Source organism: Vigna umbellata, chromosome 5 (genome assembly GCF_029865625.1).
Source record: "Vigna umbellata cultivar VRB3 chromosome 5, Vumbellata_1.0, whole genome shotgun sequence".
Taxonomy (NCBI): Eukaryota; Viridiplantae; Streptophyta; class Magnoliopsida; order Fabales; family Fabaceae; genus Vigna; species Vigna umbellata.
This window is the reverse complement of record NC_142169.1, coordinates 7817147-7889235: the sequence shown is the minus strand read 5'-3', so window position 1 is coordinate 7889235 and position 72089 is coordinate 7817147. Positions and strand designations below refer to the sequence as shown.

At 34.6% G+C, this 72089-nt stretch overlaps 3 protein-coding genes and 1 long non-coding RNA gene across 7 annotated transcripts; 2 read left to right on the top strand and 2 right to left on the bottom strand.

Annotated features, from left to right (window-relative positions):
* Nucleotides 1-466: 466 nt before the first annotated feature.
* LOC124822673 (uncharacterized) lies at nucleotides 467-3328 on the bottom strand. The gene is made up of 3 exons (XR_015786679.1): nucleotides 3143-3328; nucleotides 1016-1219; nucleotides 467-935 (listed from the first exon to the last, which is right to left on the bottom strand). It is a non-coding gene; the product is annotated as an uncharacterized LOC124822673 (long non-coding RNA).
* Nucleotides 3329-23444: 20116 nt separating this feature from the next.
* LOC124823000 (uncharacterized) lies at nucleotides 23445-26516 on the top strand. Of its 4 annotated transcripts, none has more exons than XM_047295114.2 (4): nucleotides 23445-23571; nucleotides 23832-23971; nucleotides 24187-24330; nucleotides 25708-26516. In XM_047295114.2, exons 2-4 carry the CDS (start codon nucleotides 23960-23962, stop codon nucleotides 26092-26094), a joined length of 543 nt encoding a protein of 180 aa, XP_047151070.1. In that variant the 5' UTR covers nucleotides 23445-23571; nucleotides 23832-23959; the 3' UTR covers nucleotides 26095-26516. The 4 variants fall into 4 exon arrangements, with proteins under 4 accessions (XP_047151070.1, XP_047151071.1, XP_087972594.1 ...); XM_047295115.2 differs by having other exon boundaries at nucleotides 23535-23689; XM_088116468.1 differs by lacking the exon at nucleotides 23445-23571 and adding an exon at nucleotides 23692-23749.
* Nucleotides 26517-26739: 223 nt separating this feature from the next.
* Nucleotides 26740-30384, bottom strand: LOC124822280 (E3 ubiquitin-protein ligase XB3-like). The gene is made up of 8 exons (XM_047294273.2): nucleotides 30007-30384; nucleotides 29852-29911; nucleotides 29433-29504; nucleotides 29180-29301; nucleotides 28933-29073; nucleotides 28739-28846; nucleotides 27718-27973; nucleotides 26740-27382 (listed from the first exon to the last, which is right to left on the bottom strand). The coding sequence occupies exons 1-8, from the start codon at nucleotides 30187-30189 to the stop codon at nucleotides 27008-27010; spliced, it is 1317 nt and encodes a 438-aa protein (XP_047150229.1). The 5' UTR covers nucleotides 30190-30384; the 3' UTR covers nucleotides 26740-27007.
* Nucleotides 30385-46191: 15807 nt separating this feature from the next.
* LOC124836668 (U-box domain-containing protein 13-like) lies at nucleotides 46192-65972 on the top strand. Its single transcript, XM_047311845.2, has 5 exons — nucleotides 46192-46661; nucleotides 47386-47502; nucleotides 48186-48638; nucleotides 62158-62437; nucleotides 64901-65972. The coding sequence occupies exons 1-5, from the start codon at nucleotides 46398-46400 to the stop codon at nucleotides 65698-65700; spliced, it is 1914 nt and encodes a 637-aa protein (XP_047167801.1). The 5' UTR covers nucleotides 46192-46397; the 3' UTR covers nucleotides 65701-65972.
* Nucleotides 65973-72089: the final 6117 nt, after the last annotated feature.

Sequence of the window (72089 nt, the reverse complement as noted above, 5' to 3'; positions counted from 1 at the left end):
AATTAAATTATCATTTCACATTCATATTCTTTAAAAGGTTGTGAAGAAACGACATTAAAAATTGATATTTTTTTTTGTTGATGACCCCTTCGCTTACATCAAAATGTTTCATGAGCAAACTAGTAGATTAAGAAGAAATAGCCCTGAAAGGATAAAATATTTTTACATGTTATTGTTAACTGATTGTTCTGAAGAAAAGGAACTCAAGAGATGAACTAAAACAACCGAAGTCAGAACCAAAATAAGGTATAAAATTCCGAAGGTAAAAGTTTGACGGGTAAAAAAAGCCATTTTAAGAAGATATTCTCTGAACTCCTCTTATCTTTTTTTTTTCTCTTGTAATGAATATGGTTATGAGATGATGGTAATCCTTATATAGGGAATTTCTAACACAATTTGTTATACATGATTGAAGCTTTAGAATTAGACTATATTATTATTATTATTATTATTTAAAAAACATCACTAAATTTAATACTTATTGCATGGATCCGCATACTTTATTTACCAGTACTTGGTATGGCAAGTTTGTCTCATTTCCAATCTGAACTATCCTCCTTCAAGTTTAAGCTTTGCAAAAAAAAGAAAAAAAAAATCTAAGTTGTTTGACCTTTTGAGAATTTTTATTTTGATATTATTTACAAATTTTTCATCAACATGACAAAGAAAACGTGTCTATAGAGATACCGCTATGTCAGCTAGTCTTCCCATCAACATATTCAATACTTCTTTGCTATCTTTTCTGCGTTCATCCATCTCAGCGTTCTTTCTTTCAAATTCTTCTCTCAACCCTTGTATTTCTTCCTTTGTTCTTTTATATTCTTCCTTTGTTCTTTTAATTTCTTCCTTTGTTCTTTTAATTTCTTCCCTCAGCTCTTGTATTTCTTCCCTCAGCTCTTGTATTTCTTTTTTTGAGCCTTCCTCTTGCTTCCTTACTGAAAACACAAAAAAATAAATATAACCAAATAATAAAATTTAATATTTTTTGTAAAGTAAAAATAAATAAAAAAATTACCTGAATTTAGTTTTAGACAGTCTTCCCAAAGACTAGTCATAAACTTTTGTTCTTCATTTCTGTCCCTAAGAATCTTTTCTTTTATGAGGTGGCTGAGCTGTTCGAACATGGTTTCAAACTCAACACCTGTTGAACAACTCATTTTCTCCCGTGGTCGTTTTTCTTCTTCTATAAAAAGAAACAACTGTGGTCGTTCTTCTTCTTCTATAAAAAAGAAAAAGGAGAGAAAGTTAAAGAAAAGATAAAGAAAGTTTCAAAACCCCAATACAAAATCACATCAATTCTTCTCTCTTGCTAGTGACTTTCAATATCCCTTCCCATGCTCATTTGTTGACATCCCATTCATCAGCTCTGAAATGATTTCACTAATACAAAAATACAGGAATCACCCACTCCAAAACAGAAAAAAGAAAAGTCATCAGACTTCCAAAATCAGAAAACTCTGGTATCCCGTTAACTAAATAGTCACCGATGAGTATATACTACCGCCAGAATAGTTCAAAGGTAAGCTAAACAACATGGGTGGAATTTTGCACCAACACCATACTAAATATGGTAATACGTAAAATTTTCAGCAACCATAGACAATAATAATATCTGAACAACCTAAAACAAAGTCTCCAAAGGCTATAATCACAACCAGCATTAACCATACCAAACAGCCAAATAAAAGTCCATTATGCATGTCAAATTGCTATGTACAGGTTCTTGATGCTCATAGCAATACCTTTATATTCATCCAAACAGATAAGAGAGAATATTATATAATCATTTCACACAAAATGAACATATCTAACCTATTCTCAAAACAATATCAACCATCACTAATGAATATAACATTCATAACCGAATAGTACAATATGGAATACATCAGGAAATTCATCAACAACAATCTATAGATCAGTCCATAACAGAATCACTCAATATAAACAGCATAATATGACCTGTAGAGTCTAGGTACTCATAATACATCATCTACACACAGGGTCATGGGTTTGAATTAAAATAATGGTAACTTATGAATGTCCCTACAACACTAAACATCCATCCAACCATACCTAACCAGTACCATTTCAAATACATTTTTATTCAACTTTAAATACTAAATCGACTATAACTACAAAATAACCTTCCATAATCCAATAAAATATAGATTCACTCAAACCGAAACCCAAAACAATTTGATACATTCACAGGTTCATACATCTAAGTATAATTAAATTAAGATTACAATATAATACCTTGCAGCCATCTAGATAATACTTTTAATTCACCACCGATATCTAATTCCTAATTTCATATTATTCTTAACCAATTCAGATTATATTTCCATCACCAAACAAATGTATCCCGTATGTAATGAGTTCAAACAGTAACATCTACACAATTCATACCAACTGCATCCACATATTATAAAACAGATCAACATGGTTTTATCTACCAAACATAAGCATTACATACACTAGATTAGAGAACAGAACAGAACATCCCATTTCACATCAAACCCCTACTTACACTATTATGCAGAACCCCATCATAATACTTCTCATACACTCTTAACCCCTTTCCCACAAAAATCCAATAATCAAATAGTTTGGAAAAAAAAACTACTACGTGTTATTCTCAAATTAACAATTATAACCAGACTTAATCATCGCAACCAATCCCATACATACTTTCTTTCATATATCAGCTCTAACATATACAGTTTCTGTTTTAATCAATTCATGCAAGATTAAACTAATTATCTCCATGTATAACAGCAACAAAAATAATGTATACACAATTTTCCAATTCCTAGAGTTCATTCTTATTTTTCCAGAAACAATTTACCAGAATCTTATTCTCCAAAACATATAATAACAATAGTTCCCACCAATCATAGAACACCTAAGAATAATGTAGAGAAAAGGAAAAAAAAAAAAAAAAACCTCAAACAATAACGCCACTTTCTCAAACAATTTCACTGAATCCCAAACATGAACATAATATTCAAACTCAAAACACCTTATACATAATTCACATGATTCTTGAACAATCCAATATAACAAAACAGAATCAAAAATTGGAGCACCAAATTCACAACCATTACAACTAATCCAAACAAGAACAATATAACTTCCATACTTGTTCGATTTCCCCTTGTTCGGCAACCCTAGGTTCGAATTTCTTGTATCTCGCTCTCCGGCTTCTGAGTTCTCTGACTCTCAATAACCCTTTCTCTCAGTGAGCTTATGAGCCTCTCCCTCTGACTTTGTCTCTTCCTCTTTGCTTATGGGATTCGTCTCTTAAGCCCAAAAATTTAGGAGTGTTTTATGCTGTACCTCCAACTTTTTCAGAAATTTATTTTTAACCTTAATAAATTTGTTTTACTTTTTTTCTTTCTGTTTAAAGTAAGAGTGTTTCATCTGCACTTCCAACTCTTCATCTTATATTTTTTACTTTTTTAAAATTTTATTTTTAATTTTAGTAAATACTTTTTTACTTTTTCTCTCTCTATTTAAAATGATCCTATATTTCTTTAACTCTGCACTTTTTTAACAAAATTTTCAAAACTTTATCTTTTATTTATAATTTAATAACTATTTAATAAAATTTAATATTATTTAATATTTTAATAATTATTAAAATATACTTTGTATTATTATAATAACTATATTACAAAAATTAAAATTAAAATAATTAAAATAAAAGTAATAAAAATTATAATATAATTATTATATGAAATAAAATTATCGGATATTGGTATCCGATAATTCCGACACGAAAGTCTTTTTGAAAATTTGATTTTTATTTATATCCGATAATATCCGATAATTAGACGTCTGTTATGGGGGGAACCGACTTCTAAAGTACTTTAGACGTCTGTTAGTGGGGGAACCGACGTCTAAATACATAACCTAGAAATTTAAAAAGTTAATTTTTGACTTCATTTAGACGTCTGATCCCGCCACTCCGACTTCTAAAACACTTTAGACGTCTGTTGTTGGGGAACCGACGTCAAAATACACAACCCAGAAATTTAAAAAGTCATTTTTTGACTCCATTTAGACGTCTGATCCCGCCACTCCGACTTTTAAAGCACTTTAGACGTCTGTTCTTGGGGGAACCGACGTCTACAAACACATCCGAGAAATTTAAAAAGTCACTTTTTGACTCCATTTAGAAGTCTGATCCCGCCACTCCGACTTCTAAAGTACTTTAGACGTTTGTTATTGGGGGAACCGACGTCCAAATGCGGAGTCCAAGAATTTAAAAAGTTACTTTTTGATTCCATTTAGATGTCTGTTATGGGGAAACCAACATCTAAATGTCAACATTAAAATATTGCGAACGCGAGATAGCCGTTACACGCACTCATTGTTCATCATCTTCGTCGCGTTTTCTCTCTACGGGTTATGCTTTTCATGTTCGTTTTCTCACTTTTGCACCGTTTTAAATTAATTTTACTCCGATGACATCACTCTTTGATGCATTATCTTTCATTTGAACCGATTAAAATGCGTTTTCGTTGGGTTTTGGTGCAGTTATTCTCGTGTCCTTGGGCGGCGTTCTTCGGCGGCGATTTCTTGCATTTTGCACTCCTCCAATTTCCTTCACTACGTTTTTAAAACCATCCAATAAAAAAAATGTACAATACATTCTTTTCAACTAAAATATAAAAAACTCGAATTACCATGAGTCAAGAACAACCTCAAAGACGTCTGACCTGTATGGATCTGACGTCTATATAGACGTTTGACCTATATAGGTCCGACGTCTATAGAGACGTCTAACTTAAAGGGTCTGACGTCTCATTAACGTCACCAATATAGATGTCGGATAGAGATTAGACGTTAACAACCCAAAATAACAAACGTTTAAAGTCCTTTTTGCACTAGTGATTAATTTATTTCTTATAACATACTCCATTAGCTATATATGGGTATTCATTTTATATTTAATTACTTTTATTGAATAGAAGTATATATATAATATGAAAATATAATGACTGAGTAATAATTATATTAAAACCTTAACACATAAACTTGAAATATTTTTAAGTTTATAATAATGTGTATTGAATATATTTTTACATCAAAATATTCTCTACACTACAAAAATCTATAATTTTAGTAGGAGTTATTTTTTATGTTACTGGGGTTTTAACCCCCAAAAAATACAATTCTCGTGGTTGCAAAATACCCTGGAAAAAGTTGCGTCGGTAATTACCGGCGGTTTTGAGAAAAAATCGCCAGAATTAATGGGGGTTTTGTGAAAACCGCCGGGAATGGCAGGGGTTTCATAAAAAACGTCGAAAATAGCCGGGTTTTACAAAGATTGCCAGAAATAGCCAGGGTTTTACAAAAACCGTCGAAAATAGCCGGAGTTTCGCAAAAACTGCCAGAAATAGCCGGGGTTTTACAAAAACCGTCGAAAATAGTCGGGGTTTCGCAAAAACCACCAGAAATAGCCGGGGTTTGGCAAAAACCACCCCTATTTCCAGGGGTTTTCATCAAAATGCAGAAAATGTTTATATTGTTTGCTAGGTATTCATAAAGGCATATTACATTATGATTTTAAGTCTCTGACCAGATAACTATTATTACAAGATTAAAGAACAGTTTAATTAATGTCTACTGTGATGGCACAACCTTGAAACAGTAGATGGTAATAATATCCCAAAGAAGACTAATGGAATGATGAAGAGAATTAACACATGTTTGTTCTGGTTTCAGATTAAGTTAATCTTGTTCATAATTCATGAAACTATTCAAATAGTTTTCATTTTTCACCTTAAACCAAATATACTACAAACTTAACAACCAGGATGACAATCAATCAAAGGTGTAAGAAAGACATAGAATCAGGACTTGAATACACTAAAAGAAAACAAAAATCTTGCATATGTGAGAGAAAACACAAATTCTCTTCTTTTGCCTCCATTGTTAAGTAGATTCAGCACCCAATTCTTACAAAACAACCCTCAATCTTGTCTTTTCTTTCCACCTTTTATGATCATATGGGTTTTATCCTAATTTGCCACCTAATGCCTACATGAATTAATTATCATCATGAGCTACAATGGTAGGAATTTGATCGTGGTTAACAAAATCAATTTTATTCGTCGTAAGCAGCATAAGACTTGCTCTAGCAATTCCTCCTACTTTTAAGCCTGTCAAAGCATAGAAGAAAAAGGGTATTATTAGAATGATAACAATTGCATAGATAAGATACAACTTATGAAACAAAGAATTGAATCTTTCATTTGTCTAAGAGAATGAGTAGTTAAGCCCATATTTTACCTGGATAGTTAAGCCTAAATTAAGTACAACATTTTTTGTACAGTCTCGAAGCGGATCAAGTGCTTTCCTTGATATATAGCTAAAGCGATGTATATCCAAGTCAATCTCAAAGTAGTTTGGTCCATGCAATGACGAATTGAAGACACATAATTTAACAATTGATACACAAGGATATAAATTCATTTAGCATGATAATTAAATTTAAAGAAGAAAATTTGAAGTCAGGTGATCCATTTGTGTAACCTTAAAGAAACTGTGTTGAGGGCGTGAAAGTATTGGCTTTCCATTGTAGGCATGTATAAGCTTTTTCTCTGCAGAATTTAGCTAAAGGTCCTTAGGATTAACTACCTCAAAGACTAGTCATAAACTTCTGTTCTTCATTTCTGTCCGTAAGAATCTTTTCTTTTATGCGGTGGCTGAGCTGCTCGAGCATGGTTTCAAACTCAACACCTGTTGAACAACTCATTTTCTCATTACCTGTTGAACAACTCATTTTCCTCTGTGGTCGTTCTTCTTCTTCTATAAAAAGAAAAAGGAGAGAAAGTTAAAGAAAAGATAAAGAAAGTTTCAAAACTCCAATACAAAATTACATCAATTCTTCTCCCTTGTTAGTAACTTTCAATATCCCTTCCCATACCCATTTGTTGACATCCCATTCATAAGCTCTGAAATGAATTTGACTAATACCAAAACCCATTGAAGTTTGAACCTAGTAGATTTGAAAACCAAGCATCTGTAACACCCTACTGCTTCATTCCATTCGGTGGGGGAGAAAGAATGTGTCCAGGGTATGAGAAGTAAATTTAAAGGACTAGCATTCTACAAAAATTATAAACAATAAATAAAAAAATTTAATAATTAGAAAGTAAATTAAAGTTATGCTGTCATCGAGATAAAATCATTATGCATGCACAACGCCAGAATAATGTTGTGAAAGAGTAGAACCCACTTACTCAAGAACTATGTACAGGTGACTTTTTGTCTTTCAGCGTGCAGAGAAGGGTTTCTTCAGAGTAAACGGAAATATTGGCCTAAAGAAACATTGATAGCTTTAAATACATAATTTCAAAACATAATTTCAAGATTTCATGCGAAATGAAGAAGGTACCTCCGAAATGTGCTGTGAGTTCTTGCAAAGTTGATGTTGCCATCGACTCTGAATTCGTAGACAAGGATTTCCTCAGACGTAAATGGGAATAGTCCAGCGTTTCAGCGTGCAGAGAAGGGTTTCTTTAGAGTAAACGGAAATATTGGCCTAAAGAAACGTTGATAGCTCTAAATATATAATTTCAAAACATAATTTCAAGATTTCATGCGAAACGAAGAAGGTACCTCCGAAATGTGTCGTGAGTTCTTGCAAAGTTGATGTTGCTGTCGACTCTGAATTCGTAGACAAGGGTTTCCTCAGACGTAAATGGGAATAGTCCAGCGTTTCAGCGTGTAGAGAAGGGTTTCTTCAGAGTAAACGGAAATATTGGCCTAAAGAAACATTGACAGCTCTAAATATATAATTTCAAAACATAATTTCAAGATTTCATGTGAAACGAAGAAGGTACCTCCGAAATTTGTCGTGAGTTCTTGCAAAGTTGATGTTGCCGTCGACTCTGAATTCGTAGACAAGGGTTTCCTCATACGTAAATGGGAATAGTCCAGCGTTTCAGCGTGCAGAGAAGGGTTTCTTCAGAGTAAACGGAAATATTGGCCTAAAGAAACGTTGACAGCTCTAAATATATAATTTCAAAACATAATTTCAAGATTTCATGCGAAACGAAGAAGGTACCTCCGAAATGTGTCGTGAGTTCTTGCAAAGTTGATGTTGTCGTCAACTCTGAATTCGTAGACAAGGGTTTCCTCAGATGTAAATGGGAATAGTCCAGCGTTTCAACGTGGAGAGAAGGGTTTCTTCAGAGTAAACGGAAATATTGGCCTAAATAAACGTTGACAGCTCTAAATATATAATTTCAAAACATAATTTCAAGATTTCATGCGAAACGAAGAAGGTACCTCCGAAATGTGCCGTGAGTTCTTGCAAAGTTGATGTTGCTGTCGACTTTGAATTCGTAGACAAGGGTTTCCTCAGACGTAAATGGGAATAGTCCAGCGTTTCAGCGTGCAGAGAAGGGTTTCTTCAGAGTAAACGGAAATATTGGCCTAAAGAAACGTTGACAGCTCTAAATATATATATCTCCACTAATTATTTGTGAATTTTTATTTTAATTGAGTATCTTCAAAGGTTAAATCACTTTTACAGTTTTTATTTCTGTTGGATTTTCTCAGATACGTTTTTTTCTTTTTTTTTCTTCCAATAAATTCTTAAAAGTGAAAAATTTTAAACAATTAATTTTTTGCCGTTAAAGTTAATTAAAAGAGTTAACTTTCTCATGAGTTATCACGTGAAATATTTTAAATATGTGATCATTATGTTAGATCACGTGAGATATGCATAATAGATTACATGAAATATAATTAAAAAAATATATTTTGTTGTACAGGACCATCGTTTCTCGTGCAGCACAATAGTGCCACCAACAACCGCAACCGCCGCCGACGAGAAAATCGGGGAGGATCTTCCCGGGATTGTTGAGATTTTCCGAGAGGAGAAAGCCTGCGGTTAAGCCTAGCCCATATTGGACAGTGTAAGCAGGGCATGTGAGTGAACAGTTGGCAGTTGCAGTGTTTTGTTTGCAACACCGCGATTCAACGTTGGGGCCGAAGAGCCATGGTGCAGCCCACTAACTTGGAGGAAGAAAAGTTATTGGGGATGAAAGATTTGGGTGCATTGTTGAAGGAGTTGCAATTTGAGAAAAGGTAGTGGGAGGAGCATGGGAGCCAAACGAGGGTGCTTTCGGTGTCGAGAATAAAGGAGAATGTTTGTGGCGGGGTTCCAAAATTGAGGTCAATGGAGTATCCTCCGTATCTTTTGGGGTGGATTTGGGGTTTTGAGTGGGTTGGTATTTTTGAGGTGACAAGCTCTTGTGGTGGAAGTTGAAACAATGACTTTAAGGGTGTGGAATGGCTGCGAAGAAGGGTGTTCTGAATTGCATCACGCTAAATCCAGAATTACGAACTCCTTTCGTCATTGCGAGACCATACCATGAGAGTTCTAGTACCTTTGTTTCTCTTTCCTCGAGCAATTGCAAGTCTTCTTCACAAATTTATCAATCTTCAAACCCAGAGACATCACAAAACACATAAACAGAAATCCATTGCGAGTTCATCTCTCTTGCATAAACAAAAACATGAGAAAACCCCTAATCATGAAGGAGAGACCTGGGAGACATTGTGTTGGGAATCCAAGTGTGAGTCTAAGTCCCACATTGGATAGAAATGAGAAAGTAGAGTGGTTTATAAGTGAGAAGACCCATTAACCCATTGCCTTAAGGTTTTGGGTAAAGAGTGGTGTCAATCTCTTATAAGGTTGGACTCACATCTCATTGCTCATTGACTCCCCGGTCAAAAACCTCCCCCTTGATACTCTTGATACTCCTAACACATTGGACTCCACTCCATGAACCTTAATTTCGTGATGAATCATGAGCATCAATCGCTAGGGTTGAAGATGATAAAAGGTAAGATTGAAGATGATGAACCCTAATTTATGTTTCAATTCTTAGAAACTTTTTTTTTATTTTTTAATTATATATTTCATGTAACCTCCTCTAAATGTGTCACGTCATAAAATTATTCCACATTGACATCTCATGAAAAAGTTAACCCTGTTAACCCAACTTAACAGTAGAAAGCCAATTGTTTCAATTTTTCACTTTTAGGGACTCAATCGAAAGAAAAATAAGAAAGGAATCTATTTGAGAAAACTCAACAAAAATAAGAATCGCGAAAGTGGTTAACCATCTTTGAACCTTCAAATATTTTGATCGTATCATTTCTTAACTTTAATATTTTAAATTAGTTTTATTTAAAGCTAACAAGTTTTTTTTCTATCCAATGTTGCAGAGTATTTATAGTTTACTTCAAAATTTTCTTTCTCTTTAATATTTTATGCTAAGGTTACATATTATTTTAGTCTTTAAATTTTGATGTAAAATTAAAATTCATTTTCATCCCAAATTTTATACAGTTTAATTCTCAAACTTAAAAAATAAATTGATATAATTCTCTTAACTTAACATGTCAAATAACGTTTTAATATGATATTTAAACGGTTTACACCATTTGACAATTTCAATTTAAATGTCAGTTTAAAACATAATTTAACACTTACAAAAGAAATTATCATTGATAGATTAAAAGAATTTTATTAATTATTTTTAAAATATAAGACCAAAATGTATCAAAATTTAAAACATAAATTCTAATTCCGCATCCAAATTATAATCCTTTTAATTATATATTTGTATATGTCATTTTTACTTTCCATCAACCCAAACATATTCAAAGTATTCAAATTTTGCTCCAAATGTTATATTTTATTGAGATGTTTACTTACATTTTAATTATATTTTAATATTATGATTTATCGTCATATAACTTTTTTCTTCTTTCTTTGTGCAGATTTTGTACTAAGGGTAGAAAAATGGGTTAGTCTTGACGGGCTAACCCGCCTACCCCGATAGAAAAAAGGAGGGTCAAATCAGGTATTTGAACCCGTCAGATGGAATGATGGTGAAATATTTTCTTGAAGTGCAGCAGATGGACTGAGTGGACCTGGATATCATGGAGGTGAAAAAGATGATTATAGAAGGGAGAATCATTGGAGAGTGATTCTTCCTACACCTCACTACCTTCATCCTGCACTCCCAATTTTACTTCTTTACCCTTTATTTAATAAAAAGTCAAAACTTAATTAATCAATTAATGTTTCCTAACCGCACTTCGAAGTGCGTTTCCTAGTGGTCGCACTTCGAAGTGCGTTTCCTAGTGGTCGCACTTCGAAGTGCGTTTCCTAGTGGTCGCACTTCGAAGTGCGTTTTATATGTTTCTGTCGCACTTTGAAGTGCGTTTCTTATATGTGCACGTTTTTATGCTACAAATTTCAAAAAAATACATATATAATAATTAAATAATTACAAATAAATCCAAAATAATATTTAACAAAATTTACAGATGATAATTATTATTTAATTCAATAAAAAATTTAATAATTATTTCAATTTCATAAAAAATTAAATAAAATTAAATACATAATAAATAATATATTACGAAAATAATAATATGTTAAAAAATAACAAATTCAACAAAATTTAACAAACAAATATAATAAATAAAAATATATTAAGAAAACATTTTATTTATCAACTAACAAAAAAAATTAAATTTATTATACTAACCTAATAAAAAATAAACCTAATAAAATAAATATATACTAACCTAATAAAAAATTAACCTAATAAAATAAATATATACTAACCTAATAAAAAAAATTTGAAAACCTAAACGCTATTCGAAATGCGGCGACAACTAACGCACATGGATGTGCGGTTAGTGTGAGCCGCCTGGGAAACCTCCGCATATCGATATGCGGTTTCCCTACTTTCCGCACTTCCAACTGCGGAAGTCTGCGACCACTTGCGTTTAAGCGGCTGCTCTCCGGCGACCAACACCAACACCCAGCGAACTCAAAAAGCACATGCATATATTTGTATGACAAATACCTACATTTTATCAAGATACTAACCTGAACTCCAGAAAGCACCTGAGATTTGTGAAAAATCAAACACGAAGGAGAAACGCAAACAGCTTGGTACAAGAGGGAGGAGAAAAGAGGGGCAGAGGAGACCGGAGAGAGGAGGGAGGGCGGAGGAAGGAGGAGTGATTTATAAGGGGATGTAGGGTTTAAGGGTGAGATGCGGCAGAGTTCAAGTTTCAAAATTAGTCAGCTTTTTAAAAATTTAAAATATTCTTATTGACTATGCTAAAGGGTATACTTTAGAATTAAAATATATTTTAGAGGTGCAGGACGAACGAAGACAGGTGTAGGGAGAATCATTCATCTTTAGATTATGGTGCAGCGATGATGGAGGATGGTCATTTTGGATTCATCTTTGTAATGTATTCTTTAGATATATTCTGAAATATATATTTTATATCTAGAAATATTTTTCGTATATACATTTATGAATGTATGTTTTAATATATTCTGAAATGTTTATTGGAAAATATATTTTCAGATTCAAAAATACTTTTCGTATTTTGAAATATAATTCTTTAAAAGATTATATAATTTGAAAGAAATATCTTCAGAAATTTGTATTCTGAAATACGATTTTTAATACATTTCAAAAGACATATTTGGAGACATGTTTTCTGAAATACCCTTCAAATTCAACAATCCGAGAGAAAAAAGAGTACAGGGGTAGTTTTCACTATTTTATTATAATTTTAGAGAAAAATAATCTGAGGTTATTAAGTTTTATGGGAGTGCAGGAAGAGAAAAAAGGAGTTACAGGAAGAAACAACCTAATCAGGTGTGCCTTGTTTCTTTTCTTTATTGTCTATGAAGAAGAAAGTTCCAATAATTAAATATTTTTAATATTATATAAGTAGTAAATTAATATAAACTTTTAATAAATTAAGTAAAAATTTAAATGAATATTAAAGGATTTAGTTATATCTTTCATAAGATAAAATTCATACTAAATATATAGTTAAACAATAATAATTATAATTATTGATATATAATTTTGTGTATTATTGAAATATTTCAGAAGACATTTTAAAACAAATTTTATTCGAAAAACTGGTTCAGGTTACATTTCTTTACCTACTTTTTTTAGTTTGGTAACTTTCTTAATATTTTTTACGTTAATAATGTAAGAACCTAAAAATATATATGTATATATTAAAAGAGGATGGGTGAAAACATTATTAAGAAAAAGGGGAGGGGCTTTTTATTAAAAAGAAAATAGTTTTATAGTTTCTGCTAAACTTTTAGAAAAAGAAGCTGAACTCATTTTCTTAAAAGTGTTCCTCTCTCTAGAAAGCTTCTTCTTCTTCCTCTACCTTCTCTCTAATTTCCACACTGCACCAGCCATTGCATTGTCATTTAGGTGCTGTCCCCGCGTTCCCAGAGTCGAGAGCTCAGTTTTGAACCGAACGTTTTGGTAAGTCGTTTTCCCCCTTCTCATCCACTGTCTTTGAATCTAGGGCATGCCACTTTACTGGTTGCATGCAGCTGGTAGCTTTTCCCTTTAGTTCCTTGTTCATTCTAGCTCTAAGAGTTGTACTCTACCCAATTTGGTGGTTTGTAGGTCCTGTTGAACTTGTTTCTGTGCAAGGGTTACTGTTTTGGGGCTTCTTCTAAAGTGTTGTGCTTATAACCACCAAGGTAAGGGGAGCTAGTTCTACTCTTGATTTTACTGTGTGGAGTGAATGCATGATAAAATTTGTAGTGGTATGTTGTGGAAGCATGAACTTGGTTCTAGTTAAACTTGAAATGCATGTATGGAAGTGTGTGTTATGTGAATTTGGTGATTGATGTCTATAAACTGTTTGGAATGACTTAGAATGATGGAATTGTGTATGTTGGAACTGTTTTGGCATGAAAATTTCGTGGTAGTGCTATTAGAAAGGAAATCAAGTGTCTTTACGGTCAATTTTAGGCCATTTTAGAGGAAGTGAGGTAGTGATTTTGAGCAAATGAGGTCTGCAGCGTTATTGGACTGTTGGGACAGTTTTATCCACTGTATTGTGACTTGTTTGAGTCACTAAATTGGGCAAAATTAGTGAAAAGAGGTAAGATCGGGTTTTGGGTCTCTAAGTTGGGAAAAATTGGTGTTTTAGAGTTAGAAAGGAAGTGTGGTGGTCAAATTTAGAGTTAGGCATTCTTTGTGATCCTAGTCAGTTTAGGTAACTTAGGTAGGTCATGTGTGACTTAGTAGGCATGTTTAAATGGTTAAAAACCAACTCCAAGTTGTAGAATTGAATTTAGACCTCTAGGTTGATAAAATTGAAGTTGTAGAACCTAAATCAATGCATAAACACTTTATAATAATATTAGAAAGGATTAGAATTGTTTAGGTAAGTTTAATTTAGCATGAAAGTTAATTTATGAGTGGTAGAAGTTCACCAAAATGATTAGAATTGGTAGAAGGGAGTTAGAGTTGCTCAATTATGCAGAAAAATCTGCAGAATTTAGCTTCCCCTGCAGACAAAATTCGCATAGCGCACAGGGAGGGGTGCGCTGAGCGAATTATGCGTGGCAGATTGAGTGTTTTTAGTGTTTTTGATGTTTTGGGAGTTCCGGACGTCTGTTTCGGACGTTCTTTAGTTCGTTCTGGGGGTTTTTGACCCTTCCGGATCTATTGGTGAGGGTCTCCAAGCTGTTTGAATTACTTAAGTATTGATAATTAAAAGTCCTAAAGAAATTTGTGTTAATAAGTGAGGGTTTTGTGAAAGTATGTAATGTATGAGTTGTTTTATGACATTGTTGATGTTGTATGATGGTGTATGGGTTTGGTATGAGACAATATAGTAAGAATGCACTTGAATGACTATGAAATTTTATGTTTGATGAATCAAAGTGGTTTATGAGGTACATTATTGATCCAAGAGGAATATCATGTGATTTAAAGTGGTCGGATTGAATATGAAATTAAGATCTCTCGGTGGGATCAGTTAGTGTATTGAATGAATGTGAGAGGCTTCCATATGGGGGGTTATCCCTAACACTCCAACGGTCTTTCATTCTCACTTAGAGAGGATTGACGCGTGTGGTGGGAGTAGTGGGAGGTCCTAGGGTAGGCGCTATCACTGAAGGTCTATTCCGCGGTAACGGACTAGCCTTGTGTATGGTCGGGTGGAACCCCTCGGCAATGGCTTTGCAAAGCAGTAGGGGCCATCACAAGTGCACAACCCGCCCTAGCTCTACATTCATTCCAAGTCCGGACGTGTCTAGAGTCTTAACATGATAGGATGCTTGTCTTGATGAGTTTCATGAAATAAATGCTTATGTTTATGATGACTAAGGTGTTTATGTGTGTATGGATATTCTGGAAAATGCTAGATTGATTGAAAATGAATTGTATGATTGTTTGAGACCTAGCTCACCCTTGCATTTGTATGTGTTGCATGTGTTTGCTTTCCCCCTTGCGATGATCATCCAATCCTTTGGATGTGAGCAGTAGGTGATGATGTACCTTTGGAGCAAGCTTTGGAAGTTGAGGAAGACCCAGCCCCTAGTGCTTAGGATTTCTACTAGCTCTTAATTTAAATAGCTCTTTATTTTGAAAGACTTCTAGCCTTCATTTTATCATGATCTGTATTTTGGAAACACTCTTTAGGTCCCATTGAACCTTTATTCAATCATGTATTTTGGAGAATTATGAACTTGTACTTAAGTTTTAAAACTTCCCAGCCAGACTTGGATAACTGTACTCCTTAATCCTATCTATTGTGTACTCTTAACTGTTTTCTATTATTATAATCGATGCATTCTACATATATACATTGTTATATATTTTGGGATGTCACAAATAATATTCTCAATCATTCTAATTAAAGACCTAAAATATCAGCAAACAAGTGTGATTTTATTAACATGTATATTTGTATCTACTAAAGAAAAAGTGTTTGAGTTAAATATAAGTAATAAAATTAGTATAATCTGCTCTTGAAATGGCGTAGTAGTCATATCCCGCCACACCTCCATGTTGTAGCAATACTGTGTACTAATCATATTTGAGGGATTAACCATTATTTTATTTCATAAAAGTGAAAATTATTTTTTTAATCTTTTGTTTATGGAAAAATGTTAAATGTAGTTAATATATTTTAGGATATTTGCTCATAAAAGAAATATTTTAGGATATTATTATCTATAACTTCTTAAATGTTGTCGGTATGTTTATCTAATTAAAATTGTATTTAATTAATGACATAGATGATTATTTAATATACCCCTTATTACGTGGATTATACTACTTTAAACGTTTATTTGGATTGAATGATTGTGTTTTATTTTTTGTGTTCAAATATAATTTTTAAAATAAAATTTGTTTATCTGAAATGAAGTTAAATTGCTTTTAACTCAATTTCAAAACATTTATACATTATTAATTAGCGAATTGAACATATGTAGTCATTTTAAATACAATTTTTTATTCAAAATTTCAGGGTGTAGCTTTAAGTTTAAAATACCCAAACTACATATTATTGTCTCGTTTATTTTAGTGTGTGTATATATATAAAAATATATAATATTGTATATTGTAACATATCATAAAATCCAACATAAGGATTATGAAATTATTCGTTAATTTTTTATAATTACCAACAGAAACCCATTTGACACAAAATATTAATATTTTAATTAGATTTTTTTAATTTAACATACTAATACATACTATTATATTATTAAAATAGTTGTCAAGTCGTATTTTTTGGCGTGAGTGTCTAACCAATATTTTCTCTAATTAATTAAACATAAAAGAAATAGTGTGCATTTATATAGTTACACAGGAAGCCAACCAAAGATTATGAGAATAGTATTAAGTTATGACTTACCTTTTCATAAATATGTGATTTGTTTAAAAATATATGTCTTTTATCCCTTTTAATAATCTTTTAGAAGTGGTTGCTCAGTTAACTTTTTATTTTTAATTACATTAAAGAACCTCTAACAACTATTTTATTTTTAGTTCTATATATAGAAGATCTTATAAAGAAGAAAAGTAGAGAAAATTTTTACAACAAAAATAAGAATAAGCTCTTAACTCTTATTTATTTTAGGAAGAATGTTATTTGTGTTCATAGAAAATTAGAAGAGTGTAGTTTTAGGACTTTATTATCTTTTAATAACTAAAACTCATGATTGTTTAGATCACATTCTTTGTTTATCAAAGTGTTTTAATGTGAAGTGATTGTGTCCACAAAATACTTGTTTAACCAAAAGTAAGTGGGTACAAACAATACTCATGATTAGATAAAAGTGATGTGTTTAAGAGAATATTTGTGATTTTAATTATGAGTGATTATTTTCAAAAGAATACTTGTTTTATGAAAAGTGATTGGATTCTAATAATACTTGTAGTATAATTTGGAATATTAATTTACATTAGTAGAATCTCAATGGTGTTTATCGTGAACTAAATGTAATTTGAGTTTGCTAAAAGAATTAGTATAATAATAATTACATAAATCTCTCTAATATTCTATCTTTTTGTATTCCATCTCATTTTCCTGCATCTAATAAAAAAAGAGTTTTGCATCACTACAAAAATTTAGATTTTTATCGGGGGTTATTTTTTTCATTTTCGGCAGTTTTAACCCCCGAAAAATACGTTACCCGCGGTTAAGAAAACTGCTGGGAAAAGCTGCGTCGCTAAGTAATTACCGGCGGTTTTGTGAAAAACCGCCGGAATTAGCGGGGGTTTTGGAAAACCGCCGGAAATAGGGGGTTTTGAAAAACCGCCGGAAATAGCGGGGGTTTTGGAAAAACCGCCGGAATTAGCAGGGTTTTAGGAAAACCGCCGGAATTAGCGGGGGTTTTAGAAAAACCGCCGGAATTAGTGGAGGTTTTACTGGAACCGCCGGAATTAGTGGAGGTTTTATTGGAACCACCGGAATTAGCGGGGGTTTTTGCTGGAACTGCCAGAAATGTGTACACTTTTTTTTAGTTTTTAATTGTAAAATGAGATTATAATAAAATTATTTTTATTAACCAAACAGGAATAATATAAACTAAAACTGAATATTATATATAAAATAAATTACATTGTTCAACATATTAATATGTTCATACAACTAATTGTTGATATATTAAAAAGAAAGATATTTAATACTAAATTAACATACTAAAAATATGACTAAGATGTTTATTACATTACTAAAAAAGAAACAATGTCGAATTTTGTTCTTCTTCGTTACTTTTATTATTTGGCATGTTCGCTTGGTCAAATACCTACAATATAACATAATAGTTAGTCAGTAATATATTTAATAAAAACACACTTTGTTATATGTTATAACATAATATAATAACACATAGTTGAACTCTTCTTTCTATCAGTAAAAAGGCAATAATACATGCATTTTGAATTAAGAAACATAACATCACCAATAAATGCCGAGGATTGATCCAAGAAAACTAGATCAAATTTATTCTTGAAAGTGAAAAACAAACGCATTTGTAACATAAATATTAATTTTCTATAGACTTACTTTGAAAACAAAACATTGAATATAATTCACTTAACTTCAAATTTAATTGTACTAAAAATTAATTTTATAGAATAAAAGAAGTTTAAAATCATGTTTTTATATACTGTCCGAACACAAGTGAGTAATAACAAAATTATAATACTTTGGCAGGGTAAGCAAAAAATTCTAAGTTTGCAGTACCTGACCTCCAAGTCCATAAATACTAGTTGGAAAGACCTGCATGTAAAATTGAAACAACATGCATATATATATATATATATATATATATATATATATATATATATATATATATATATATATATATATATAAGTATAAATTTTCTATGGGTTAATTATTGTATCAGACTATTTAGAGATGGGATATTAAATTGATATGATGCTGTTTCGTGACCTATAGAAACTATTTTCTTACTTTAACCCATGTTTGTTTGGTAAATGCAGCAATAACATTGAGTCCTCCAAGTTGGAGACCACGTTGAGCCATTCCCCAAGGAAATATCTCCTGCAAAGATCACTCCCTAGTTATCAACCAACTCAAGCTGCATTTTTCCTCTTCACATTATATACCAAGGACACTTAAACCATTAAAAAATTTGGAAGTAAATATACTTGGCCAAGCATTGCTACCTCTGCTTCAATACCCCCAACACCCCATCCAGAAACTCCAAGCCAATCAATCATTGTTGTATGTGAATCAGTCCCAAAAACACTCTCAGGATAAAGCATGCTATAAACAAATGTGCAATATTTTCTTTGTTTTATGTTATAAGCATGCACCAGAGGTGATAATAAATTAGAATGAAGAACTAAATACATGAAGCTATTTTACATTTTATGGCAATTACATACACATATATTGTATGAAATTATTTGGATCCGACATCAGCTTCCCAATCCACATCATTCTCTATAAATGTGGGGGAAAAACTACTTTGGTGGAGTAGCCCTCAGGAAGACCACTGATGAAGTTATGAGCATTGGCAAGCTTAGCTGCTTCAATCACTTCTGAATCAGAGGCACCTTCTTTTCCATAGAGTATGTTTTCATAAATAGATGTGGCAAAAAGAGCTGGCTCTTGTTGCACAAGACCAATGTGTCTCTTAAGAGATTTCAGATTATGTTTTGTGATGTCTTTGCTTGTAAAAGTTTAATTTATTCTTGTTAAAAGAATGGTACAGGCAAATAGCGTATGCATGCAAATGGGTCAATGATAAATCCTTAGCATTTAATTGAATAGAGTTCTACGAAAAACTTACCATTAACTAACACCCTTCCGGATAGTGGATCACAAAATCTGAGGATAAGGGAAATCACAGAGCTTTTACCAGAACCACTTTGCCCCACTAGAGCAACACTCTTGCCTGCAGGAACTCTTAGGTTGAAATCCTTGAAAATAATCACATCTGGCCTTGAAGGGTAGCCGAAATTGATTCTTTTGAGCTCAATTGTTCCCTCCACTGTTTTCAATCCTTCTCCAACATCTCCTGTTATTCCTGACTTTCTATCCATCACTTCGAAAATTGATGCAACCATTTGGTTCCCTTTCAAAAGGTCTGGGGCAAGGGCTAAAGTCTCCCCCATAGCCAGAGCTGTTACTATCAAAACCATAAATGACTTCATAATTGATTTAAAGCTTGCAAGCTCCTTTTCCATCAAAGTAGATCCATACCTGCAAAAAGTTTACACTCTGAGCACAAATGTAACCAGCATTTGGTAAGACATTAATCCTACAAGTAGCCTACTTAAGACAGAATAAAGTTAAAACATCTACCACAAGGCAAGACCATAAGATTAGAAAATAAAGAACTGGGAAACGCCATAGAATATGCCAGCAATTTGGCCTTGTTTAAATGAGCGTTTAGAGGGATCAAGAAGCTCATTAGCATAAAGGTCAAGGACCTTTTCTTCAGAACAAAATGCAGCCACAGTGCGTATAATTGTGATCCTTGTAGAAAATTACTATTAATTTGGTAAAAAGGACCCAAAAAAATGGTACAGGTTAAAAAATTCGACGTCTTATCTTACACCGCTTATCTCTTCCATTTCCTATTATTTATTCCATTCTTCAATCTCTATCGCAGACAAAATCAAAAGTTCTTTCATCAATCTCAAAGCTGTGTCAAATACTTGATCTTATTGTACACATTCATGTATATTTGTCAGACCACATACTCATATAGGTAACAATTTACCAAGTAATTTCAGAACCGTATCCAACTAGCACTCATCAATTCCATTACATAACACTACCCATCCACCTCATCCACCCTGTCTTCTTCCACTTTCCCTAACATTCAATTAATCTAACACTTTTTTCAATCAACCAACAAACACACCAAAATTATGATTTAGAAGTGTTTATTATCTTTTCTTAAACTAATAAATTTATACAGAAAAAACAAACGATCATACCTTGGTGAGAGATGAAAGGTTTAACGGAGAAAATCCACGGATCAAACAGAGAGAATTCGAAGCTGACGTTGAAGTTCAAGACGGACACCTCGCACCCAAGCAGAGGGAGACCAACACGAAGCAGTTGAAAATCCATGAACAATGAAGCTTGTGGTGTAGCGAAATGAAGATTATGGTGAAGACAAGGGGCTTGGGAGAAATGAGGCAGCGGGGAGGGACTAGAGTTTGGAGGAAAAATATTCAGAAAAATTAGACGTAGAAGGAATGAAAGCGCGGGAAAATATTTTGGGATTATTTAAGGAGTACCGGCGCCGGAAATAGTTTATTTATTTTTTTAAAAAATGTTAACTGCGGTTTCAACATTAAACCGCCAAAATTATTTGAGGTTTATAAAACCCCGAAAAATAACCCCTTCTAAAATTAATTATTTTTGTGGTGCATAAACTAATTTTTAAAAGCATTTTTTTATCGTTTATCTATCTTATTGAAATTGTATTTGATAAGTTTCGTTAAACAAATATCTTAAAGAAAAACAACTTGAGAGTATGTTAGTCTAACTTAAACTTCATCTATTCAAATTTATCAAACACTACTAAAAAAAAAACTTAAATATGATTTAACCTTCTATTGTGTATTTTATATGTTTTCACATATTCAATACTTGTACTTCTATTCATTTATATCTTGCTCAAGATTCATCAAGAGGCATCACTTAAGATGTAAAAAAGAAATCATTTTCATGATATGCTCAAAGAAGAAATATCACTTAACTCCTAAAACATAGTTTCCAAATAAACTCTATCACCTTCACAATAGCAACTACTTTATTTTCTATAATTTTCATAAGATTCTTTGTATAATAGAGGAAGTAGCTATAAATAGTTACATAAAACACTCTTGACCAAAATTTTAATTCTAAAAATAAAATAAAAAATTATAATTTTATAATTTTTATTTGTTGAAAAACAAACAAGGAAAAACAATCTAAATTAATATGTTTTCTATTCTTCTATTCCACCCGCAATCGGGCCGCTATTGGACCACCCAATTTCTACTATCACGCACGAGATGTCTATACCTCGGCGTGAAGGGGGTGTGTTGGAGTCCCACATCGACTAGAGATAAGGCCAATTTATAATATATAAGTGAGGTGCAAACCTCACCTTACAAGCCGGTTTTGTGGGGTTGAGTTAGGCTTAAAAACCCACTTTCTAATATGGTATCAGAGCCATGGTTAGTGTCTATCCTAGCGAGTTCTAAGTGGGCATTCTATTCTTCTATTCCACCCGCAATCGGGGGGTATGTTGGAGTCCTACATTGACTAGAGATAAGGCCAATTTATAATATATAAGTGAGGTGCAAACCTCACCTTACAAGCCGGTTTTGTGGGGTTGAGTTAGGCTTAAAACCCACTTTCTAACAATGTTTGAATCAATCTTAACAAGACTAATATTAATCGAAAAATAACTCTTTAACAAAGTGTAGTATTGTCAATAGTAAACATATAGGTCATTATGAATCGTCAAAGATTTCAAGTCTAACAAAAAATCAAAATCAAAGTCAAATAACTCTATAAGAGTAGACTGTGAATCACATTCCAATGTTGTTCTTTTGCTTAAAGTATATTAAAATCCACTTCATTATATGCTATGACTCCTTTTTAAGATTTCTTACAAACTTTGATTCAATGCACATCATCACATACATCAAACTCCGCATTGCACTAATATATATAACACTAGACATATATTCCTTCTCATTACTAATTTGAGTAGAAAAATGTAAGGAATAACCATGTTGTAAATTTAGCTCATATACGTTGTAATTCATTCTTCTTAGAACTTGGAAATGTCCATTAGATTGTAGTTTGAACTTCCTTTAAGATAAAAATATTTCTTTTATGAAGTGAAGTGAAACCAACTTTCTTCTCAACTAGTAATTTAACTTTAATGTACAGTTCTTTTACGAATTTAGATTCTTCGAAACCATCAATACACTTAATAGAAGCAAAGCATAGAAAGAGATATAAGGTAAAAATACTATCATTTTGCATTAAAGTTGTTGTAGAATTTTGGCTTTACTTCATAGTAAGAAATTTAACCAACTTTATAGTCTAAATAGTTTTTTAATTTATTAAAAATTTTAATTTTTTTAAAATCCTTTTAACTAGTTGAATCACTAATAATATATAAGTCTCATGGAACAAATCTCAACATCACTAATTGATATAAATTAATGGGAGATTCAAAACACAATTTATATAAAAATACACTAGTTACTTCATTAGATTCTTACATGACATCATTACATTAATAATATCACTGCCAAGTCATCTATAATTAACATTATTACATGACAATTAAAAAATAAGTATAATAATTGATATTTTTTTTTCAGAAAACTATTAAATTCCTAACTTTTTTTATGACGAATATTAATATTATAACATATATTAAGAAATTAAAAAATGTACTTTTTATTAGGAAGTGGAAAACGCATTCTTTATTATTTCTACCCCATTTCCATAAAATTAAAAACAAAATATTGTTTTCACATTTTAATAAGAGGCTTTAGGTAGCAAAAATTGTTGTTTTTATTTTCAATAATATAATTTTCTTTTTCTCATTCTGGATCGAAGTTGCCATCTTTTGGTCTTCTCAACACTGTAACTGATACCAAACTATTCTGCCTCCATCCCACACAGTCTATGCAGAGCCTCCCAAATTCCAATAAGGCTGAGAGGTAAGATGTCACTCTCACCTCACACCCTTTCTCTCTCCGATGTGTGACTTTCAGAGCCAACATTAATGGGCTTAATTAACCATTCAAACGGCTTCAGTTTGGATCAAAGAACCTCTTTGTTACGTATTCGTCTTTCCTCCTTTGGTTGAATGTCAACTTTACACCACTTCTGTTGAATGTCGGTGCCATTGGTTTGTTGTTTGTGCACTTTGTTACTAAATTTTGACTTTGGTTTATTTGTTTTATGTTGTTTTGGTCAGAGGGTAGACAATCTGGAGGTCATACTTCTTTGTCTGAAGTGACACTTGTTTGGATAGTATCCCAGTATTTTGTTTCAGTGTGTTGCTATTCACTTCTACTCCTCCATTTCATTCAGCAAAACACTGTAATGGCTCAACAGGTACCCTTTTCCCTTCTTTCTCTCTCTCACATACACAACTCACACACGCAATACACTCATAAGTTGCATACTCATATTGATGTTATTAAGTGGGGTGCTTTGAAATGATTCCGAGGGGTTTTTTTGAGGCAGCTTCTATACCGGATTCAGTTTTTGGTTTTCAATTTCAAATTTGGAGGGTGACAGGGTTGTTGTTGTTGTTGCTGATGATGCAGGAAGAAGGGTGGCCTTTGGGTTTGAGATTCTTGAATTCTAGACTTGGGCTGGTGAGAAATGGTTCTGGGTCAGCCTCTTTCAGCACTGTGCTTACTGCTTCTCATACCCCTTCAACTGATTCTTCCTCAGATCTTGATACAGAGGTTCGAAATTTTATTTCAACTAAAATTCAAGAACATAAATTGTTGTTAGGGTACAATGTGCTTTAGATCCTCAATTTCCAGTCAAAGTTTATCTTAGTGTGGTTGTTTTTGTCCTTGAATTTCTGATAATGGATACATTTTGTTTTTCTTCGTGGAACGTGGAATAGTTGGAGGCACAAAATTGAAGGGTAAAACGTATTTTGTCATTATTATTGATTATTGATATTATCAATTATTAATGCAAGATAGTGTTGTGACGACCCTTTTGTTTCATTGATACCATTGCTACTTACTGCTACCTGTTCCTTTGTCCTAAGCTGCTATGACCTTCCTAGCATGTTGTCATGTCTTTGTTTTTTTGTTTTTGTGGTTTCATTTTGTATTTTTACTACAATGATGGCAGCATTTTAATTCTTTTGGGTATTATTTATAAAAGTGTTCGTAGTCACTGACAGAGACATCTCAAATATTTTGTATGTATATGTATATTTCTTGATGTAACTTTTTTTGGTACGAAATAATGACTGTTTCACATCCTGCAATGGTTAATCAAGTTTGATTGTGACTCTTGCTCTTCTCAGCTTCACACAGCAACGTTCCCTTTTCGGATCTTGAACCATTGCCCATTCAGCTCGTTTTAACATTGACACGCTTTACTCTTTCATGCGTGTTAGAACATTGGCTTTTGACTATGTACTTTGTGTTTATTGCACTGACGAAGATGAAGCTTTTTAATTTTTGAACTAGTCCAAGCCACAAAAATGAATAGGAAAAAGAAGCTCCACGTAATGAGCATGCCCATAAGGCTTCGGATTTCTTCCCCTGTCGGTCTCTTTTGGATCCTTCGCTTCTTTTGTGTGTAAATAATTGTTTGACGCTAATGGGGTCCATGCCATGGCCTAGCACATAATTGTTTGACAGAGAGTGACGTTGATTTCACTTTAATTGCCATTTTGTTGGTATACTGTTTGTCATTTTGAGATCAATCGGAAGCACGCTTTGTTGAAATTTGAGTCTTTTATTAGAGGGTTTGCACAAAAAAAAGTTAAAATGCATAACATCACCCTTGAACAGTGTCAGAAAGGGACAATCATAATGTAAAGCAGATCAAACACAGAAGACTGTATGAGTGACATTTTTCATAGATGCTTCTTTAGTAATGATTGAGAGAGCCTTTGGCATAATGATATCGGGTTAAGGATTCAAATCTCGGAAATAGTCTCTTAGGGAATAAAACTGTGCACATTTATCCTCCCATTCATTACTGTTTTTTGTTTTTTTCTATCATGTGAATGAATGTGAATTGAAATTTACTTGTTTATAGAAGTATTCATGATCAAGCCATTTACCTGACTCATTTGACATGGCTTGCTATAGTCCACTGGATCATTCTTCCGTGACAACAGCATTACACTTGGCAGCCTCATTGGTATTTCTAGCTTCTTAGAACTCTCAGGCAGATCAACAAGAGGAAGAATGGTGGAAGCCTCGAAGGACAGCAAAAGAATTCACAAGCTGAAACCTTGGTTGTTTTCACTTTGTTCAAGGCTAAGTACTGATGCAGTGAGTGGAAATGATACCCCCTCTCTTGGTCACTACCTTGAAGCTGAGAGAAGAGCAGCGAGTACATACAGAAGGAACCAGTGTCCTACGACTTATGGACCCAATGTTTTCTCCCCTATTCAAGATTCAACCTCACTATTAGTGGGTAGCCAAACTGATCATTGGCCATCTGCTTCATTGGGTGATGATGGTGGACATTAGCATGATCATAACAGTGAACTAGACGAGTGATGGATAAGGAACACCAATAGTTTTTTTCTTGTCTGTGTGGATATTTCAACATGTGATGATCCCTTGTTATTGATTTATATTTCATTTAGAGGTCACGGAGTTCTTTATCTGCTTCAGGAGATTCTCCTGCTTGGTAATTAAATTTCAAGACATTAGGATGTTCTGTTCGTACTCCATTCTGCCCACATATAGTCTCCAGTTCTTTATGATAGTAATACAACAATAAATACATGCTGCAGACCATAAATTTGAACTATTAAAGCCTCTTTAAGTTACTGAAGTTGCATACCATTCTGGTGTGGAAGAAGTTATTACATAGTGGTTTGGGTGTTTGTTTCTATATTGGTGGGGATCACCACTTATTTTTAGCATGTCAAGTCCTTTTTCCTTTATTGCAATGGGAGATCACATCTCAGGTCATGCGAAAGTACTTCACATGAAAAATAAAGTAAAATGAAGTTTGGTGATTAAGACTTCCTGGTTGAGTCTTCGTCCAGGCTAAAATAAAAATGTGAGCTTAATCAAAACAAGTTTTCACTTTTCCATCAGATGTTCACTATTCAAATGATGTGAAACCAATTACTATGTTTACCATTGTTAAAGCCGTAAAGAAACTTACCTTTAACTCTTGCATACTATATATTTCATATTTGGGAGAACAATACACAACCGTGTCCTCCATCTCCAAGAATCAGATTTCAGAAATCAAAACTCAAACCGATTACAAACTATTGTCTCTCATGATCTTAGTGATCTTTGGACAATTGAAACAAAATGAATACAAGAACCCAATATAGGCAGCCATTCCACAGTAATTAAAACCATCATTTATATCACTTCCTGCCGGCTTCCAATCAAAATAACGACTGACAATTATCAAGCCTCAAGAAACCTCCCACTGTTTTTCATCTGCAATTTTCCCCGAATTGCGGCCGGCAATCCTTCCAAATGATGCCGACAAGCTCTTGAAACTGCTGCTTCCTTCACTGAAATTTGATTTTCGGGATCTCCTTGGCTTCATAGGGCTAGATTCCACTTCGGTATCACAGCTCTTGTTAATCTTAGCAACTAGTAATTGAATAATGGCACCACGGCAAAATGGACAAGCTGGTCCAGAAAGGGCAGCAGTAGCAGGATCAGGCTTCTTGTGACAGCATAGTGCTAGGGTGCAATGAGCACACATTTGATGGCCACAGGGTCTGACCTCAATTGTGCACACTTGGTCAAAGCATATGCAACACAACTCCATATCGTCCGCCTATATGAAGAGAAATAACCAAGAAATATATAATTTATCATCTTTTAAAAACAAAATGTCCATTCCATATTTCCAGAGAAACAATTGATCACACTCATGCATTGGCATGAGATACTAATGAGACTATTGCGTTCTAAATCCTGAATCTAGCAATGAAGTATTACTAGGGAAAAAATACAGAGATGAAATAGTAGTGTGTAATGTTATTGTGTCCTAAAGAACATTCTTGGCACCTCTACCAAAGCATAATCTTTAACCATAGTAAACTGCAAAATGCATTTAAGTAAAACCACTAATCTAAATCCTACAGCCGTCAAGAAAGGAAGATGTTGTACCTCAGAGGCCATATTACTGTTTTCACTCTCAGAATGCAGTGGTGATGAGGGCATGTCAACCTCCTTAAGTATGGCCTTTTCCCTCTCCCTGTTAGCATCTAGCAAGGCTTTCTCCAGTAAGGCCTTTGCTTCTTGACTGAGCTCACTGATGAACTTTAACGGGGATGGCCAAACAAGTGGTGCAGCGGATGAAGGATCCAGCAGGGCAGCACATGCCTTATGCTTGTGCTTCAGGGCCACTGAAAATGGTATTTTCCTGAAAAAAGAATATTTAAGTCAGGTCTTAACAGATTTGCTTGTAATGAATAAAACATCCAGAAACTCTTTTTGGAATTATAGAAAGGACAGAAAAGAGGCTGAAGAAAATTCTCTGTTGACATTAACTGAGGAAAAACAAAAAATTTACTTTTCTTAAAGTATCTAGGCGCACAACATAGATTTCAAGCACAAATTATAGTAAAAAATAGTCTCGAAATAAGCTAATATTTTCAATTTTCATAAATGAATTTGTTTCTTCATCTGATGAAGTTCAGTTTTTATGCGTACAAATCCCGTTCAGAGACTTAAAAATCATTTCTTAGTCAACAAAACAAACTTCAAAATTTCATTCAGTTAACAAATTTACTTTTTAGTACATGTAATCATCCCAGTAAGATATTTGTAAGTATGCAAACATGTAAGATTATCAAAATTAACATGTCAATATTATTATTTCAAAAGGAAGAAAATAACTTTCATGACCAAATTATCATATTTATTAGATGTTCAATTTGAAAAGCACTGCAAAACTTTTGGAAGTACCAATTTCAACAAGGGTTGGAGGTACCAAAAAATTATTAAACTCTTCTATTTATAAAGATAAATTAGTTAGGAATCTAAAAATTAGATGTGCATATGAAGAAACTTCGCACTATATACTGCTAATTCATGAGTGATCCTTAAAGTCTTTTCCATATTTTCAAATGGTGATCTAGACTGACAGCTATAATAGATCTTTAAATTGTAAATAGCATTTACTTACCCAGAAGAATCTAATTGAAGTCTATCTGCTCCATAAGCAAGCAACATCCGAACACAGTCCAAAGAACCACCACGGGCAGCCATATGCAGTGGTGTGCTTCCAGGGTAACTGCACATGTTACTTTCATCAATCTGAACGAAAAGCCATAAAAACTCATACAAGAATGACTAATGCATAACTTCTAAGACAATTACCCATATCCACCGGTTGAAGCACAAACAAGAGCACCATTGTCAAGAAGGGCATGAAGACATTCAGACCGTCTGTGGCGAGCTGCAAGATGCAGAGGGGTAGCACCATTTCCGTCTCTTATGTTCACGAATCTTGCAAATCCCCTGACAATTCCATCCAAGAATTAAGCATCAACATTCATGCTTGTATGCGCTTTATGACTAGTGTGTGTATAAACAGAGGAAGAGAGAAGGAAATTGTATGTCTAACCAAGAATCTGCAACAGGTGTGGAATGAGCAGCAGAAAGAATAGCCTTAAGGCAATCTATATGACCATAATAAGCAGCATAATGCAAGCAAGTTCTCCGACGTACAGAATCAAACATCAATATCTGAAATATTAAAAGCACAAACCATTGTCAATACCCTAGCAAGGAGAAAATCATAATCCACTATTCTCAAAATTACAGCAATTCTAAACATTCTATTAGAAAATCTAAACAAAACAAAAAGTATAACATACATTTGCTCCGGCATGGATAAGCTTCTCAACACAGCCAGTCTTTCCACGCATCACAGCCAACATCAACGGGGTCTACACACAAAGAAAAAAACAAATCAGAAATACAATTTTAGTATCTAATGAAACTAAACAAGGGTACAACGTTTAGTTTGAAAGTCACAAAAGTAGAGACTAGTACTCTCTGTAACCAAACTTCCCTATAGACACTTACAAAAGATTAACATATAAGAAAGAAAATAACTGAGTTTATCTGATAAACTAAAATAACCTTTGAAGAATTTGAATGAGAAAACTTTGTATTTGAAATTAGAAAACTCAATTCTTTTTAAATTCTTATTTTCTTCTCTTACAAATGTCCATAATGTTTATCTTAAAGCTTAAGAGTTGCAGTTACAGATAAACACAGACAAGAGAAGCACCTGCTTCAGACGATTCAATATGTCAACATTGGAAGACCTGTTCAACAACATGGAAAGAACCTGCTCAAAAACCAAAAACAGCACCATGATCAAAACACATAAAAAGACATAGCAACAGAAGCAGAGACACCAGCATTCAAATCCAAGAGAACAACCTCGATCCGACCATTGGCAGCAGCTACATGCAGCGGCGAGAGCTTATCATGGCCAGTGGTGTGTTCCAGCACAGTCGGGTCTTCCTCCACCATGGTCTCAACAACCTCCAATTCTCCGCTAGCAAGGGCAGGGAACACACCATGGTCCTCATGCTGCTGCACGCAACTCAGCTTCTGACCCATTTCCTCGATCACCACTTCGCGCTGAGAGAGGTGGCCGGAAACCGCCCCACGCGCCGCCTCCCACGGTGGTGACGTGGAAGTGTGTCTGGTTCAACTCTGAGGGTGATAGATAATAATCCCAGTGTTGGAGTCTTCTTGGTGTTTGGACTGCCCGTTCAGATTTCGGGCAGCTTGACCATAAGCGTATAAAAGTTTCGGGCAGTCACCGGATATTTAGGCAGAATTAATATTAAAAGTTTGGTTCACTGTTTCTTCTACAAACACTCTTTGGAAAGCGTGCAAATTCTGTATCTTCAATATTTTACTACTAAACTCAAAAATATCTTCTATGTTAATAAATTATATTCTAAAATTGGATTTAGTTTTGCATGTTATATTTACGTTACGAGACTAAGATTTGAATTTTATAAGATATGTATATTAAATATGACATAAAATTTAAGATTTTAAGTTATGAAAAATTAAAGCATCAAAAAATTATATAGATTTGTCAATATATAAATGTAGTTCATATTTTGTGTGTTGTATATAACGTTTTTAATAATTCTTTTTTGTTTAAAAGTCAAAGTATTTTTCCAATATGATGGTAGAAAATAAAAATTTACTAAAAATAGTAATTAGATATATTTTTTACAAAGATTAATTTATTACTATGGTCAATTATATGGTTTTAAACATATTTTAAATGCACTAAGTAATTATATCAATGACGGCGGGTTTGTTATGGTAGTATTTATTTATTTTAAAATCTACGCGTAAGTTTGACAGCTTAGACTATACAATTTAACAACCAAGGAGAAAAAGTAGAAAATAAAAAATTTACAAGTGCATGCGTGTTGACTTGTTTTCATTGTTATTTTTGTACTTATTTTTGTGATGTGACAGAAAATTTTTTATTTTTAATTAAGAAAAAGAAAATCAGATCGAAACTTGTGTGATTTTGTTGGAGTGGCTGAAATAGGAAAATAAAACTCTTTACATTATTCATCGAAGGTATTTCATTTTTATTTTTATTTACATTTATAATTTTATTTATAGTAGAATAATTATTTGGTTAATTAAGGTTATTAAATAGAATTAACATAGTTTTAGTTTGTTTCGAATGATTATCTTTTGAAACTATTATTTTATTAAATTTATTTTTAAAATTTATGGACAAATATATGACATTTTGAAAATAAAATTATATTGTTTTTCATTGAAGTTTCTTATTTTATCATAAGGTTGATTTAAATACTTTATGGTAACTGATCTTTTTCAGTGTCGGTTATGTGTATATTAACATGAATTAATATATAACAATTTTGAACATGATCTTATTAACTTAAATATTTAAAAAGAAATCCATTTAAAATAGTTGAACCATTATATTCTAAATTAACATAACGTAGCCCAAATGATGTTTGATTGATGATTTAATAATAGAAAAATTCTTATGCAGTTTTTGACTATTAGGTATTTGGGTATGAAGATACTTTTGTTTGTTGGATATTTAATAAGCCTTTTACAAACACAATGGATCATATTATATATCACCAATTCTCATGCAATTTTTACAATTTCTCTCTATAAGATTTATTATACATATATATGAATAATTAGGCTACAAATGATAAACTTAGCATGAAAAACTGCAAAATTAAGATCAAATAATGGTTTTATCTAAATAACTTTGTGAATATTTTGGTAATCTTTTATTTATTTTTACCTAAGTATAGAAAGGTGATCCTAAAATATATAAATAAAACTTTGTAAATTTTATATAATGTTACACTTTCTTTAATTTCCACCGATTTGCACTTTCTTCTATAGATATCTTGCACACCTTTCAAAGAAAGAATTAGTCTACTATAAACTTTGGCTTTCGGCATTAAAATGACAGCTATTACTTTTTTAGAAAGAATTTCATATGAAAAGTAAGTATGTTTGGTTTACCTTTTTGTAAAAATAGTTCTGTTTTATTTTTGAAAATTCTATTTATTTTTTATATATATCTAATTTATTTTTTATCTATGAGCTTAGCTTTATTTTTTAAACGTTCTATGAGCACGAGAGAAAATAGAGAAGAAGAACTAAAAGTAGTTTCTAATTTCGAGTTTTATAACCTATGTTTTAAACTAGTTAAGAGAATAAAATTAAATAGTTTACTAGTATTTGATGTTTATCCATCGTTTTAAATACAAATAAAACTGAAACCCAGAAATTAATAATTAAATGTTGAAATATTTAAAACACACAATTATTTAATTAATTTGATGATGATATATGTTCAAGCCATCAAATTAATTCTACAAAAATATATCAACTCCTGTATTGTTAAAATAATAGTAGTCAAAAGATTAGTACAGGTAATATTATTCAAAATTCCTCCACTAAAATAAAACGATAGCGATTATTTTCGCTTATATACAGCGGTTTCGCAACCGAGACATATACAAGCGAGACAAAAAGGTAAACTTTTTGCCTTGGTTCTGAACCGAAGCAAAAAGGTGTGTGATTTTGCCTCGGTTCAAATCCAACCGAGGCAGTAAAGGTTTTTTTTTTTCGTTTTCACCATTCGCCATATGAGTTGTTAGTCCTTGGCCACAATCCATCAACGCCTACCACTCCATCTCACACCATCATCATCCAAGATTCCACTACAAAGAACAAAGAACGAGAACGACGCGGTCCCATCACCACTTGCAGAGAATCAATCAAACACCACCACTCCTGTAGAGCATCAGTTAAACATAAAACAGCCCAAACAAAATCAGTAAAAGGAGACGGAAGGAAGTTTCCTCCTTCGCTACGAATCAGAACAAAGAGAAGAAGAAGAACGAGAATGACCGTCCTTGCGCCCCCGCCGCGTCTTCGCCGCGCCTCCATCACGCCATTGAAGATCCCTCCGTTGTGCCTCCATCGGAACAGAGAAGAGGAAGGAAGTCTCCCCCTCGCAAACGAAAGAAAATGGGAGAAAAGAGAGGAGCGGCGCAACTTCTATCTCTGTTTGCGAAATTTAACCCTAAACACATGTTATTACCTCAGTTTCTTTTTAACCGAGGCAATAAGGGTCTACGACCTCGATTTTATAAAGAACCGATGCCTAAACCCTCTTAAAAAAATAAAAAATAATTACAAAAATTTCACCGCATCAGTTTTAGACATCGATTTCTTTTGAACTGAGGCATATACCTTTGCGCGATAATTACAAAAATGTTACCGCACCAGTTTTAGGCATCGGTTCTTTTTTAACCGAGACATATACCTTATGTGATAATTACAAAAATGTCACCGCACCAGTTTTAGGCATCGGTTCTTTTTGAACCGAGACATATTCATTTGCGATAATTACAAAATTGTCACCGAGCCATTTTTTGCTTCGGTTACAACTAACCAACGTCAAATGCGCGAGTTAAAATCTTGTTTTTTTACTAGTGCTCTCTCAATTAATACGAAATTAATTTTTAATTAATTAGTTCTTATAAAATATATATAAAGATTAGTCAAATAAAATAAAATTAATATAAAAAATAAAGATAACTAAAAAATTAAATAACAAAATAATAAATTATAGAAAAAAATTAAATTGTCAAAATAAAAAAGAGATCAAAATAATTATAGAAAATATGTTGATTCTACTTCTTTTTCAAATTAAATTTTATCTAAAGATTATTGTTTAATTGTTATTATTTTAATATTTTTAGTAATTATTAATATTATTTCAAGTAAAGTATATATGTTAATCAAATTTTATTATATATTTACTTATGTAATTTTTTTATTTCTTTATCAAATAAAATATTAATTAACTTTATTGTTAAAGTTTTTATTTTAATCAAAATACATTTTTAATTATTGAGAACAACGTGTTGAATTACATAAAAGTTTTTATCTTTAATAAAAACATAGTCTTATTAAAAAATTTATGACTAATATGAATACTAAATAGTTAGTTGAAATTTAATGAATTTCACATTGATACAACATGTATGAATAAATTCATAGGAAATGATCAGACTTTTAAAAATAAAAATTATTTGGTCAATAAAAAGCTGCTATGATGCTCCATCCATATATGTTACCACTTACGAAAACTACCTAAATGAATGCAAGAAATTCAACATTAGAAAATAACAAAATCACATTTAAAATTACTACGTGAAGAAAATGAAATTACATGGAGAATAATTAGTAATTAACAATTAACTATATATATAGGAAGACCGTTTCAAACAAACTTAACCAGTAAAAGGTCAAATGTATTCACCACTTGTGTTTTATCAATTTATAAATCTCCCTCTGTGCTTTTAATTTAAAAGACAAAAACTAATACTCTTTCAAAGTATAGAGCTTTTACCTTTAAATCTATTGTTATTGTTTTGCGCCCCATAAGAGAAACTTTGTCCATATAATTAATTCTCTAAATTTTGCTTCAGATATATATTTTGTAGATTAAATATGTAATCTATAAAAATATTTATATTTATTTTTTATAATAAAAATATTAATGTTTGGTTAAATAACAATTATCAAATGTATGTCAATATTATGATTGGAATAATATTTCTTATTTGAAGAATATTGATTGTCCTTTGTCTATAAATTCTTATTTTTGTAGACAGTTTTTCTTTTCTTTGGTGTTGTGTAGTCATTCTTTTTCTTTTATATATAATATTTACTCTTCATCTTTGTTTTTATTGATGTTATGTTGATATATTGTCATTTATATTTTTCATTTTATGTTGTTATGAATTGAAAGAAAAATAATACATGTAAAAATGTAACACAAAAATAGAATTAAACTAATTTTTAAATTTTAAATATATATATTTGGTTTCCTCTATGAATATAAAATATGTTAAATGCACGAAAAAAAAAATCAACAATATGTTGTAAATTATAGACTGAGAAGTTATATTAAAGACTTGAACTGCTTATAGTCATTTATTTTATTATAATCGATATCATTTATCTCTTTACTCATACTCTTTTTCTTTTTTTGGAATTTATTTTTATGACACATATTGTGATGTTTTTCCCAAAAAGGCTTTTAATGAAGTGAGAAAGATCTTATACATTGAATAAGTCTATGTTAAAGTGGTCGATCAACCTCATTAAACAAGTTGTTGTGCTAAGTAGTCATCGTTCTCCAACTAAATGAGCATTTATCTAAATAGCTCTTATGCTTTCGCTTCCAATTAAATAAGTCTTTGTGCTAAATAATATTTATGATAAAGTAGTTAGTTGGCCCTAAAAATGAGTCTTGTGCTAGGCTAAAGTAGTAAGTCAAATTTTAATAAAATAAACCTTTTTGCTAAATAGCCGTTGTGCTAAATGTTGGTTGGTTCCTAATTGAATAGCCTTTGTGCTAAGTGGCTTATAGACTTGTGTCCTAACTTATTCACATTTTGATCTTATGAATTAATATTTCTTAATCTTAACTTAACTACTTTGATTTAATAACAAGATCTTATGAGAAAGTGAAAGGAAGACATTGTATTAGATATAGGAAAAATTTATAATACAAGAAAAAAACTTAATAAATAAAAGTTAGTACATGTAAAATCCTATGTAACTAAAAAGAAAATCATCTTTACTTTTCACCAATTGTCAACCTATTAACAAAAAATTTTCATGGATTTTCTACCGAGAAGTCTACTATTGGTGCGAGCACTTGGACTTGGTCTATATCAGTCTAAAAACCAATTTTAAAAGTTTTTGTTATCTTAATCTTTAGTGTTATTTCAGATTCAGCTCATGTGAATCCCCAATATATGGTATTGATTACTCATACAAAGAAGGATTTAAGCTTTGAACGTCCTTTTTCTTAGCATGTTTGTCTTTCTCGGGTGTGATCATGACAATCATTATGGTTGTCAAAACCGCGATCACTACACCTTTCCCTCCAGTTACCACTTTCATATCTCTCGACTCACCTCTAGATCATCCAACTTCCTCCCTCTAAAGATATCTCATATGAATCAACTCCTCAATCTTATCCTTAAGGGATAATCATTCATTAGTGGTATGCATGAAATTCTAGTGGTAATGACATTAGTTTTCTATGCTTCAAGGGTGTGTCCCTCTAACTCTATCAAGCCTTCTGTTTATAGGATTTGGATGAATTTGCTTGAATTGGATTGAGTCTAAAATTTGTACTTGATTTTTGTAATTTAAGTCACCAAATTATTTGACAATTGATTTTGTTGAGATATTTTTCAATCTTCAGTGGTCTCATTTATTTGAATTTTGTAATTGAAGTAACTCAATTTGTTGATAGCATATTTTGTTCAATATTGTTCAATCTTCAATGATTTTCATTTATTTTCACAAATAAGAAAAAATATTTCTATTTCCCACTTTATTAAATAAAAAATTTAATTATCTAAAAAATAATAGTAAAAATATCAATAAAAGATAAAAATAAACAAAATAAAAATAATGATAATGTCAATTATCAGTGTTCATTGTCGAGTTGTTATATTGATTAATACTTTAAGTGATTCCTACTTCCTAAGGCGACGATATCTCTTGACTAACCTCTTCTAACTTTATCTACATGTGAGCATTTTCTTCTTTAAGGATGTCCATTTTCTTGAGCGTTGCACTTTTTCAACTTCGAAAACTCTTTCTGGAGACAATAGAGTAATCTCATTAATGTTGTTATTATATGGTTTTGGTATATGTTACTTGTCTTGGTTTGTCATATTCCTAGTGGACACCATGTAGTTTAAGTACATATCGATCTCACAATGGGTGCTAAACTTTCTTAATGGGCCGAAATGTACTTGTAAGACATGTCAATAGGAAATACTACTCAATTGTCTTCTTCTCCTGAATCCAATATATATTAGGTTATATTACTTTAAAGACTGAAATGCTCTTTTTTTTCGAGTTCTCTAATGTCTAAACAAGTCAATATGCCTGCAAAGACACTTAGTTAATATATCTACAAAGACACTTTGATGCAAGTTAAGTATGTGAATAAAAAGTAATAAATATTGTATTAAATATGTAATGTTTACTTTGTGAACAATGTTATTTGTTATGTAGTAAGGATATTTATGTAATAACATAAATATCTTAGATATTTTAGACAGTTAAGATATTTATCAAAGCCACTAACCACATTTTTAGGTAAGGTGGTTATTTTTATTTTGCTTATAAATACAGTGACAGGACCAAAGTCCAGGTACGTTCTCTTTATGCTCTAGAGACTCTAGAATAATATCTCAGAGCAGTACCATAATTACTCTCTGGAGAGCTGAGGCTCCATAATTCACATCTGACTTGAGCGTCGGAGTATCTTTGCAGGTACCTCCCCCTCCTTTGGCAAGTATGAAGAGCAACAATTGGAGAAGAGCAAGCGTCCCAGACAGCGTCCCAGACAGCGTCCCAGACAGCGTCCCAGACAGCCAGGAGCAATAAAGACACACCGGACAAATGTACACCGAAACATTTTGGCGCCCACCGTGGGGCCGAGTGTCATCTCACAAAAACCACAAGAGGAGCACTCGGCCTTGATGAATCATTTCTTCGGATAAAGCTACTCCATGGAGACGTCTGCCTCATCGCCACAAGGATTCTCCCCCTGAGCCATTAGCACCACTGTAAGCACCGTTTGCGAAATTGTGCCTCTTTACGGGTCAGACCCAGCGCAGAGAACGCCCCCAGATCAAGTCCATCCATCAGCCACCGTCACGCCACCGGACACCGTTGTCACAGGGGGATTATTAATTCATCCCCACCGCCTCCCAAACACGGTCACGCTGATCCTACGACAGTGGTGGAGACCACCGAACTCCTATCCACGATGCGTCTCAAACAAGAACAACCCACACCAGCACCTTCATTAGCGCCACTCTTCAGATCCCAAAACGCGCAATCTAAACCAACCCCAATTCGAAAACTTCACAACCTCTACTCGCAAAAACAAAACGATCAAAACCACAATTCCAACCAATGAAAATCCAGTTACACCAGGAATCCCTAATTTCCCAATTTTCACAAACCCCAATTCCCAAAATCGGAGAAGAACAGGAACCCTCAAAGCTCCATGTCGCCGCCGTCTTTTCCGATCACAGCGTCGCTGCCCTCGCCATCTGCACAGCATTCGAATTTGCGAGCTCTTCACACATGAATCGAAACCCCCAAGATCATAATCGAGACCGAGAACAGAAAAACCCCAAACCGGGCCCTGTCCTGACCACGCATCACCCTCGTGATTCAAAAGCCACTGTCGCGCTCTTATCCTCTTCGGTGTCGCAGCGGTGGCGCCACCTCCGTCATCTCCAAACTCCATCAGGTGCGGCTCAAGCGACAACCACACCAGGGCCATCGCCATCAAAGTTCCACCGCAAAGCCGCTAAACATATCCGCCAAGCCTGGGGACCCCATGGTCTTCGATCATCTTGGATCACAGCTTCCGTCGACGACAACCTCATGATCAGCCGTTACACAGTGTGACTGATTCTAGGGTTTTTTGGGGGTAAAGATGGATTTGACAGAGAAGCGAGAAGAAGACGGTTGTCACCCAGGGACGAACCCTTTCGGCGTCCTGTCAGACCCATTATCCACGTCTTCCGCAACACTCGCGTCATGCGGTTCTGCCTCCACGTCATCCAACCCAATTTCTATTCCCCAAACTTTAAACGCCAGCCGTCCGTTCAACCCTTTCGGCGTCCTGTCAGACCCATTATCCACGTTCGTTTTGAAATGTCTCAAGCCCGCCTCGCGTACGTCAAGGACGTTCGTCCTGAGACGTCTCTCAATCAGCCTTGCGTACGTTCGGCCTTTCGGTTTCGAGGACGTTCGATCTCTACCCCTCGATCAAACTTCAACACGAGCGTTAACAAACCGCTCGACAAGCCATGTGACGAGCGTTCAAACCGTCCTCACGCCCAGCCGCTCGACACTCCACTTGGTTTAGGCCGCTCTACAAACAATGGGACGAACGTTCAAATCATCCCCGACGTTCGTCCACTTAGTCCAAAACGTTCGCCCACTCAGTCACCAGCGCCGTTCTTCAACTCTGCTCTCAATGATCAGCCATCCGAAGTCAATGACGTTCGTCCTCAAAACGTCACGCACACAACCTCGCTAACGTTCGGCCTCGACTTTCGTGCTCGAACGCTCGACAATCAGTGTGTACGAGCGTCCAAACAGCCAACGTTCGGCCTCGAGGATCAGAATCGAACGCTCGACAATCAGTGTGTACGAGCGTCAGAAAAAATGAGCCATTCGTCCTCGGACCGTTCGTCGTCGTCCTCCGGACTTGGACGCTAGACAATGCCTGTGGACGAGCGTTCAAGCAATCAGCCGTTCGTCCTCGGACCGTTCATCCTCGCCCAACGCACTCCCACGCTCGGCAATGCCTGTGGACGAGGGTTCAAAAATTCAGCCGTTCATCCTCGCCTTTGGATTCGAACGCTCGACACTTAATGTGGACGAGCGTTCAAACAGAAGACCATTCGTCCTCGCCTTCTGGTTACGACCGCTACACGCTCTAACGTTCGTCCTTAATAACGTTCGTTCTGAAAATCAGCATGAAGCGTTTCAGCATTCATTCTAACGGTCGTTCGGCCTAAAGCGTTCCGCACTTCACTCACATTGACGATCGGTCTCTAGCGCTCGACCTTGAACGTTCGACATCTTGGCTTCAACCGTTCGGGCAATAACTTCCTTAACGTTCGACAATTCCCGTAGGAAGCGTTCGGTCATTCGGACTCACTAGCGTCCAGCATTCGGCCTAATGGACGTTCGGCCACCAGGTTTGCAATTTGACCAAACGGTCTCACCTATATGCTTAATATTATTTCTTACAGTGCAGATAATCGTATCTTGTACATAAAAGCGGACACCTGAGAGCCGTTCATCCTGAAGCACTCCTAGACCCGGTAGATGTTCGCCCTAGAACACCCAGGTACATTGAACAAAGGGATACACTCCCGCTGGTAGATGTTCGCCCTAGAACACCCAGGTACATTGAACAAAGGGATACACTCCCGCTGGTAGATGTTCGCCCTAGAACACCCAGACCATCAAACCTAGGGGACCATCCTCTAGTCTATCTTATGTTCGCCCAATCACATCAAATTTTCAAAAATACTGCCGTTCGACATCAAAAGCGTTCGCCCAATCACATCAAATTTTCAAAAATACTGCCCGACCATCAATATCAACGAACATTCAACGAGTCGGCCGTTCGGCCTCAAAAGCGTTCGTCATTTGTTTCAGCGATCGTTCTCAAATTCGTGTGTACGAGCGTTCGAACACCTCTCGACCGCTCGTCAATTCATGTGTACGAGCGCTCCAACACCGCTCGACAATCCTTGTTAACGAGCGTTGAAATACCGCTCGACAAGCCATGTGACGAGCGTTCAAACCGTCCACGCATTCAACCTACGTGTCGAGCGTCCAAACCGCCCTCACGTTCAACCGCTCGACACTCCATTTGGATCCGGCCACTCGACGCCAACGACGTTCATTCTCTTGGGGCCAATCATTCGGCCATTAGATGTTCGAGCGTTCGTCGCTTCGACCATCATCGACGCTCGGCCTCAAGGGCTCAACACTCACTCAGTGATCATTCGGCCATCGTTCCATCTCTTTGACGTTCGGCCTCTAGAGTTCGGTCATGCACGATCTCAACACTCAATCGTTCGGCCATACTCTTGTTCGGCCTCGCGTACGTCAATGACGTTCGTCCTGAAACGTCCCGCACTCGGCCTCGCCTCAGAATTCGAACGCTCGACAATCACTGTGTGCGAACGTCCTTGCTGTCGGACGTTCGGCCTCGAAGATGTTCGACCATACTTCAACACGGGCGCTCGTCAACCTATGTCAACGAGCGTTCGAATGTCGCTCATCAATTCATTTCAACGAGCGCACGTCAATTCATTTCAACGAGCGCTCGTCAGACCGATGTCAACGAGTGTTCAAATACCGCTCGTCAATCCACATCAACGAGCGCTCGTCAATCCATGTTTTCGAGCGTTCAAGAAGCTGGCCGTTCGGCCTCAAATTTGTTCGACCTTTTGTTTTTTAAGCGCTCGCCAACCCAGGTGCACGAACGTTCGACTTCCCTTTGGTTTCAACCTCGGTCATACGTATCCTCACGCTCGGCCTCACTTGTTCCAGCTTTTTACCATTCGTCTTCGCCTCTTTTTGGCTCATCAAACCCAATTGCTCGGTCATCCTTGATTTAAAACGTTCAATTCACACATGAACGACAACCACAAACACGCTCCCCAACACAGTCTCCCTCAAACCCATAAGTCCTATAGTTACCACGTCCATAAAACGGAACGGTTAACTCGGACTTGGGGGACATGTTATGTAGTAAGGATATTTATGTAATAACATAAATATCTTAGATATTTTAGACAGTTAAGATATTTATCAAAGCCACTAACCACATTTTTAGGTAAGGTGGTTATTTTTATTTTGCTTATAAATACAGTGACAGGACCAAAGTCCAGGTACGTTCTCTTTATGCTCTAGAGACTCTAGAATAATATCTCAGAGCAGTACCATAATTACTCTCTGGAGAGCTAAGGCTCCATAATTCACATCTGACTTGAGCGTCGGAGTATCTTTGCAGGTACCTCCCCCTCCTTTGGCAAGTATGAAGAGCAACAATTGGAGAAGAGCAAGCGTCCCAGACAGCGTCCCAGACAGCGTCCCAGACAGCCAGGAGCAATAAAGACACACCGGACAAATGTACACCGAAACATTATTTATAATGCATTTTGAATTTTTATTTAAATGGACTTAGATTATGTAGGTCAAAGTCTTTCCTAGGTTTAGAATTTTCTAACTTAACTTTTTTTATCTAATCCTTAATTAATTATATTAATTTTATTTTGGGATGTTGACAAGATTGAGGTACATATTATTATTATAAACAAGATATTAATGTCAAGGTGATGTTGTCTTGATGGACGACATGGTTCCTATCTCATAACACAATTGAAAAATTGAAAAAGTGATTATTTTAATTAAAAAAAAAAATTTATTAAGAGGTAAAATTAGAAAAAATAATTATATATAAAAAACAATTTCTTTTATATAAGGATATATATATATATATATATATATATCATTTATACATTTAATTTCAATCTTTTCATGCACATAACTTTCATATGATTTTTATTTGTACTGTTTTGAAATTTTAGAAAAAAACTAAAAAATATAAAACAATTAATCAAACATATATTTATATATATCTATAACATTTTGAGTGAAACATATTCCAAAATATCATCCCTAAAATTATACCATCACAATTAAAACAACATATCCAGTATTCCTTTTAATTGTAATCTAAATTACATTCTAAATCATCATCCTTTACTTCTTTTAAAATGATAATTTACTGTATTTTATGTTATGAAGTATTTTAAAACTTTCCGAACTAATATTTTGAAATTTTCAAAATAAGATTTTTAGAACGAGATTTTTTGTACATGTCAGACCTCAAAAAAACGCACCCAAACCCCTCATGTCAGAATCATTAAAAACGCACCCAAAACCCTCTGCGCGGACGCCAGGTGTCAAGCGAAGAGGATCCGAAAATCAGTTAGTGGAAAACAGGTGTCGACTGAAGAGGGGACGTTCGTTTTGATGTGTGAAGCAAAAACTTGGATTTACAGAAAATCTACTCCACTCTCTGCATGCACCCTCTTTTCAGATTTATGAAGGATCCCATTCTCTCCTCCTTCTCTCTACGTCTTCTCCATCTTCTCTCTGAGAAAACACTCACTTTCTCTCCTCCGATCACTATTCTGGCACTGTAGGATCACTTCCGGCGTCCCAAGCTTTAGTTTGATCCGATTGGTTTCAAATTTTGAACGGGTAAGTTTTTCTTGTCTTTAACCGTTCGTTCTTGTAAACATGCAAACCAAGTTCTGGTTGCATGAGCCCTTAGTTTCATTCTGAACGAGTTTGGTCTGTTGTTTTACTTTGGTTCGAAGAGCCGTTGAGCGTTGAGAGTAGAAAGGATCGTAGTTCGGCGAACTGAGTCTCAGTCTGAGGGACGTACGTTCACGCTCAGAGGTAAGGGAAGCTTATTTAATTTAATTTGTATGTTGTTGAACTGCATGAACATTCGTTTACATAATGATTGGGAATGAATTATGATTGTGCTATGTTCTGATGTATGAAATGTATGGAATTTCTATGCTTGGATTGTATGAACGTTCGTTAGTTGACTGAATGGATATGATGCATGATGGTTGATATGCTTGGATTGTATGAAGTATGAAAAGTGATTATGAGATGAATGTATAAAGTTGTGAAACTATATGAAATAAATGAGCTGGAATATAAATGATCCTGATATGATTTCTCATATGAAAGTGTACGTTCGTTACTGAACGGTCTTCGACCGTTCGATTCTTCTGGTAAACATAGTTGAAATGGGATTCTTTCATTTGGAGAGAATCCTAGTTGAGGACGAGCGTCCTCTTTTGGTAATACTATGCTTGAGCGTTCGGCCAAACACAGTTGTATCTGGGTATCTTGTGATAAACTAAATTTTTATATATATATGTAATGGTATATTCTCGTGTTCGTAACACTACTTCGATAGTATCTTATTCTATTTATCAAGCCTTTTATTATAAGTTCATTAGTGTTCGGTCTTACACCAAGTGCTCGTACTGAGTAGTGCTCGGTCTTACACCAAGCGCTCGTTCTCGTTTCTTATATAATCTATAATGATGAAAAATAACGTTCGTCTAACTTCAATAGAATTTTCTTCTCTACCGTGCTCGGTCATTGACTGGCATTCGAATTTCTTGATGTAAATTTCAACTAAACTAAGTATTCACAAGCGTTGGGTTTCTTTATATGAGACAATTCTAAATATTATTTTGTGCCTTGAAATATTCGTATTCATTGGTTTCACTCTGGAGTCCTCGTTCTTGGTCTGGTCTTTTGATGTTCGGATAGAGTTCTCAAGAGTCGGTTCATCTAATTGGCTCAATGTTGAAATTGACGTTCGTTCCATTCGTTTCTTGGAATATATTGTTGTGCTCGCTATCCTTCTCAAAACCTGATGTCAACCCTTGGTCTTAATCCATTCTCAAATTTGGAGATCTCTTAGTCTCGCTCTATGTGTTCGGCCCAGTTTTAAGTTCGGGTTGAACGTTCGTTATTTGTAATCCTTATGAATCTTTGAACGAGGTGATTAAATGAGATATGTATTAGTGAAAGATGAAGAAAATGTGATATTGAAATTTTATGGTTTATGGATGAGCGTTCCGGGGAGGAACGACTCATGTATGAATATTGGAATTGGTAAAGTATGACTGTGGGCATGCTAATGCTGGCTGTTCATCCTGATGTTTTGTGGGTACTCGTCCTCACGTAGAGGAGGGTAGGTCATGTGTGAACGGCAGGAGGTCCCGTCCTTAGGGGTACTTTAGATGAATAGGACTAACCTCAGGCGGCAGCTGATGAGAGTATTCCAGTTACTACATCACCCGGGTGCACGAACGCCTATAGCTAAGCAGATTTCATACAGTCCGGACAGTCAGTCTAGTGATAGGCTTTGTATGATACGTACGTTGAAATTTATCTAGTGTTGGATTATTTGAAATGTATGTCTATGCATGAATTAAATTACATAAGCTTACCCTGTGTTTCCTGTCGTGTCTGTTTTGTACGTCCGTCCTTGTCATTGCAATGATCATCCGTGTGGATGTGAGCAGAAGGAGACGAGCTGCTGGAACAAGAAAATTTGGAAGAAGTTGAGGTAAAGATCGAACAGTAGGACGTTCGGTCAATTGCCTAGTTATAGTAAGGGGGTCGTTCGATCACCTTCCCTTTGTTTAAGTATGACCATTCGGTATTTTTCTCTTTTGTAAACCGTTCGGTCAGGTTCGCTTATCTTGTACATCTTAATTTTCGTAACTCGTTCTGTAAGGCCGTTTGGCCATGAGCGTACGCTCGACTCTAATATAAGACTGATCTGGATTATTATTAAAGTAATTATTTTATTATATAGTTTATTGCTGTATTTTTGGGATGTTACAGTACACATAAAATATATTATGAAACAAAAGATTCTGGAATAAGATTTTCAGAACAACTTTTCCTGAACACATCCTTTGAACACATCCTTTGAACAAATCCTTTGAACAATCCCATAGGATTCTGAAAGTGCTTTTCAAAATGAGTTTTCCTTTTTGCCTTTTCTCTCCTCTTCTTCCTTTCTTATTCTTTCTTTATAATAGCGTGATGACGGTAGTGGTAGTGTAATACAGTAGTGAGTTTAATATTTTTTTATTAATATGAGAGTGCAACTAGTAATTGTGGTGGTGGAGGAAGAAATAGTCTCGAGGTTTTCTTCTTAGGCCTTATCCACGTTGCTGGGTGAAATGGCCCTAAATTAGTTATGGGCCTCAACTTCACATAAATTACGGAGGTTTTTAACTTTAATTTTATTTTTTTCTTAAATTAAATAAGGTAAGATCATCATTTTGTAATTATTAATGTTTTGCCTCTTCTCTTGAAACTTGTATTTCAAATCAAGATTTTTTGGTTTTCTCAATAATAAATTTATGCTGATGGAAAATAAAATCATGATCTTTTAGGTAACTGCCACAAATTATTCACATTTGATCACATACAATTTGTAAACATGACCTTGAAATGTTGACATGGTGTGTAGCAATTCATGCGTTGTGCGTGAATTATTTCGTGACATTTTGGTATTTTTTTTTCACTCCATAAGTATTATTACGAAAATAAGTTATAAAATATTTATTTATGTTTACAAAAAGAAAATTTCTAGTTTTTTTCTCAACAAAAATATTTGTGAAAATAAATTTATAATAATCAAAAGCTATATTAAAAAGATTGATACAATTTCAACCTTTTTCTTAATAATGTAGGAAATTAACTATGAGTAGAACCCGTAATATGATCGTTTATTTCCGAATTAAAATCTTACAATACAGAGAGAAAAGAAACAGTAAGTAACAAAAAGGTATAATTAGTTGATTGAAAAATAATACAAGTTCGGCATTTTGAGCAAAGGTTTTCATGGAACTATGCCATGCGTCGTTCGCGCAAATATCTTCTTCCGTGGCGCCATGAGTTAACCACTATTTCACAACCAGTTACCATTCTTAAATCTTGTGCTTTCCTTCACCTTAACCACGTGATTGTGGGACCCACACACGCGCCTTGGCATTCTCGCTTCGCTTCTTCTATCTATGGCGGAAACCGACCCTTCCTGGGTGCTCCGCAACCTCACCCGCGTTTCCACCCAAATCTCGTACCTCTCCTCCTTCAAGCCAATCATCAGGACCCAATGCTGCGACCTCGCTCGCCGCATACGCTTCCTCGCTCCTCTCTTCCTCGAATTGCATGACAACGTTGAGTTGACGGGTGCCGTTTCCTTCCACGCACTTCAGGAAGCGCTCTTCAAGGCCAGGGATTTGCTCCAATTCGCCACCACTACAAGCCAGGTTTTCATGGTACGTTCTTCAATTCACTCAACGAGCTTTGTGTAACCAAATTGCATTGCTCGTTTGAAAAATGATAGCTAAACACTTTTTTTTTTTTAAAATTATTTTAAAATTCATTAAAAGTTACAAACACCGATTATAGCATATCTCGTTTCTTTAATGAGATTCACTGTTTTACTCGTAATTTTTGAAAATTTTTAAAAGAAAATTTTAGGTTTAATTACTTGTTTCTCACCGTCTCTACAAAATAATTACTTTGATATATTAGAAAAAAAATTAATTTACTTTTTATACAAAATACACTGATTTTGATGTATTGAAAAAAATTAATTTATTTTAAAATATAAAAACTCAATATATTCTTCTTTGAACAAACTAAAATATATTAAAATTATATGTGCAGGTACTAAAGATGATAAAGAATAAAAACATTATTGTGTATCACTGGAAGGAAATGGTTTTAGATATAGGAATTTGAAAGGGAAAAAATTGTAAGCGTAGAAACTACAGGAGTAATTAAACTAAAATTTAATCAGCAAAGTGTGTTCAAAAGAGAATTAGACGTTGCCAAATGAGTAGTTAAACTGAAATTTAATTAATATTGTGCCTTCAAAAGAATATTATAGGGTGTGTTGCACGTTCTTCTTTATGGTTTGCTTTTTGTAACGTCATTTGTTGTATATTTGAATTTCATCTGGTTTTTGGTTCTGTGGATGCTTGCTTGGAATTGCAGATACTGGACAGAGAGCAAGTTAAACACAGGTTCACAGATGTTGCTGTTCGTTTTGAACATGCCATGAGGAAGATCTCCTTTGATGAGCTTGATGTTTCTGAAGAAATCAAGGAACAGGTGAATAATGTTTGTAAAGCTTTCTTTCTCGGGAAAACTTGATACTTCTAACTCAAGGAGAATATTGCATGTTAGTAATTTTGTAAAGGTGATTGAGTGCATTCAATATCATGAGAAATAATTTTGTTTTTTCTTTTTGGTTATACCATGAAGCATTGCTTTGCTAATTACTAAGAACGTAAGGTCACATTTGGGTAAATAGTTTAGTGCGTGTCAGATTGAACGTATTTTTTTGCTTACTTTTGTTAGCTTTGGGAGAGCTTTAAAGATATAAGTGATTATTTGTTCAGACTTGTTTAAGTGTTTTTTTTTTCGATTTAACAATTTCATTGCTGCAGATTATTGCTCTCTCTCTCTCTATTGAAGCACCAAAACATGTGAAACTAGTAGCCTGTTCATGTAAGCTTCGCTAAAAAAAATCCGAAAAAGCTAAAAAGAGCTGACAGAAAAGTCACATGCCACTTTATGAAATTAAATATTTGCTTAAGTCTTTATATTATGAGATAAGCTCAAATAAGTTTTGTTATAGATCTGTTAAATATCCTCCGAAAAATAATATTTTCTATGGTTTCTTTGTCTTCATTTGTAGTAAGTTGATCAATTTCTTGTTTGTCTGTTGCTACCACTTTTTGTTCTGTCTTAATTGTAAGTTCTTATTTCTCTGCTACTGTTGTCATCTTCAGGTTGCACTTGTGACCACTCAGTTTAGAAGAGCTAAAGAGCAGTTTGATCCACTGGGTCTTCAGCTTTATGAACAACTTTTGTCTGTGTACAACCAGAGCTATGATGTGAAGACTGAAACTGCTGAACTACGTTCAATCTGTGAAAAGCTACAATTTATCAATGTGGATGATGTCAAGCAAGAGTCACTTGCTCTAGAAAAGATGGGCGGAGAGAGGTGGGATCATTCTCAGAAAAGGATACAGGATATGTCGTTGGTTGTGCTGAAAAAAATCCAAGATTTCTTAATGGTGGAATCAGGAAACATTATTGTGTCACCAAGTGAGAATATATCTCGACATACTGATGAGTCATATGTGAAATCATGTACGCAATCACTGGTTATACCTGATGAGTTTCGCTGTCCAATATCTCTAGAGTTAATGAAAGATCCTGTTATCATTTGCACAGGGCAGGTTTGTGCTTAATATCACCTTTTTTAATTGTCCTTACTTATTATAGAAGTTCAGAAGCTATTATGGCCTGGCTGATATGTTTAGTTTATTGGCATGTAAGAAACCAAAGTTGCTTCTTCAAAGTCACCTTCAATTAAGTTCATTTATTATACAGTTTATGGTTGCTAGTTTGACTTTTCCTACATGGTAACCTATGAGTACTTTTTGGTTGTTCTAATAATGTGACCTTTATGTGTTTACTTTATACGAACCTTAAACAACAATTAGTAACCAAAAATATTGCATGGTTTTAGTGGTATATGAGAACGCAAAGAGAAAGACCAAGACAAATATTGAAAGAAGTTGCTAAGAGGGTCTCATGATAAATAATCTCTCGAAATATTTGGTCTATATCTAGGTCGAATGTTACCGTATACAAGGTTGCCAAACTTGATAGTTATGAAACATGGACAGTGGGCACAACACGGGCACATTCACTGACATCTGTGTTATCTAAAATGTAGGATCCGATGACATGCATATATATATATATATATATATATATATATATTTGAATTATGTAATTTGACAATCAAGAGTTATAAATTCAAAATCATCTTAAAAAAGCTAGTCATATACAAAGTTTGAACAAATTGTTGCCTGTAACAAAAATGGATCTGGATCTAATCTATCAATCTAAAATCCAAAATGTGAAAAGAGATTTTAATTCATTTAAGACATTCCATTGATCATCATCATCATTGTGAAAGACACTCTAGCTCAGGTTCATCTACAAACAAATTAACAATTTCAAGAATTTCACAATCATCAAGTGAATTAAAATCTTTTCTAGCAACGTCTACATTTTTGTTTCCTCTTTAGTGTGGAGTATTCCTTGAAAGAAGTAGAAGATTGCTGTAAACAAATACCAAATTTTTTGTAAATGGAGGATTATTAGGATAAAAATATCTTCAATATGTCCATAGTAATTGATAGAAAAATATCTTCGGAATCTTGCTATTCACTTAAACATATTTTTCTTTTGTTATTTTAGAGAGTTAGATTGTTACAAATATAGGTGATGAGAATGTAATTTGTATGATTATCATTGATAAAATATTGTAAATTTCTTTACATAGTTCAAGTTGGTATAATAACTCCAAATGTTGGGAGCTTTGTTTCTATTGCCACACAAATGTCTGTTGTTGCCAGCACCCTGAGGTTAGCGGTGGGTTAGAAAGGTGTGTATTAAAATGATGATCACAAGGTTGAAAACTGTGTTGCTGATGGAGTCACCGTCATGTGGCACAACTAGTGTCGACATGAGTAGCCCATGCACCTAGTTCCGAAGAGGCTTGAACTTGCAACCTTCAACTTATAAGACGAATTTTTGAGGTGAAATTGATCCCTTTGGACCCAAGATCTTCCAAATGTGGTGGATCCCTACTAGTTTGGTGGCCGAAATTATTTGTAATGGAGCCAATATATTTAGATGATTTTGAAGGGATGGTCAAGATTAGATCACATAAAGGGCAGAGGACTGGGTTCAATTGGCTTTAATTTTGTGATTTGGGATAATGAAGGCTCACTAATCATGATCTGAACGTGGCATTCCATGTTTCTTGAGATAATTTGAAACTATATGTTCTATTCCTTTGCTAAAGAGATATGAGATGACTTATATAACACTTTTCTTTGAAGAAGGATTTTATTGCCTGTTATGACATTTAAAGTAAGGTGTTTTAGATAGGTATCAACATTTGGAGATCTGCAAAACAAATGCAACTACACGAGTTGAAGTCGTGGAAAGAGGAAAAATCTTTAAATTCTTACATGGCTTGAACCATGAATATGACATAGTTAGGATACAAATATCAGGGAAAGAAAAGTTGCATCCTCTTTTGGAAGCATTTTTTATTAGGCTTTTTCATGAAAATAGGACAAGGGATTTTCAAGGGATTAAACAGAGAAGGAGGTCATTAGTAAAAGATAACCATGGAGAATATTGTTCATACAATAGAAGATCTTGACATACTAAGTGTTAGATATATTATATTTTTTATCTTTTAGTTAGTTTGTTATTATTTCTCATTTGTATTTTGGGCTTAGCCCATATTTCTTCTATTATAAATAGAGAACCCTATATGTGTATTTTACACAAGGGAGATTAATCCAAATATAGTTTTTTACTATATTCAACATGGTATCAGAGCAGGTTCTCTGATCTTCTTCCGGGGTCTCTGCTGTCTGTCGGCAGCCGACTGCCATGGCCGCCGGCAACCCCTAAAATCTCAGTGGGCAGTCCATTCTCTTCTTAAATCTGTGCCATAGTCAGCACTAGTGCAGCCAGTCGCCTCTGCCTTCGACCATCGCCAGCCACTGTCCGCCGCTAATCTCTGTCCGCGGCCGGCCACTGTCGCCGTCGCCGTCGCTACCGCCGACCACCGTCACAGTTTCAACGGGTGACCTGCGGATCTGGACCGTACAGGCGACGACCAACCATGCCGGTTCCGAGAGCCACTTCTGAGTCACGCGCCGCCACGCAGCGCTTCTTTCCGGCCAGTCCGCCATCGCCGCCACCGCCGAACGTCGTTTGCTCCGGCGAAGTCAAGGGTTAGGTGCGCCTTGAGAAGCGTAACCCAACCCTAGTGGTCCCGTCCTCCGAATCCTCCGCACCAGCTGTCACGCGCCGCTTCTTCTCTGCCAGTCTCGGCCGCGTGTTCTGCACACGCTGCCTTCTCGGTGTCGGAGTTTCACCGCGTCCCTGCAGACCGTTTCGCCGGAGCTTCTTGAGTGTGTTTTGGTTCCTGTTTCTCTGTTTTGTTGGCTTGCGCTCATACCTAGGGTTTTCTCCCTCACGTTTTTGGAACCCTAAGTCCCTTTTCTTCTCTAAGTTTAAAATGGCTTCTTCTACTAGAAATCTGTTTCACTGCTAAGGATGTTGATTCTAGCAGTGGGTGCTACGGAGAAAGATTTGGCTAGAGATGAAAAGTCTAGGTTTGAGAATGTGATCTTGAGCAAGATCAAATCAAAATTTGATGTCCAGGCACCCGCCGTTTGCCGCTGTCCAGGCACCCGCCGTTTGCCGCTGTCCAGGCACCCGCCGTTCGTCGCTGTTCAGGCGCCGTTTGCCGCTGTCCGCGTTGTTTGCCGCTGTCCGCGCCGTTTGCCGCTGTCCAGGCGCCGTTTGCCGCTGTATGCTTCCAACCACTGTAAGCCCCCATCACCTCATCAGTCAGTGATGACAATTTAGTCCCTGCAGTTTTATAGCTGTCAACCGCCGCTGTAGTCGCTACCGTCTCAAACAGACGCAACTGCATCAGTTCTTCTTGGGCTAGAGTTTAGCCCGATCTTCTTGTGATACACTGCTAAGTATCACCACTTGGGAGTTGTCCAGCAAAGAATTTTGGACCTCCAACATGTCTTTGGATCTTTGATGCCTTTGTTTCAGCATTGTAGCTTAATATTTTGTTTTGTTTTAGTGGTCCAGCAACTGTGATATTTCACATTTCCGCCCTTCACACTAAGGGGGAGTACGTTTCCAAGACACTGCAAGTCACATAAATATGGGTGTAGTCCCTGCAGTTTTGTAGATTTCAGCTACTACTGTTGATCCCATCACCCATCCATCATTGATGAGGATTTAGTGTAGTTCCTGCAGTTTTGTAGCTCTTAGCTTTCAGCTACCACTGTTGATCCCGTCACTCATCCATCATTGATTGGGAATCAGTCCTTGCAGTTTGTCATTGTCCACCACTGCATTCCTTCGTTCACTTTTGAAGTTGAAGTTTCACAAGCTGCTGTTAGTCCATCTATGTTTGCCTCACACTCTTGAAGACAAATCATCTAGTTCAACACTGAGTTCATCTATTCCAAGCTTAGTTCATACAATTTGTATGCTCCAGCTTGAGGGAGAGTGTTAGATATATTATATTTTTTATCTTTTAGTTAGTTTGTTATTATTTCTCATTTGTATTTTGGGCTTAGCCCATATTTCTTCTATTATAAATAGAGAACCCTATGTGTGTATTTTACACAAGGGAGAATAATCCAAATATAGTTTTTCACTATATTCAGCACTAAGGAAACATGTTTTAAACTTATGGAAGAGACAAAGTCTTAGAGTGCATGAGAGGCAACAAAGGAACCTCATAGAGATGGGTACGCAATACTACCTCAAAACATGAAGAAGCATATCAACCTAGTGCTCCACCTCAAGTTGATCTTGATAGGAAAGCTTATAAGGATGAATTTGATTGTCTGAGAACAATGATTGAATCAACAAGTTCTCTAGATTGTGTATCTTGTCCACAAAAGATGAGTTAATTCAATACAATTAGCCTTATGTCTTAGGGTGTTTGGGTTATTAATTCAAGACCAACTAATCATGTTTATAGTTTTGTGTGGGAGGGTTTAGGTTCCTCAAAATACTTGGGACTACTTAAGTTGAAAACTGGTAGTGTTTGAGGGTCTCTTTTATTTCAAAAAGTCATTATTGATTCTTTGATTATTGTTCTAGATTCAAATCTTATCCAAGTTCTATGAAAATGTCTCTTAAATCAAATTGTCTAATTACTAGAACAACAATCTTGGCTTCATAAGTTCCTTGGCTATGAATTCTCTATTGAATACAAATATGCTAAAGATAATGTTAGGGTTTGATCATCAGATCCTTCATCAGTTCCAAATCATTTTTCTTGGTTATTTCTCAAACTACATGGAAAATCATCAATTTGTAGTTTGTTTAGAGCTTAAATCACATTTGATTCTAAACACAATGAGATTCTTCAAGCATGCAAACAAGGTAACCCATTATGTTGGAAGTCACACAATGACTAGAGATAAGGCCAATTCATAGTTTATAAGTGGGTGCAAATCTCACCCTACAAGCCAGTTTTGTGGGTTGAATTAGGCTTAAAGTCCACTTCTTAACATGATATCAGAGTCATGGTTAGAACCTATCCTAGCGATATTTGTTGTTTGCTGGGCATATTGTTCCAACCGCTATCGGGCCGCTATCAGACCACCCATTAAAAATGTTTAATCCCACGCTCGAGATGTATATACCTCGGCGTGAGGGGGGTGTGTTGGAAGTCCCACATTGACTAAAGATAAGGCCAATTCATAGTTTACAAGTGGGTACAAACCTCACCCTATAAGCCGGTTTTGTGGGGTTGAGTTAGGCTTAAAGTCCACCTCTTAACACATTCCATGCAAACAAAGGTTGGTAATTCCTCCTAAGCATCCCGTTATTTAGCAAGTTCACCAAGAATTCCATAACTTTCCAGTAGAGACCATCTCGAAAGAGGACACATTGTGGCTAGAATTTCTGCCTAGTTTTTTCTAGCAAGGCAGGTACCACAACATTAAGAACCATTATAACAGCAAGCAAGTTGATGAAGAATGCAGGAAGCACATTTTGAAATTGCATGGCCTTACAAAATCAATTGTATATGATTGAGACAAAGTCTTCAGTAGCAATTTTTGGCACATTTCCATGAGCTTAGCATACTACCCCCAAAGTGATGAAAAACCGAGGCCCTCAATAAGTGTTTAGAGATGTATTTGAGGTGTTTCATAGTGGTTAACCTGATGGAATGGAGTAAGCTACATCCATGAGCAAAGTTTTAGTGCAATAGTTCCTTCCAATCTAGCATTGACGACTCCCCTTTTGAGTTGTGTTGAATATAGTGAAAAACTATATTTGAATTAATCTTCCTTGTGTAAAATACACACATAGGGTTATCTATTTATAATAGAAGAAATATGGGCTAAGCCCAAAATACAAATGAGAAATAATAACAAACTAACTAAAAGATAAAAGATATAATATATCTAACACTTCCCCTCAAGCTGGAGCATACAAATTGTATGAACTAAGCTTGGAATAGATGAACTCAGTGTTGAACTAGATTTGTCTTCAAGAGTGTGAGGCAAACATAGATGGACTAACAACAGCTTGTGAAACTTCAACTTCAAAAGTGGATGAAGGAGAGCAGTGGTGGACAATGACAAACTGCAAGGACTAACGGCGGCAAAACGGTGCCGGACAGCGGCAAAATGGTGCCGGACAGCGGCAAAACGGTGCTGGACAGCGGTAAAACGGTGCCGGACAATCAATGGAGACGAAGACAGACGAAGATGGCAGCAATGGCTACTCTGGAAGGTCTGAACAGAGAGAGGGAGGTCCGGCGAGACCTATGGAGGTGTCGCGGTGAAACTCCGACACCGGGAAGGCGGCGCGTGCAGAACACGCGCCCGAGATCTGACGAGAAGAAGGCGGCGCGTGGAGGCGCGTTGAGCGGAGTCTGTGCTTGTCTCCGGCGGGGTTGGCCGTCGCTCGAGGAGACGCTTCAGATCTGCTGGTCACCGGTCGAAACTGTGACAACGACCGGCGGCCGGCGACGGACTGGCCGGAAAGAAGAGCTGCGTGGCGGCGCGTGACTGAGAACTGGCTCTCGAAACCGCCGTGGTTGGCCGTCGCTCGAAGAGACGGTCCAGATCCGCAGGTCACCCATCGAAACTGTGACGGTGGCTGGCGGTGGCGACAGCGGTGGCAGCGGTGGCGGCAGCGGAAAGTGGCGGCGACAACGATAGCAGCGACGGCAGCGGAAAGCGGCGATGGCCGGCGACTGGCTGCACTGAGAAGAAGAGAAAATGAACTACCGACTGAAATTTTAAGGGCTGCCGGCGGCCATGGCGGACGGGCGCCGGCAGAGGCCACAAGAAGAGATCAGAGAACCTGCACTGATACCATGTTGAATATAGTGAAAAACTATATTTGAATTAATCTTCCTTGTGTAAAATACACACATAGGGTTATCTATTTATAATAGAAGAAATATGGGCTAAGCCCAAAATACAAATGAGAAATAATAACAAACTAACTAAAAGATAAAAGATATAATATATCTAACAAGTTGTTTATAGATTAAAATCTCACAACCATTGTCAAGTACCAATTGGGTTACATTGATCCACCCTCCCTACAAGAGTTGTTGCAACAACAAGACTTAGCACTCAGCTAAAAGATCATTCAATAAAGGCACAACATCAAATGAATCGTATTGGTCAAATTATAGCCATATAGACAACACTAAACCCTTCAATAGCTTCATAAACTAGGACTATAATATTTTGGTCCTTTTCTCATTGTCTAAAAAATTGGTTTAGTGGCATATGTTAGAATTCCAAGTGTGAGTCTAAGTCCTACATTGGATAGAAATAAGAAAGTAGAGCATTGTATAAGGGTGAAGACTCATTAACTAATTGCCTTGGGTAGAGAGTGGTGTCAATCTCTTATGTAGTTAGACTCAGGTCTCATTGATGTTGTATCTCCCAAGTGAACCTCCTCCTCTATAAACCTAAAAGTGATATCAGAGCCAAATTAGGCTAAGATGAGTACAATGGTCCCTGTATCGAAAGTCTTCCTGGAAAAGGGTTCCAGGTAAGTGTGTCCCATTAAGATGAACGGCGGTACGAAAAGGGATACTCAAATGCTTCCGTTGGAGGGGAAGTGTACCAATGTGGAAGAGACTCATCCTTGAAGGGGGAGATTGTTAGAATTTCAAATGTGAGTTTAAGTCCCACATTGGATAGAAATGAGAAAGTAGAGCACTATATAAAGGTGAAAACCTATTAACCCATTGCCTTAAGGTTTTGGGTAGAGAGTGGTGTCAATCCCTTATGTGGTTAGACTCAGGTCTCATTGATGTTGTATCTCTTTAGTGAACTTCCTCCTCGATAAACCTAAGTTACTCGAGTTTTCTTTAATTGAAATTCATCTAGTCTTCCATTCTTATTAAAGAGATGCAAAGATGATCATTGAGAGTTATATCTTCCATTTCCCTTACTCACCAATGAGTTCAGCCCTATTGTTGAATCTAACAAAATTCTTAATTTCCATACAATGGGATGGTTTAGATGCAACTCAAGCTACTTGCGAGGACACCATTGTTATTAGTAGAGATTATCCTAACTTCAACTTTGAGGACACGGTTGTTTTTTATGGGTGAGGGGATGTTATGAGGGTAGAAGAGTAATTGGACAAGGAGTCCCATGGAAATGATGAATTAGTTAGAAAGGAATGTGAGAAAACTATTATGTAGAATGTAGACATGTGGCAGAGGGCAAGGAAAGCAGGAATATATTGGAATCTGTTTCTTCTCTAGCCTGGCAATTTCTTTCTTCTTCTTTGTATTCTGCTTCACTGATTACAGTGCTAGCCATCGATGTAAATAACCATATATTGCTTACTAGATCCATAACACAATGCAAAGATATTTCATTATTACACTATTGTTTTTCTTTGCCTTTCATGAGCTTCTTACATAAATGTTGAAATAAGTAATAAGTAGTGCATTAGGAACCATTTATCTGCTGTAATCATGATTTCATGATTAGTACCTAGTCTTGTACCTAGAAGTCTAGTGCACTCTATGAGTTGTACCTAGGAATCTTGGGTAGTCTTTTGATCTTTCATCTTCCACTGTATCTATTGAATATAGTAAAACTAGGTACAAGATTAATCTCCCTTGTGTGTAATACACACATAGGGTAATATATTTATAATGAAGAATGATACAAGTATATATGGCAACCAAATATAAATATAGTAAATAGAAGATATTATTTAAAACAATATCAACAATATCAAACAATAGCAAAAGTCTATGTTTCCCTAATTACCATAAAATGCAATATGTTTAACACTCCCCCTCAAGCTGGTGCATATAAATTATATGTACAAGCTTCATATAAATATAATCAATTCTCGGTCCCCCTAAAAACTTGGGGAAAATATTTGCTATTTGATCATTTGAGTTAGCAAACTCAGTCTTGATGTCTCTAGATACAATCTTTTCTCAAATGAAATGATAGTCAATCTCAATGTGTTTGGTCCTTTCATGAAAGACAAAATTAAAATTGATATGAAGAGCTGCCTGATTGTCACATACAAGTGTCATTTGAGTGACATCTCCAAATTGTAACTCTCTAAACAATTGCTTAAGCCAAACAAGTTCACAAGTGGATGAGGCCATAGCTCTATATTCTGCATGTGCACTAGATCTTGCCATAACACTTTGTTTCTTGTTCTTCCAAGAAATCAAGTTCCACCAATGGAGACATATGTGTTAATCAAGTCCTTAAGGGAATCTTAGATTGAGTTTATATGTTCCAAGCTTGGGACATATAATTTGTATGCTCTAGGTTGAGGGGAAGTGTTGAAATAAGTAATAAGTAGTACATTGGGAACCATTTATCTGCTATAATCACGATTAGTACCTAGTCTTGTACCTAGAAGTCTATTGCGCTCTCTGAGTTGTACCTAGGAATCTAGGGTAGTCTTTTGATCTTTCATCTTCCATTGTATTTGTTTCTATCATTATAAATAGAAATTGTACCTAGAAGTCTATTGCGCTCTCTGAATTGTACCTAGGAATCTAGGGTAGTCTTTTGATCTTTCATCTTCCATTGTATTTGTTTCTATCATGATAAACAGAAGATTAAAAGAGAGATCTGGTAAGGCCTCCAATTTTATAATCTCTTTTTATTCTCAACTATAAACTTTGTAAACATGACTTGTAACCTTGACTCAAACCGAAGAGTTTTCTCCATATAAAAATAACGTTAAAATATGTATATTATATTGAAATACTCCCAGATCTAAAACTTAAACTGTAAACGGCAAGATAATTGTGAAATATACTGTAAATTTCCAAAATTTTAAATCTTGAAATTAATACTCAATATATCAGCATTTATAGATGAAAAAGAGAGACAGGAATCAGGCTTGTCAGCAGTTTTCAGCTTCTACTTGCTGCTCTGTTTGAATCAGGCTTGTATGTGATCATAGCTTATATAATAACTTTTAGTTATTACAACTTTCTAATCTAATTTCTTTCCTTAAATAAAATAATATGATACAATTAGATGAAAATAACCGCATGTATCATTGCAAAATTGGTTTCTTATATAGTGGATGAATATAACTTGGATACCAAAAGATTTTCTGTTTGGTATTATACTAAGGAACTTGTAAGTCACTACTGACAGTACTTGGGAAAAAAGCAGTTCTTATTCTCCTTTCCCTTTGAAAGTAAGGGTAATATAATGTTACTCTGTCTGAAGCAATGTATTAAAAGCTGTGAAAGTTGTTCATTTTAAAATCAACAGGAATTTGGGTAGATTCCATAGAATGTTTGATTTAGTTTTCTGAGAGCACTGCTACAAGTGAGCATGAGACCTAACAAAATTAATTAAAACAACAATTCTGGTTGGGAGACATCATTCTCAAAAGGATGCATTTGAGGTACTTGAAAAGATGCATTGAAAATTTATTTCAGCATGAGATTTATTTAACTTATTTAATATTTTGTCCTTTATAGGAAAAGAAGGAATGAAGTATTTTAATATTTTCTAATAGTATGTTTAGGACTACAAAATCTGTTTTTCTGTGTTAGAAAAAAGTTAGTCTGCATTTAGAACGTTCACATTGTTTTGTACAAAATATTGAGTTCTACTGAAAGCTAATCTCTGATTTCTTCTGTATAGTCTCATATTATATAGAACTATATAATCTAGTAGTTCACATTTTAATATAATAGAACAGTTAGAAGAAGACTTGTAGATAAAGTCTTAAGGTTACATCATCCCAAAATGGTTGTAATTTAAAACTTTAACACAATAGAGTATTTCAAAATAAACAGAAGCCTATGGATTCTAACTAGGCTAAGCAGCGGCGTCATCTCCCTCCAAGGCCTACTCCAGAAGTACCTCATCTACCTCTGCTCACATCCAAATGGATGATCATTACAACAGAAAACACAACACAAACAAAAGACAAACATAAGCAGAAGGGTGAGCTAGATATACAAAAATCATGTTATAACAATCACACACAACACACAAGTTTAATTCATATATACTGGGCCACTTAACACAACTTGTTACACTAAACTTGACTCGTCCAGACTTAGAATGATTGCCGAGCTATGGCGGGTCATGCACTCGTGGTGGCTTCTACTGCTTTGCAAAGCCGTTGCCAATGGGTTTCACCCTACCACACTCACGAGGTTAGTTCGTTATCACTCACCTTGGGCCATACTGGAAGCACCCAAGACTAGGACCTGCTGCTACTCCTCACCACATGATCAATCCTCTCTACTTGAGAATGAAAGACCATTGGAGCATCAGGATAACCTCCACAAGACTGAACTACCATGCAAATCATTCTAAACACTAAGGGCACTACCATGAATCTTCTCCTTGAAGATCATGGAATTACGTCCAATAACATAGAGCACCACCATGTAACCTCCCTTTGAGATCCATGGAATTACGTCCATCATCCATACTTTTAAAACCACATACTTTCAATCACTTTGAATCACCATTCATACCTTTGAATCACATACACTTTCACTTTAACAATATACAACATGTTTGAATCCCATCATACAATATAATATGCTCCCACACATACTTCACAAACCATACAACATTCAACTCTATATGAAACAATACAAAAGAGAAGATAGAAAATAAAACCCTGAACGTCTCGCACAACGCACCCCTTTGCACAGTGAGACTGAGAGTGTTTCTCACAACGCACACTATTCACATGACGAATTAACTCACAGAGGTGCCATACCTCATGCCTCTCGCATAGGGCACCCTAGTCGCTATGCGAGAGCTCAAACAGAGACCAACCCCCTTAAAACTCTCGCTTTGCACCCAATTCGCCTTTCAAATTAAACTGGCAGTGACTCCAGGCCACCACCAGTCGCATAGCGACCAGATTCGCTATGCGAATCACCAGACAGAGAGCAGCACCCTCCAGTCATTCGCACAGCGCACCAGCTCGCACAACGAATTACTCAAACAGAGAGCACTCTCTGCAGGGACTCGCTATGCGAGACAATTCGCATAGCGACTCTGCATCATTTGTAGAACGCAAATTCTGCAGAATTATGCACTCACACACCCCTTACCATTTCTAGGCCTTTTCTCCAATTTTTAACACCCCTAATTCATGTTTTACACCTAATTAGACTTGTCTAGGTGTTCCTAAACCTTCCTAATACAATTTTAAGGTGATTACAACTCAACTTTTACTCCTCAACATCAGTTTTCACCACTTGAGGACCCCAGTCCCAATTCTAACACTTTGCACCTATTTGGACCACTTTGGTGACTTAAACAAGTCACAATACACTTGCTAAGACTGTCCCAACAGACCACAATAGCCCATGACCTCTAACTCTCAAAATCACTACCTCACTTCCTCTATAATAACCTAAAACACTACCAATCCTCTTTACTTTCAACATAACAACTGCTATCTCAGAATATACCCATCTAACATCCTCAATTGCAGTCACACAGCACGTTTAAATCAATTCACAAGCATCAGTTCACAGATTCATAGATGAACATACCAATACATATCATTTCATCTACTCAAAACTTAATATACAACAACCCAAACAACAGAATAATGCATAAATCAGTCCATACACCTAACATACAACAAATTATAAGAAAGTATTCTAGCTTCCTTTACCTTGGAGTTGAACAACCCAGCTCACAACACCGCTTCCATAGTTCCCTACTCGGCGAAGAACCTAAACAGTGCCCAGCCTAGGACCCAAAATGAATTGGTCAATTGTGAAGCCCTCTACGTTGCGGATGTTTGGGCGCCACCTGATCGGAAATCCACTGGCTCAGTGAAGAGAAATGGTAGAGAGAAGACAGAGATGTGATAGAGAGAAGATAGAGAAACCTGAAGAACTGAGACTTTAGAGAGATAGTGGGAGTAGGCTAATGAACCAGATTTGTTCAGAAATCTATTTTATACTAAAATAAAAAATCTGGTTCTATTAGTCTAATACACTAACCCATTCTTTTAAATCCCAAATTTTGGGTTCTCACATCTTCCATAGTGACCCCGTCCCCCCCAATAACGTGAAGGCTATGAATTCAAATCTGTTTCCAGTTAAAAATTGTATTCAAAATTTTGGTGAGAAGAATAGATAAAAAAGTTTTATCTGCATGGTTATGCAGTTATATAGCAATTACTGAATTTAAACATCAGAATTGTTACATGTTATATAATAATATTGGAAGTTTCAGAAAGTAATGCAAGTCAAGCGTTAAACTTATTTCCCATCCTCCAGCAGGACATTGGATCTTTTCTAGTATTGTCAGTGGCTGAGCTGGGTTGGACCAGTGTTTTCTTTTCTTTTCATTCTGGGGTGATTTGGTGGGTTTTGGTCAGTGGCTGAGCTAGCCATTAATACGATCATGGTTGACTGGGGGGATACTTAAAGAAAAACACTATGTAACAAATAGTGGATTTAAAAAAAAAAAAATTTAAGATATGACTCCCTCCTTAGCCTTGGTGCTTGATAAGTTGATAACAATACTCTTAAAATATCCATAATTTAGAAAACATGGGCTAGTAAGATAATAATATATTATTTAGAAGTTGTCTACCTTTAGTAACTTTGTAGTTGTGTTATCTTGACTCTTTTTGTAGACATACGAACGATCTTGTATAAAGAAATGGCTTGAAGCAGGGCATGGAACTTGTCCCAAGACTCAGCAGATTCTTTCCACTCCCATCCTCATACCCAACCATGCTTTATATGGCCTGATATCAAGTTGGTGTGAGGCAAATGGAGTGGAACCACCTAAAAGGTTAGGGAATTTATGGCTCTGTAAGACAACATCGGATGGATCTTCTGAATTAGTGGATCTTGATATCTTAGTGAGCAAACTTTCTTCCAGAGGTATTGAGGATCGACGAAATGCTGTAGGTGAGCATTGTATCGCATACATTTCTTCTCTTCCTCTCTCTCTTTCTCTCTCTCTCTCTCTCTCTCTCTCTCTCTTCACAATACATTTGTCATTGTGGTTTAAGTGGTGGGATTGCTAGCTGTTAGAGTGATTGCAACATAACTTATAAAATTAGTAATTTTGAGATTAGTGGAAAATTTGTAATCAAGAAAATTGAGAGGACTATTTTTTGTTGATGCATACCAATGTTAATCTTTGATGTCTGCAAAATCTAATATGATGAAAATATGAAGTAGAAGATAAGATGAAAGTAATCTATCGCATGAAAGCTAGAATCTAGTATTTGGATGAAGTATAAAGTTTGATTAAAACAAACAATCAATATGATAGGATTGCATTATGTTTCTATTTTCCTTCTTTCAGAAAGGAAGTATAACATGCTAAACAGACCTTTAATTTATTCTGCATTAATTAAGAATACGTGAATATGAGTACTACTATTGAAGCTATAAAAGAAAATATGAAAAATTAGTGAAATACCCTTAGAACTGGAAGTTTAGAATTAAATAAAATATGGCTTACCACATACTGTACTTATTGTTTCCACAACGTAATGTTGATTGGCTATGGTGTTTCGGATTTGGAGTATCGTTAGAACCATCTGTAATTTAAACCAAAACATTAAGATGATTTTGATTGTAAGGCTTCTCTTCAGTAATCTTCTGAAGAGCTACAAATATGAAAAAAGTAAATGAAGGATAAAGAATTAAAGGGTTACAATACAACCAAGTTTTTAATAAAATCACTTTGAAGTTAGGGCAAGGTATTTTCAGTGGTTACACCTAATGTTTTCTTAAGTGTTTTTTAGCCTTACACATTGGACTATCTTCTATCTGATCCACTTTTTTTCAAATGGTATATCTCACACCACTAGACCACCTTAGGCAAGTTTTCATTATCTTCTCAATAGGTATTAGTCCAACTTGGTATTGGATAAATTAATTCCTGATGTTATCTTTATTGTATTTCCCTCATTGCTTCAGGATTCTTATCTTCAATACACTAATTATTTTGCATACTAGGCCCTTCATTACCCAAAATTCAGTACCGCACCACTGGTCCTACAGCTGTCTGGTATAATTTTCTGTTGAGTTTCTTCAGCAGTTAGGCACATTATGACCATAAAATCAAATTGGTTCCTCGATATGCTGGTATGTGTTAATCTACCACAATTTACTTTTTCCCTTAGTTTCATAACGTGGATCCAAAACACAAGTTTGGCTCCTATCCTATCTAGTTTGCTTAGTTTTGTAATTGTATGTCTCTTTTATTCTTGTAAATAGGTACCAAAGTTCTTTTTGGTACTCCATTTTACATTTTCTTAGACCTCATTTTTGCGTTGAACAACTTCAAAACTTTTACATATCTAACTTAAATATTTCCATCCTTTAATTGTTCGATAGGTATATGATCTGGCAAATTTACTTTTCATCTTCTTTTACCATGTCACTTACCCAAAGTTCTCTAATATTGTGGTAGGTTTAATTTAGGTTATCCTTTCTAGTGCTAAAACTCCTCAAAGTCCATTATTCTTATATATTAATCATTGAATAAACTTTAGAAACAACTCTTCCATCATTCCACGATATCATGCTTAGTTAACAAAACATTTTCATCTCTGTTATTGTATTTTACTCTTTCTTTCTCTTCCGAGGCATGTTTGTATATAACCCACCCAATTTTTGTGCCTAAAGATTGATATTACTTCACAACCTTCAGCTTTCGTTTTCTTTGTTTTAGCTTTATTGTTTCCCGTGATTTTAGCACTTCCAAAAGCAATGTTGTCTGTTCTTATACATAGTTCTTATACATAGTTCTTATATATAGTTCTTTTATATATATATATATATTAATTTTGCTGGCGGGGGTTATTTTACTTAAAAAGGAATTTGTTATGTGCTTTTATTTATAGCATGATTTAATGCTAGGATGTACCATTCTCAGAATTGCACTTCTCTCCATATTTCCCAGTATGATGTCAGCTACAACTGGTGGCCGGGTGAACTTCTTGCTAGGTTTAATGAATATAGACAGAATCTAGCTAATATAAATTATGTGAGCTAAGTGCACAGAGGTATAATTGTATACTAACAACTAGATTTAAGAAAGCATCACAAATTTATAATTTCTTTTGGCATTCTGGGAGTAGACTAAATAAAAGTATAGGATGAGATGGTGTTCCCTTTCTAAATTCAATATGCCGTAAGCCTTAGTAGTATCAAACCCAAGACCCATCTGTCTATGCAGTTCAATCCTACAAATGAAGAGATCGTAAATGTGTTTTCAGAGGATTTTTACTTTGCCTTTTGACATTGCTTTAGTTTGAGGAAATGCATTTTTATAGACCTCTAAAATTCTCACCCTTGTATTTCCTATTAATGTTGTATGTTGATAGGACTTCCTTTATCCTCATTGTACTGCAGGGGAGGTCCGACTTCTTGCCAAGCAAAATAGTCAAAATAGAATGCTGATTGCCGAAGCTGGTGCTATACCTCGCCTTGTTGGTCTCCTCTACACACCTGATGCTGGCATCCAAGAGCATGCAGTTACTGCTCTTCTGAACTTGTCTATCTATGCGGACAATAAAGAGCGTATCATGGCTTCTGAGGCTGTGCCAGGCATCCTTCATGTGCTAGAAAATGGTAGTATGGCAGCCCGAGAAAATGCAGCAGCCACCTTTTTCAGCCTTTCTGCGGTGGATGAGAACAGAGTAGCAATTGGTGCATCTGGAGCAATCCAGGCATTAGTTACTCTATTTTGCGAGGGAAGTACAAGAGGGAAGTTGGATGCTGCAAAAGCACTTTTCAATCTGTGTTTATCTCAAGGAAATAAAGGACGGGCAATTAGGGCTGGTATTGGGCCCAAGTTGATAGAAATGCTAATAGAACCTGATGGGGCAATGCGGGACGAAGCATTGGCAATAATGGCTATAATAGCTGGTCATCCCGATGGAAAAGCAGCAATTGGATCTTTGAATGTTGTATCCACTTTGGTGGAATTAGTCAGCAATGGATCTCCCAGGAACAAAGAGAATGCAACTTCAGTGTTGGTTCTCCTCTGTCATGGAGATCCTCTAAACTTGTCAATTGTCAATTCGCCTAGGGTGATCAATATTCTCTCGGACTTGAAAGAAAAAGGTTCAGAAAGGGCCAGGCGGAAAGCTGGCCAGCTTCTTGAGTTAATAGGAAATCATTGTGAACATACTATGAAAACTTCTAACTAGATTTTAGGTGCATCTGTTGTCATTTTAAGTTACAGCAGCAGCACGGTTTGTGATCAAAGATATGATTTATACTATAGGATACTAGTATAGAATCCCCAATATTTCCTTTTGATTTTTAGTTTAAAGGAAATTTCAATTTACTCTACTAATTATATAGCTGAATTGAAACAGTTGTGCTGTAAAGCTTGCAAGAAGTGTTAAGGTGTCTGTTCGACACACTTGAAATACGGATATTTGTTGACATGAGAAAAAAATTATATACTTCATCCGAACTCCTACTGACATCTCTTTTTCCCAATGAAATGTCTTGAATAGTTGTTCAGTCTCATGTTTCAGTCTATCACTTGTGATCCAAGATTCTTGTCTTTCGGTGGTGAGTCCCAATTACCCATCTTGATCCAAAAGGCTACAATATTAAAATATGTTTCCCTTTCTTTGTGGGAGTGCAAGTTTTTTTATGCATGTCATATCAGGAAAGATACATGTCTCGATGTCGATTTCCACAAAGATATGGTAAAATCATTGTAGGTAATGGAGGCATGGTTACGTGATTCATTATTCCTGGTTAGGATTCCCTTATAACACTTTCTTCTTTTGTTTTGGGTGATGTCATTATTCTCACAAAAAATGTATTTAAGAAAAAGGAAACGGGCCAGGATGTGGAAATTGCGAAAAGACAGGTATTACGTAATGTGAAATAACAGTTGCAGAGGGACCATGAAGGATGATGGTGTGTACTAAAACATTATCATGAAAAACAGTGAAGCAGGTACTTGAGGTTGTTAGAAGGAGGTGAAGGATAAAGAAGGGTTGGCGTGTGTTGCAATTGCAAAGGTGAATCAGCATGGTGGTGAAAGAGACACACTGCCACTACATAGACCAGGAATCAAGAAGACAGTAACTGGATAGGAACGTCTTCCAACATTATTAGTTTGCCAAATTTGTGGCTGTCTTCCCTTTCAAACTAATTTCATTTTCCACAATGCGTGCATCATCTCATTAACAAACCCACATCTTCATGCCTTTTGGATTATGACCAAAACCCACTTCGTGCAACCCTCCTAATAATGTTCTTCTTTATTTGGCTCATCATACTTTAAAAATTTTCCTACTTTTAGGTTTATTTACTCATTTTTTGTTTTAGAATTATGAAACTTCTATTTTTTAGGCTTCATACCTGAAAATCATTATTTTTTCTTTTTACGCATAATTTTTAATCTTTTTTAGCCCTTATGAATGTTATTTCAATTTTTTTTCTCTTTTATATAAATTAACAGAGACTAATATTATAATTAAATATTATAGATGTTATATACAATCAGTTATTTAGTTTTCAGATATTCTAGATATTCAGTTATTATGTTTCCTTTTATACTCAGTTTGTCGGTGTTTTGTTTATTATTTTATTCTAATAACTAAAACAGATTCAAAATTATATGTTTAAGGGGTAAAAGAAATGAGTTAAGTACACAAATTAAGAAGTTAAATTTTTTATAATTATAAAGACTAAATAAATTATTAACCTTGTTTTTCATAGTTCAACCAAACAAAGTAACTTTGTTTATTTTGATTTTAGGTAGAAGTAGAAATTTGCTAGGATGATCATATGATATTACATGGGATCAGAGTAAAATAATATATCAAATTTCCTAACAAACAAGTATTTTAAAATATAAGTATATATTAATAAAAGAAGAAATGAAGAAGCTTCACTAAAATTATGTTTCATTAGGTAAATAATGAACATATCATTAATATTAATGGAACTTACTTAGTTCTTAAGTAAGAATCTGGGTTTGAACTATGTAGATGGAAAAAATGTGGTTGGAAGAGTATATCCTAGTCTAATTAGTTTCTCCAACATTTTCGTACCAATAAAACTATTATAAAAGACCAATGATACAGTTTTAACAAATCTTTTAAATATATATCAAATGTTTATTGAATTTACTCCCTCTCAATGACAAAACAGAGAACAATATAAAGTTAAAAGAAGAGAGTTTACTCCGTAATTCTTCATATTGAATATATAAATTAATAAAAAAAGAGAGAAACATTGCATTTTCAATATCTCAAATTCAAATTCAAGTTAAGAGATTGCTAGACATACTCTTCAATATTTTTTTCAAATCCTTTACCTTTTCTTAATTTTTTTTTTCCTTTTCTCCCTCACTCCACTCCTTCTACTATTCCTCCTTCCTGTCATTTCTCTCTCACTAACATCTTTCTTTAGCGACCAAGTTGGCAAGTGTTTGAATATATTTAGATTATTTTTTAATAAACCAAAAGTAGTTTATACATAAGTTTAAAATAAGAAATTAGATGAGAAGATTTCTAGAAAAATTAGCCAACGTCTAACTTAAGAAAAAAATATTTTTATTTTTTTTAAGTTCTTGAGAAGGACTTTTTCCTCTTTGTAAAACTTGAGTGCTTTAATTCGGAATATCATAACAAGTGACCATCTTTGTAGCTACTATTTATTGAAAAGATTGCACATAATTTGAATAATCTGTTGACGGCCAATCTTCCTACTTTGCAATTAACGGCATGCTTAACAAATTGGAAAGGTGTTTTGGATAATATCAAAAGCAAAAAAGCACATAATGTAGGAGTACTTTAGCAATTAGAGGGGTACATTTAGTAGTTATCTTCAAGATTTTAACTCACCTTCTTTTAGTTTTACACCAAACAAAACCCAAGCAAAGAAGAAAAGATGAGCTACATTCACAAGTCACATAATAATGAAAATCATTATAAAACAATTAAATAAATGTTAGGAATAGAGAGCCAAAATATAATTTAGATTTTTTTTCAAACACAATTTATATATTTTAATAGGCTGAATGGGTAGGATCGACTCATTTTTGTAGTCTTAATTTTGAGACCCTGGTTTTATTTTAGTATAGTTATAATTTCAATGATATTCTAAAATCACGAACTAGACACACGTAAATAAAAATCCTCAAAAGAAAAAAAAACTTTTAATTGAAAATCCAAAAAATAGAGCTATTACAAGAGTTAGGAAAACGACATGCTACTTTGTTTTCTCTAAACAAAGAGATGTCACTTTTATGAAAGAGAAAAAAACCAAAAAAATATACCAAATGTTACCTTTAAAGTTGAATTAGAAGCGTATGATATTTTCTCATCTTGTGAGCTAAGCTCATTTTCCCAACACCCACTATACTCTTTTATTTTTCTCTCAACATACATTTCTATGAAATAGTGGCCTAACTTTTAATATTGATTCACATACTTTTAATTAGGAAAAAAAGGAAGAAAAAGTGAGAAGAATAAAATCTAATAATTTGTTTTTATCAATGCATGCATTCATGGATAAATTTCATTCTCCTCCACACTTTTTTTCGATTATCTTTTTGTTTTCCACATAAAGGTATAAAGTAAAAAAATACAATATGAAATGTTGCATTATCCGTTTTTATTGTCCATTTATGATAGAAAAGACGTAAAGTTATATTTACCCAGACACTTGGCTGTATTAGTATAGCACTTCTTCCTACCAATATGAAATCGTTTTCAAAATATGTTTAATATGTAAAAGGTTATTTTTATGTTAAAATAATTGAATAAACTCTATCCGTTTTACGAATGAATTTTATAGTTTTAATTTCCTTTTCCGATAAAAATTAATAGACCTTCTATATTAATGACTTTAGTTTCACTCAATTTGTAAAGAATGCCATCTATATTAATGAGTTTAGTTTAATTCATTTTTTAAAGTGCAAATACCTTTTATGTTAATGAGTTTAGTTTCGTTTATTTTGAAAAATAAAAGTGCAAATTTAAACTAACTCAAATCACAGTATTTTAATTAGTTCAATTCACGAGTTTTGCGGTCAAAAAATACCAAAAAACAATTTCTAAGGTTTTGAACCTAAGTTTCCAATAATTTTTTTTGCTTTGATATGTGATTATTACATGACTTGATGGTAATGTCACTAAATAATAGAAACTCGAAGTAATAGTATTAGAGGATCTGAAAACAATGTTTGTTCATCAAATGCAACTTTATTAGAAGGAAAACTTATCATAATTTGCATAATTAATTTTTTTTTATAGTATCAAAATTTAGAATGCTTAGAACATATGATCATAAGCATGATTATTAAGAAGATGAATTTGATCAATGGTCAAGATTAGATGCTTCATACGTAGTGAGAACTGAAAATGATAAGAAGTCATCAAGGAATGGCCTAAAGCTATTTGCATTGTTTAAAATATGTGAACATCAATATCGGAAGCAAAAATAATGTACTTTTATAAAAGAATTTAAATTTTTTTAAAATTAAGAATTTAAAGTGAACTAAAAGTTTTATGTTGGATAGAAATGAATAAAATATGTACTATATAAATAAAAATAACTCATAAATATATTATTTTAAGGTTTTAAATGGAAGATGGTGTCTTGAGTTTGTTCATGATTTATTAATGTTGATTTTTTTTTAATATTTTGTGGCAAAGGCTAGGTAACTTTAGTCAGATTGAATCATGGTACTTGGAATAACTCAAACTATCATTTATGACTTTAAATTTAAAGGTACATATTCGATATAATAATTAAATAAAATAACATGTGTTTCTTTTTCATTTTACAATAAGGAGAAAAAAAATTTCATGATATAATTTTATATAAGATAATGATATTAAAATATGTGTATGTGTTTTCAATTGAAAGACTAAAAATATGAAGATGATAGAAAAAGAAACAACATGGTAAAAGCCTTATAATATTCTTGAAATCAATTACTGAGTAATGATCATAACTTAATATCTTATTTATTTTATTTATATATATTGACATTAATTAATTGAAAGATGTATTAAAATGTTATCTTTTTGTAAACTAATTTATTTTAAAGGTTAAATATATTTTTAGTCCCAAACTTGAACCTAAACATAAAAATGAATATGTGTAGTTCTTTTAACCTAACAATGTTAAATTATTTTTATGTATTAAATGACTTTTCAGGCTAACATTTGAACTAGAATGTATCAAATAGTATAAATAGTTCAAACGTTAGCATCAAACATCATTTGACCCATAAAAGACAAATTTAACAAAATTGGGTTAGATGGACTATTGATAATGGTGATTTTTACCATTATATGAGCCTCGTTCTATTGACAAAATTAGCTCTTTTATAGCTTATAACTTGCTTTAATCTTCACTTTTATCTTTCTTTGGTAAATACTTTTATTTTGGGCTACATTTTTGTAATTATATCTTTAATCCCCTCTTTTGATTCTATTTTGGTGTTAGGAAGATCCTTCACCGTATTGAAAAAGCTTGGCAACCTAGAGAAGAAGGCATAACAACAATAAGAGGAGTTTTAGAAGCACATGTTGCCTTGAGTGCCACCTTCTTTCGTTGAGCGAAGCAATTATAGAGAGCATCTAGAGCATCCATCGTTGAGCACCCCCTATCACCGTTGAGGTCCACAATTACAAAGAGCAAATCTGGGCATCTGAAGGCTAGTGTTGAGCAGTAGAGCCCTGACACTGAGCGGTGCCTCTACTGATGTGGCACATTGAGCTTATTTATTCAGATTTCTCGAAGAATATCGGGTCTTTGGTGGTTTGAAGGCACAACTTCATGTTTAGAGCTCATGTAGGTTGCTTGGGGCTTGTGGGAACATCCTCTTCTTCCTTCTTGTGTTTCCTTTTTTTTTTTCCATTTTGTAAGCTTGAGGCTCTCTATGGCAATTGAGAGCCAAACTCATTTTGTTAGACATTGAACTTTCTTGGACTTTGTAAATGTTTTAATTATATACATGTCTCTTCCATTATATGCTAATTTCTTGTTTCCACTCTTAATGTTTGCTTGAAATGGGGACGTGGATAGTTTTATTTGTGGTTCATTAGGTTTTGGGAAGAATATAGTGAAACTTAGACTTGAAACAAGAGATCTAATGGAGCTTGTATATAGGAATGGAACTAATTATCTTAAACCTTAGATCTTAATGCACGTTAGCTTGTTAAATGTCTGAAGGATTAGTTCTTAGTGAGAAAGCCTAGGCTCTTTCACCTAAAGGATTAGTGTTTGAGTGTTTAAATGAGTTATTTTAGTGTTTGATGGAGAGGGGATGACTCTGTGTGTGCACGAGAGTGAAGTCAATGAATTCTATCCTTAACAATGTCATTCCATTCCATTTTTATCTTTCCATTCTTCTAAGTGCCTCTAACTATCAAAGTCCACCTTTTATTTCTTTGTCATTTTATCTTCTTGCACATAATATTATATTCTTTAGTTTAGATGAGTTATTAATTATAAAATTATATAGTATTACTTGAGTCTCTTGGAAAACGATACTTAGTTTTACCATTTTATATTTTGAGCTATTCGATAAACTTGCCGATGACCGTTAACA

Bases quoted from the DNA above. Each gene is read 5' to 3' on its own strand.
- LOC124823000 (XM_088116467.1), top strand. From the start codon at position 23,816: ATGTTGTTTTGGTCAGAGGGTAGACAATCTGGAGGTCATACTTCTTTG. The intron at 23,972-24,186 runs GTACCCTTTTCC...CTGATGATGCAG, and splicing joins ACACTGTAATGGCTCAACAG to GAAGAAGGGTGGCCTTTGGG. The intron at 24,331-25,707 runs GTTCGAAATTTT...GGCTTGCTATAG, and splicing joins CCTCAGATCTTGATACAGAG to TCCACTGGATCATTCTTCCG.
- LOC124822280 (XM_047294273.2), bottom strand. From the start codon at position 30,189: ATGGGTCAGAAGCTGAGTTGCGTGCAGCAGCATGAGGACCATGGTGTG. The intron at 27,974-28,738 runs GTAAGTAAATGC...TTCTTTTTTCAG, and splicing joins CTTCAATTAGATTCTTCTGG to GAAAATACCATTTTCAGTGG. The intron at 27,383-27,717 runs GTACAACATCTT...CTCTTCATATAG, and splicing joins ACAGTAATATGGCCTCTGAG to GCGGACGATATGGAGTTGTG.
- LOC124836668 (XM_047311845.2), top strand. From the start codon at position 46,398: ATGGCGGAAACCGACCCTTCCTGGGTGCTCCGCAACCTCACCCGCGTT. The intron at 48,639-62,157 runs GTTTGTGCTTAA...CTCTTTTTGTAG, and splicing joins TTATCATTTGCACAGGGCAG to ACATACGAACGATCTTGTAT. The intron at 62,438-64,900 runs GTGAGCATTGTA...ATTGTACTGCAG, and splicing joins GGATCGACGAAATGCTGTAG to GGGAGGTCCGACTTCTTGCC.